Source organism: Cavia porcellus, unplaced genomic scaffold (assembly GCF_034190915.1).
Source record: "Cavia porcellus strain 051 isolate PalLab524CR breed Dunkin Hartley unplaced genomic scaffold, mCavPor4.1 scaffold_1, whole genome shotgun sequence".
Classification (NCBI taxonomy): Eukaryota; Metazoa; Chordata; class Mammalia; order Rodentia; family Caviidae; genus Cavia; species Cavia porcellus.
In genome coordinates, this window is record NW_026947484.1 from 39956996 (window position 1) to 40029084 (window position 72089).

Consider the following 72089-nt stretch of genomic DNA (forward strand, 5'->3'; position numbering starts at 1 on the left):
CCTCTAGCGTTGCCAGTTACAACGCACATAGCTCCTCTCTTGCACTGTCTTTGCTAACTGCATATGATTTTTCTCAGCAGATATTCTATGTTCCTGAGGTCTCAGCTGCACTTTTGCCTTCATTCTCAGAGCTTTTCTCACTGCACTCTCAAGAACACACTACCTGGATTCTCAGCCTTTCTTCTGAAATCTGATGGAGCCTCCCTGACACCACAAATTTTGCATTTTATACTCCTGGAAAGCCAGCACTTTGTGGATAATGCCAAAGTTTTCTGCCAGATCAAGCAGCAGCCTACCTCCTCTGGATTATGGCTGCAGAGGTCTCTGAGTCCCTACAAGGCAGAGCACTGTGAACCAAATTCCACAGAATTAATTCCCTAGGCAGTCTTTCTATAGCAGGGAAACCTGTGACTCTTCTCAAATGCAAGTTTTACATTTCTGCATCCTTGAGCCTATAGTGAACTCTACCTGATTCCCGAGATACCACTCCTTTTGGCATCATTCCTGTAGTCCTGGTGCAAAATACTTGACTTCTTTGAATGTTAGTCATTTTAGGAAACAAACTCTCCTCTTCTCCAACTTTATAGGTGCTTCCTTTTTGCGGAAACTAAAAAATCTTCAAAGGGGCTTTTTGATTCTGATTTTCATTATAAATTTGCCAGTAGTATCTGTGTCATAACCCAAACATTTTCTCTGCCATGACATTATTCTACTTCCCTTAGTCTCAGTCTTCTGTTAAAGTCTTAGGACATGAGTAGAAGGCAGACAAATTTTCTGCCAGAGCATGACACATATGATCTCAAGTTCAGTGGCCTGCGGAATCCTCATTCCTGACTGAAACCTCCTAAGCCTGATCTCAGTTCTGCATTTCTATCAACATTCTGGTCTTCTGGTCTCTGATCATAACCTCCAATGGAACTCCGGTGACAGCATTCCGGTGCATCTCTAGCTAGTATTTCTAAATCTTCCCAAACTCCTTTCATAAGCCAGTTGTAAATATTGTCAGCAATAGTTTCAGGAATGATCCTATTTCTCTTGTGCCCAAATCTGTCTTAGTCACTTTCTCATCACTGGGACACAATATTCAGCACCCACAACTTAAGGGAGGAGAGTTTTATTTTGTCCTTCAGTTTTAGAAGTTTCAGTCCATGGTTGGCAGACTCAAACACAGAAACAGCATGGCATAAGAGCTTCCCACCAAGAAGCACTGCCCATGTCATGGTGGCCAGGAAACAGAGCAAAAGGGGAAAGAAAGGAGGGAGATACAACCTTCTAGGCCATGCTCCTAGTGACTCACCTCCAAATAGGTCCCCTCTCCTAACAAGTCAGCACATTGCCTCCATAATCTTCCAAAGATATGAGGCTTTGGGGTCACTTTAAATCTAAATCATGTAGAAATATAAAATAAACTTTGTTGAGCACAAGAGAATGGAACTGCCATTGTTGAAGGCATAGATAAACTAAGACCTAGATTAAAGGTTGTATAGATTTCTCTAATAATTCTTAGTTGTAGTAACACAGACATGGAGAAAGCAGGCAGCTGATTTTCTCCAGAGGTGGAATTTTGTCTCAAAGTGAAGGAAGAGAGGAACAAACTCCTAGAGTTTGCAGCTAAATGATTATAATGACAAATGAATTTCATGTTGGCTACAGTGAAAACCAAACAAGAAGGTTGAATCAATGTCATATATCAACATATGTGGTTGAATTAAAGAACTGCTTAAATTTATAACTTATTATACAGTTTTGAAAGTAATTATTTTATCATTTAATATGTATAGATTCCTAAATGGCACTCCTGGGTCAAAGTTACATTTTAGAAGTCAATACACAGCAGATATCAAACTAAAGTTAACAATTAGAGAAAAGAAGGATACTACATACTGGGAAAAGGAATAATCTGTCAAGAAGAGATTTTTTAAAAGTGGAAATATATAAGCAACAAGCATTTGTGCACTCCATTTCATAAAACAAATGCTATTTGACATAAAGAGTCAGATAGACTTGAATATAGCATAGTTGGTAACTTCATACCCCAGTCTCACAATAATTAGGTGCATTAATCTACACTATACATCAATTGGACTTAATCTACATTCACAGAATGTTGCATTCAATAATAGCAGAATATGGTCTCATTTCAGTAGCCCATAGAACTTTCTCCAGAATAGAACATATTTTAGGTCATAAAGCGAGCCTCAATGAGTACAAAAACTTTAAATAATTCTCATGCATCCTGGCGGAATAAAGCTAGAAATCAATAGCAAAAGAAACCACAGACACTACACAAACATGAAAATTAAATAATATATTTTTGAATGATCAGTGAGTAATTGAAGATATCAAACATATAATTAGGTCAATAATAAGTAATGAGAATGAATATTTTCTCAACTAAAAAAGGCCCAGAATCTGATGGGTTTGCTGCTGAATCCAGACTTTTAAAGAACTAATGCCAATGAGCCTCAAACATTTCCATAAAATAGAAAGGGAAAGAATGCTCCCAAAATCTTTCTAAGAAGAAAGCTGTATTGGGTAGGGTATTCTAGAGAAACACAACTGATATAAAATATATGTGTAATTAGGTAACGGGATTTATTAGGTAGACTTACAAGATCAGAGGTGGGAGAGTTCACAATGGCCACCTTTGCACTGAAGAATTAGAGTATCAGTAGCTACTGATCGCAAGAACATGAAAGCTGCAGAACCACAGGGATCACAGCCATAACAACCCTCTAAGGTTAAAGACGTAGAGGCTTACTGCAAAGTTGCTAGTATGAGGCTGCATTGAAAGGCTAACGACACTGAGAATGGGTGTCAGTATAAGATACACCTACTCAAGGAGATTGGAGCCCTTCAAAAATGCATGAACTTTCTTCTTCTTGTTTTTCCATCCAGGCTACAAGGCTATTGATTGGATCTGCCTCCTGCAATTTACTGAACTGCATGCCAATGATTTTCATAGTGTATCTGCAATTATACTTTACTAATCTGCCAGGCATTTCTTAATCCAGTTGTCTTAGTTACATTTTTGGTTGCTGAGACAAGATATCCAACATACATAAGTTAAAAGAGAAAAGGTTTATTTAGTTCACAGTTTGTAGAGATTTTGGGCCATAATTGGCTGGCTCCAAGGCAAAGTGATTTCACAGAGGAGAGCAATTCATGGCAGGCAGAAGACAGCAAATGTAGCAATGGGAAGAGACAAGACTCTTTCTGTCCCTTGAACTGTATGCAGGCTGTCCACCGTATGGCAGGGGTACAGCTCACATCCTTAATCTCAGCATCAGACCTTGAATCAGTCACAAATTCTAGATTCAGCTACCTCTGAAAAGCCCACCCCACCTATTGCTGTATTAGACTTTGGGAGGACATCTAGACACAAACATAGCACCAGTCAAACTGACATATTATGATTAATAGTCACAACAACGTTAATTACTCTGATGTCAAAATTAAGTGCGTACTCAACTTAAAAGGAAAACAACACACTAATATCCTTGGGTAAAAATAAATGCAAAGCCCCTCAGTGAGATTCTTGCCAACAGAATTCAACCACATATTTTAAAATAAAATAGCACACCATGACCAAGCTGGTTTCATCCTAGAAATGCAAGTATGGAATAACATACATGAATCAATAAGGTAACATGCCACATAAAGAGAACAAAGGATGTAAATCATATGATAATCTAATATATGCAGAAACATCCTTTGACAAAACTCAACATCTCTTCATGATAAAAGCCCTAAAGAAAACAGGAATAGAAGGATCTTTCTTAACACTGATAAGCCACATAAGACAAACCTACAACCAACATCGTATTGAGTGGGGAAAAACTGAAAATATTTCTCTAAAATCAAGAATGACACAAAGGTGTCCACTTTCACAATTTCTATTCAACATAGTATTATCCAAGGCAATTAGACCAGAAAAAATAGTAGACATAATACAAATTAGGGAGGAAAAATCAAAGTATGGATATTGGCAGTTCACATGCTACTTTACATGGAAGAACTTAAAAACTATACAGAAAGCGTCTTGGCTCTGATAAACAATTTAACCAAATGGTAGAATACAAAATGAACACATAAAACTCAATAGCTTTCCTATACACCAATAATGAACCTTCCCAGAAAAAAAAATCATTAAAACAATTCCATTCACAATAGCTTCAAAAATCAAGTAATTAACCTAACCAAAGGGTGACTGTTTTTGAATACTGAAAAACAAACTGAAGACATTAGAAAATGGAAATACCTGCTGGATTCACAAATCAGCATAATTAATATTGTTTATATGGACATATTTTAATTTGCATTTCTTGAATTATTAATGATGATGAGCATTTTTTTCATATATTTACTTGTCATTTGTATTTTGTCATCTGAGAAGTGCAACATGTTCATCTTAGATGCCCATTTTTGGATTGGGTCTTCAAATTTCAAGGGCCTGGTACTTTTCAATTCTTTATATATTTTAGATAGAAGTCGTTTATCTGAGGGACAATTGGCTACAATTTTTTACCATTATGTAGGTTTCCTCTTCACTCTTTTGGTGATTTATTTTGATGTGCAAAATCTTTTTAATGAGATCCCACGATTAATTCTAAGTACTTCCCACTCAGTTTGGATTTTGTTCACGAACTCTTTGCCCACTCTTATGTCTTCAAGATTTTTACCTACCTCCTCTTCCCGTAGATTTATTGTTGCTGTTTTAATATTTAGATCTTTAATCCAATTTGACTTTAGTGCATGTTGAGATTCTATCTTACTCCAGATAGAATGGCTATCATCAAGAATCAACCAATAACAAATCCTGCAGGGCTGTGGGAATTAAAGAAACCCTTCTCCACCATTGGTGGGAATGTACTGGTACAACCAATAAGGAAATCAGTATGGAGATTCCTCAAAAGCAAGGACTAGAGGTCCCATTTGATCCAGCTATCCCCCTTTCTTGGTATTTTCCCAGAAGAATCAAAAGCATCGTACCATAGCAATATATGTGTACCATGTTTATAGCACACAAATTTGTAATATCTAAATCTTGTAAACAACTCAAGTACTCATCAACCAAGGAATGGATTAAAAAATGTGGTATATTTATAAAACGAAATACTGCTCAGCGATAAGCTTTAGGCCATTATAGGTTAAATGGATGAAACTTGAAATCATACTCATAAGTAAAATAAATCGGACTCACATGTAAATATCACATTGTCTCCCTAGTGAAAGAAACTGAAAGAGTAAATAAGAGCCAAAATATACATACAATATATATTATGGAAGTGAAAGGGAAAAAAACTGCTTAAAAGGAAAAAACTGGGATCGGGAAAAATAAAAAAGAAAGAAGAGTAATATGTATATACGTTTTATGCTTTCATTGTTTAATCAATTTTTCGTGCCTCTATCTTGTAATCTGAGCAATTAGTTTAAAGAAATCAATATGTAATATATTAACCATTGTTAATCTATTATTTTGTTTTGAAATGTTATATCATCATTTTTATTTTTTATTTTTAAAAAATAAATGGCCACATTACTAAAAGTGATCTACAGATTCAAGGTAATCCCTATTACAATATCAGAAGTCATCTTCACAGAACTAGAAAAAACGATCCTAAAATTCATATGGATACACAAGAGACTTAAAATAGCCAAAGCATTCCCAAGAAAAAAAGAGCAATGTTGGAGGCATTACAATACCCAATCTCAAATTATATTACAAAGCCAGAGTGAAAAAAATGACATGGTATTGGCATAAAAATAGACAATATCAACCAATAAAATAAAACTGAAGAAACCCCTGCAACTACAGTCATCTGATTTTTCAAAGGGGCAAAAAGCCCATGCTGGAAAAAGATAATTTCTGTAACAAAAGTTCCAGGAAAATTGACTATCCAAATGCAGAAGATAAAAACCAGAAACTGATATTCTCATTCATTCATATTCATTCATATTCTCTGTCTCTCTATCCCTCCCCTTCCCTCCTTCCCTTCCCTCCCCTCCCCTCCCCTCCCCTCTGCTTCCCTTCCATTTCCTTTCCTTCCCTTCCCTCCCTTCCCTACTCCCTTCCCCATTCAGGTTCATTACTGGTACATAGGAAAATTATTGATTTTTATGTGTTCATTTCGTGTCCTCTCAAATAAAATAAAATGAATCAGAGACCTAGATATAAGACTGGAAATCTTGCAACTTCAGATGAGAAACTTAGGGAAAACCCTTGAAGCCACAGGCACAAGCAAAGACTTTATGATTTGGAGCCCAATAGCACAAGAAATAACAACAAGAATCGATGATACTATGTCAAATTTAAAAACTTCTGCAGAGCAAAGAAAAAAATTCAACAGAGTGAAAAAACAGCCTACAAAATAGGGGAAAATCTTTCCTGGTTACTCTTCTGTTACAGAATTATTATCTAGAATATACACAAAACTTGAGAAACTTAATATTAAGAAGTTAAATAATCCAGTCATTACATGGACAAATAAACAGAGAATTCCCAAAAGGAATAAAAATGGGGCAATATTATATGAAAAAATGTTCAACATCCTTAGCCATTAGGAAAATGCAAAGCATAATTACGTTGAGATCTTATCTCACTTCAGTCAGAATGGCTATCACTAAAAACACAAAATAAGTAAATATCTACATACAAATGCTGATGAGGAAATGGAGCCCTCCGATGCTGGCAGTAGGAATATAAAGTAGAAAACCACTACAGAAACCAGTATGGAGACTCCACAACAGACTAAAAGTAGATACTGTTGGGTCTATTAGGTACTCTTGGTCTAGGAATACCACTCCACCGTATATTTCCAATTAAATTAAAGATGGCACATTAGAGTGATACATCCATGCCCATATTTTATAAATAAATAAATGAGAAATGACAGAAACTAAAAGGTAGACTTTTGGAGATGAGGGAGGAGATTAGCAGGAAGGGGAATAAATGGTAGAGGGGAATAATAAGGATGAAATTAACCAAAATATGTTATATATATATATATATATATATATATATATATGCACTAATACATAAAAATAGATCTCCTTTTCTATATCACTAATATACACCAATTTAAAAGTTACATTACTCTCTCCACCAAAAAAAAAAATCTAGCCATGTCTATCATACTCACCAGCATCAGCACTGGACATCATCACTTTTTATTGCTGCTTGTTTGAAAGCAAATATACAAGAATTTTTAGGAAACAGATATTGAAATATAAAATAAATATATATTTTTCAGAGACTGATTAATCTACAATATCTATTTTCCTCACAGCTAAATTTGAAAAATGAATATTTCACTAATGTCAGTAATTTTGAATACATGGAAATATTATATAGTATTAAAATGTATCAGTTTACAACTCCCATATACACGGTCTAACCTCTCTTCTAAATTTAAAGCCAGCCAACTTCCTCGTTTCACTTCCAAGCCCAGGCTTGGTCCCCACCTCAGATTTCAAAACATCTGCCCTCCATTTAGGGGTGGACTGAAGTCTCTACTTCAGACCCCTAACAAGCTGCTGTACTTAATAAATCTTTCTGTATCAATCAGTCTCTGGTATTAAGTCTACCTAATATTTGGTTCCAAAACCTGGGAGGTCTTTGGGAAATAATCCCTGAGGCTCCTCTTGTCTTTGCTGTCTTTCCACACAGCACCAACCAACCTCTCCCATCCAGGCAGGCTTCTCCTTGGAGCTGGGTGAGTCTCTAGGTCTCCTCTGGAGGACCGTGCCCTTTTATTTTCTATTAGTCCAAAAATCCTAGTGCTAGGACTTGGTCCTTCCAAGCTTGAGAAGCTGTTCCCTTAGCCTGGCCCCTTCAGGAGGCACAAAACATTGGTCTCTTGTTGGTAGCCACCATTAAAATACTCAGAGACATGGAAATACCTCTCTCTTTCTCTCCCCCTCCCTCCCTTCCTCTCTGTTGCTTATTTTCTTCTGTAACCTGGTTGAATAAATGATATGCAATAACCTGAATAAAGACCTTTGACTACCAAATTGAGACGTAAAACATTTGCCCAGCACAATGGCAAATGATTGAAAGTTCCTTACATGTAGGCTTTCCTTCTCAACCTTCTGTCAATTCTGTGCTACTTTCCAAATTCCCCTTCCTCGTGGACTGGACTCTAATTCTGTCCTGAAACCTGAATTTGATCCAACTGACCATGCACCCCACTTCCACAAGCCCCTGAACGCTCAACTCCTTCCTCTTCACCTCCACCTCCACCGTGGGACCATCCTCCCAACTTCCTCCCTCTTCCCCTCTCTCTTCACCCTCTTTTTCTCTGCCCACTACACACATTCTTGCCCCATCGGCTAGCTCCTAAAATGAAATCTCAGCCAGCCTCTGTCTCCCTCACAGCAAGTGACAGGGACACAGGACATTGTCCACATTCATGTTCCCTTCTCCTAAATTAAAAATGCTTACACTCGGGGCACTCTTGTGTCCAAATTCAGCCTCCAATCAGTCCCCTACAAATCCCTCTCTTCCCCTCCATACTCTTGATGCTGTTTCTGCCTCTAATTATTCTTGGGCTAACTCTATAGTGTCAAAATAACAGAAATATTACAGAAAAGTCTATTATGATCACCTAAAATGCACTATAGAACCCCCTAGGGAGAGAATTGTCTTCTATATCTCTTCTGTTTGTCTGCGTGCTAAGCTGTATGTATAATAATCCACCAGGGACATGGGAAAACTGTCAGACAAAACTCATTCTATAGCTAAAAAAGCAACTCCCTGGACCAGTTTACCTCAGTTTTCTCCATAATATGTGGCTTCTCCAGTTTTTCCCAGGATACCTAATCCCCAAGATTAGGGGAAAATTTCACCTGTCAGTAAACAACCCAATTTTTAAAAAATCTATTTAATATCACAATGGTGGTTTCCCCACCACCACCACCATTCACAACAGCAACAATAGAAACTGCACTCCAAATTCCAAGACCATATCAAGTAAATACTGAAAGAGAACAAAATATCAATACCAAAAGAAAACATGGCTAAAAGATAATTTAAAGGGGGTGTTGTGGAGGTTGGATTCTAAACAATCAAACTAAATGAGTTCAAACTAGAATCTAAACCCAAACTGGAGCAGAAAATAAGTCCAACTACACAAATGTCAGGTATAAAGTGGCTCTTGGGTTATACACAGCCTATACTAGGTCCTAGCATATAAAAAACTAAGACACCAAAAGACAACCACCTTCCCAAAGGTCCATACAAATTTAACCGAGGGCTCATTAAAAAAAATTTTAACTGATTAGTAAATTGCAACTACCCATCCCATTATTGGTACTATAACCCTCGACACTTCCCTCTTACATCAGGCCTTCCTTTCATTCTACCATGAGCCAACACTTAACAGTCCCTTCATGGAAAACGCTTTGCAATACAGCCAAACCACCACTATCATGAGACTCAAGACAACCAGTTTCATCAGGTCAATTATGACATCTTAACTGAGAACTAATAGAGTCCACTCTACCCTTCAATTTCTCCAGACCACCCACAATCTCAACCTCTTCTCTAAGCCTAATTAATCATAAGCCCTCTAAGTGCTTCCCATGAGATCTCACTAATGTCTCACTAATTACTCTATATCAAGCCAATCCGTAACAGAGATCTTCTCAACTGGTTCCATCTTGATCTGGAAAAGTAAGCCAAGTCCTTCAAATCCAAGGATCTATTCTTCACAATACCTCTTCTCACTATACCTTACAAGTTGCCTTTTCCACTCAGGAATACACACCTTGTAGACAACAATCCTACCTGTGCCTGCCCACTAACTAGGCAGGGACATATACTTTTATTTGTCTCCCAATATCAACGTGGTCCCCAAAAACCAATCTCTCACATCTCCATCACTGACCACATCCATCAAAAAAGAATAGTCACTCTAATTCCTCTTCTAACATTAAAGGTACCTAAATAAGAGGTCACCAGAATGAAAATAAAATGGATCACTTCTCTCATCTTCTTCCAAAAATTATCACAGGACCTAGAAGAGAATTTCAATGAAATCTCACAAAGCCTAGTTAAGATCCAGGATGAGTGGAACCATTCTTGTTTCATGCCACACCATGATGAACAGTAGCCTAAAACCCCATCCAAGTGGACAACATCTTTCTACTCAGAGAGAAGACAGAGAGAGCCCACAACAAAAAGATGTTAACAAATCCTTCTTCAGAGGGAAAAAATCAAAACCATAAACAATGCCCCAACACAGCAGAAAGTAGCCAAAAGAATATTACAGCCCATTTCCAATCTTCCCTTCCCTCTCTCCAACAATACCCCTAATTTTAAAATTGTTTTTATTATTGTTTTTTTCTTTATCCCCTCAATTTCTCTGTAACAAAAAGCTGATGTGTTAGCTTAAAGCCCCACTATAGGTTTAAAGTGAACTAAATGTCTCATTCTGTTTCCTGTCGCAAGCTCTTCCCTCTCCCCCAGGCTTATCACCTGCAGCCCTGACTCTGGGGCAGGCTGGTCTCTACCCTCAGTACTTGCTTTACTTGTCAGACTAATAAAACTTTCCACCTTCATAGGTCTCCTGGTCTTAAGTCGCCCTATTAGTATCCATATTCCTAAGCTATATTTTGTATCTCAATATTCCTCTAAAACTATTTAAATTTTTTCATATTTTTTAAAAACTGTATTCGTGAGTGGGAGTGAAAATGAATGTGTGATGAACCATGTCTTCCATTAAAGCTTTACATAAGTCATGGGGAAATTAATGTTAATTTGACTATCAATATGGATTTCTACTATGCCAGGATTTAGGCCTATGAAATGCACCAAAGGGAGAAAAAATTAAAAAGAGGTTGCCTTCAGCTTGTTTACATTCTACTGGGAAAGATAATTAACAAGAAGTTATTAAGAGCAACTGACGAAGCAACACCCCTGTGAATACAAATATTAAACTTTAGCCAGAATGATTCTCAAATAAGTGTGAAGGAAAGCAAGAAAAGCCTAGATGGCTCACTAATTGGGCCATCTTGTTCAGCACTGAACTGCTCTTCCCTGGCCCCAAACCTGGTCCTGCTCTGTTCTCTTTTATCCATTTCCCCAGACCAAAACCTAAATAGTTGCCATGGTGTCCCCACATTACCTTTATTTTGGTTAATGTAACCCATTTTTCTACTAGACTCGTTGTGCCATTTGGAAAGAACAGGACAAACAATTCACTCCCTTTCTTGTTTTCCTCTCTTGATATAAGAAAATGATCTGCTAAAATCCTTCCAGAGGAGGAAATTCAGAAAAAAAAATCATTGCATTTGCACCAAAAGGGCAAAATTTAGAATATCCTAATCTAAATTCTCTCTTCTTTCCAGACATTATATGTACATGTTTGTAATAGTATTCAAATTGTAATTTGACTAAGTATTCTATTTTCATGTCTAATGCTTCTACTGTATAATACTTATATTTTTCTATAATGAGACTTATTTTTTAAATCCCTTTTAGAGGTTGAGTTATGCATTCAGTAAAATTTAACATTAACTCCCTACTAATGACTACAATAATGAGGGAGAAATTAAAAGGGTGAGTAGCAGCCAGAATACTAAGACAGGAAGATAGGAAGAAAAAATAGACCCCCAAAAAAGGAAGAAATGATGTCGCTATTAGGTATTTTGGAAATCTCCAGTATTTTTCACATAGAAACTAGAAACCCTGACCATTAAAAGGAATAAGCAAGGCAATTTTTGCTCTATTTTGTGAGTGGCTGCTTACCTAGCTGTTTAGCTGATGCCATAGCTGAGTGGCTGTAATTGCCAGCTAAGTACATTTGGTTCTAGTATTAAACAATGCCTGATGAGATTGTCTATTCATTTGTTTACCTTGGCATTTTATGTTGTTAACAAAATTAATAATTGGGGAAACCTAAAGGCAGAGAATAGAAAAAACCACCTTTAGCTAAATAGCATGTAATCCATGCAAATGCACTCTAAATTACAAGTGTCAGGTAGGTGTGGTTCAGGCTGTAGTTCACTTAACAAACATTCACTCTTCAGTGGTTGAATTCCCATTCTGTGTCAGGTGCTACAAAGTTCACGACTCCACCTTGGTGCTCATCTATCTCTATTTTCATCATCGATTTCTCCAATCCTCATCCACTTCTGAGTTGCATACCAGTACTGCTTCCATGCACTAACTGCTGAGAAATTCCTGAAATCTCTCCACTTGAATAGAGAAGTACTATGGACTACATACTTGGGAAAATTACCAACTTTAGACCAAATAGATTGATTGGTTTTAAATCCTAGATTCGATTCTAATAATATTGTCTTCAACTTGTACAATGAGAACAAAAGTCAGAATTGTGCCCTTTTCATAGGATTCTTGTTAAGGACCAAGTGTGACAATACGTAGAATGTCTGTACATTGTATGAAGATCAATTCATTTATTAATTATTAGTTTTTAAGTGGAGGAAAAAATTAGTGCATTTCAACTTTAGTGCCTGGTTCTTTCTCAATATCTACTCAAAATCTTGCTTCAGTATCTCTATTTTTTGTTCCCTTTTTCCTAATCTACTTTACTAAAAGGATATTTTCCAAAGAAAGAGAATACCTGATCCAGAACTGAATTTAGCTTCACCTACCCAACACACCTGCAGGTTAACTTTGAATAATTACCATAAAGGATACATAATAAGCAAAGATAGACTCTCTTAGAGAGATGCAGCCTCCCATGTGACACCACATGACATTTGTCATTTTCCCATATATCTGAAGTTGGGCATTCACCTGATCTCCTGCACAGAGTTTATCAAAAACTTCAAAGGTTCTGTAAAGAAGCAATTCTCTAGATATGTACAGGTAGAAACAATTTAATTTGAGTGAAAAGTACAAATGATGGGATAAGGTACATAGCTCTTCACATATAACATTTCAGTAAATTTAAAAATATGCACAATTAATCATATTTTGAAAGGGGGCATATAAAAGCACATTACAGTGAGTGCCCACAGGGCAAGAAGAAATTGGAAAAATGAATCAGAGATGAAAAGAAAAGAGTAGACTTCCACAGATAAATTATGCTGAATGTCAATAAATATAGTTATTTTAAGTACCAGTAAAAAGACAAATTATCTTAAGAAAGATAATTCAAACAAATGTATTAAATTACTCACGTGAGGCTAGGTTCTGTTGCAGTAACAAAGTCTGCAGACGATAATGTTACTTTTATTATTACTACAAAATTGGCATTTTAGAAGATGAGTAAGATGTGAAAGCTTCTGGACTTCTTAAAAACAACCACAGAATTAGACATATTTACGCAGTCATTGGAACCGCTGGATTCTTCAGACTTTCCAACTTGAAAAAGGACAAAGAACAAACACAGAGCTGGTGAGAATGTGTGCCTCCCTTCTGTGAACAGCTGGCTCCCAAAAAGAAGAGGGAAACAAAGGGGTTCAATCTTCACATACTCAGTTTGCCTTTCAAACTTCACCAAATTCAGTTATCCTCTTTTTTTTTTTTTCTGGACTAAAGGAATAGAGAGAAGACAAGATTCTTAACCCTCTTTACATGGAAAGATGCATGAGGAGAGAAGTTTCCCACCCTATTCCCAACACTCACTAAAACACAGTGAAAGTCTGAATAAATCTTTAGTCATATCCTTTCATCCATTTAAAATAGCTACCGACCCCTCCTGCATTCTGATCTTTAAAATAGCTAACTTTATTTGAAAAAACATCATTTTTTTCCAATTTTAAATCACCTTTTTATATCCTCTGAATCTTATTTTGTTTTCTTGGTACCAGAAATTGAACTCAGAACCTTGTACTTGCCAGGCAAGCACTGTACCACTGAGCTATAATATCCCACCTTGTAGTCTACAAATCTTAAGATCATTCTATGCCTCTTTTTCCTCTTTAATAAAATCAAAAGGCTGTTCAGGCTGCTCTTACTAGTCCTCTAAGATCTTACCAAGTCACTTTATTTCCTCTGTGTAACAAAATGAAAAGTAATTCAGGCTACTAACAGGTATGTAATTGGTTTAAAGCTATTTTAAGATTTACAAGACATAAAACCTTTCATAGGAAATGCTGAACAGCAGGGTAACTTCATATACACTTTTAAAACGATCTTGTTTTGTCGATGTCCGCTCCCGGCCGGCAGGAAGGACACACGACAAAGTCTGGTAGTGGACAACCTTTTTTTTTTATTTTTCTTTTCCGTACAGCCTGCCCTGGGTTTTCCCAGCTGAAGCCTCCTTTGGTCCGCTCCCCGCGGCTCCTTTTGTGCTTCAGCCTGCCCCAAAGCCTCTATCGGTCCGCTCTCCGCGGCTCCTTTTGGGCTTTTACTTCTGGGCTTTTACCTGGCTTCTTCTTCCGCCCAGGGGTGGCACCGGTATATATACGGGTACAGTGTCCAATCATGTTAAAGTAAGCAAGGCAAGCTGATTGGCTAACATCATCAGTTGCCAGGCAGACTATATTGTTGAGCGGGTTGTTTACGCGGTAAGCAGGAAACTAACGTGCTCGATGGGAGGGGTAATCTACCTCAGGCCTCACTCTTTACTACAGGCCTCACGTCCGCCAAGTGAGGCGACCGGGCTCGGGGCTGCGGCTCCCAACATCTCCCCCTTTTTTATTTTTTATGAATGTGTGCATCGTAGCCCTTTCTGGACTGGGTGCAGAGGCTTATGCCCTATGTGTAGGCCCACCGTAGGTCCTTGGCTTAGACCCTGGTTGGCCATGCCATGGTCTGCCAAGGCCCTGAGGCCCTCGTCCTTTTTCTAGGGCCAGGCACAAACTGGACGGAACCTGGATGTACACAAGCTTGCACTCATTTCCTCTCCATAAAGAAATCCCCTCGGAGAGAAATTTAGACCTGGGCAGCATCTAACAGTCCAGCGGCTTACGTGCAGGATGGGGTAGGGCCTGGCTTAGGTCGAGTCATGCTGGGGAGGCACGCTCTTACCCGTCATTGACTCATCTACCCTGCTATATCATAATTTTTTAGAGGAGGAGTGTGGGAAGCTCACCGTCCCTAGACTCGGTCGTAGGCTAGGCGAGCGAGCCATGCATATGCCTGAGGATCTTTTTGTCCATTTCGGGCTACCGCTATTTCTATTCATCTTGTTGGTTGGTCTGTGATGGATCTCCGGTAGGGCAGGTCTGATCTTCAGTCGAGGGCTTTGTTGCCCGTGTCAGTCTCTCCGGTATCCACAGTGGTTCTCGTCCCGGTTCCTGTGGGAAAACACAAACCGCGCCTCGGTTCCAGCTGACCACTGGATCCGGGCCCATCCATTGTCCTGTCAGGACATCTTTCCACTTCACCCACCCTTTATGGTTGGGGGAAGGGTTGCAGTGCTCCACAGCTGGGGAGCGATTATCATTATTTAAATTTAAAAAATTGTGTGTGAATAGTGCCATGGATAATCGTGCCTTTGGGGCCAGGCCTTGGCCTACTCCCCCTTTTTGTTTTTTATTTTTTATTTTTTATTTTTATCTTTTTCGTTTTTTTTTTTTTTTTATTGGTACTGAAGATCGAACTCACGACCGCCTGCTTGCAAGGCAGGTGCTTATGCCGCTGAGCTAAACCTCCAGCCCCCATTTCCTCGACCGGCGTTTTTCTCAGCCTGCTCGGCAGAGAACTCTGTGTACCAGGCTCGCCAATCTAGGTAACTGCCCGAGGGCAGACACGCCTTTGCCAGCTGAATCCAGTCCGCGGGGGTGAGGGGCCCAGAAGACAGATTCTCCAGCATGGCAATGGTGTAAGGCGCAGTCGGCCCAAAGGTTGTAACTGTATTTTTAAGTTCTCTAATCTGCTTTATCTCAAAAGGCTCCCATACATTGCGTCCCTGGCCCATAGCTACTTGTACAGGAAATATCCCGTAGGGGCCACTATCTATCCCAGGTGGATGTACCTCATGAGACAAGCGTCCCCCCTGCCAAAGCCGCCTGTAAAAATACCGACCCGCCGGCAGCGGAGCATAAGACGGCGGCCGTGATTGGGCGGAAAATGGGGGCCCGTGCATCACTTTCTGTTTTGGCAAAAGGGGAGGGAGCTCCCAGGCGGCCGCCTCGTGGCGAGGGACCGCCTCCCTCTCGCGCCGGGGCGCACTCAGGAGCTCTCTACTCCTCCGCAGACCAGGTTGAGCAGAGCGCAATTCGCGGCGTGACGCTGGAAAAGAACCCTGCGACTCCTTATTGAGCGACTTAGGCTCCTGACAGCTGGTCTCTTTGGCCTCTCTGTCATTTAACTTTTTCTCGTCCTCGGAGTCAGACGACTCTGAGGCTAGAGCCCCGTCCTCCTCCTTAGCATCCTTGTTCCCCTTGACGGACCCCTCTCGGGAGCTCCCTGACTGGGCCTGCTCAGATACCCTGCGTACTTTTGTAAGCTCTTGAGAGCTTTCTCCACAACCACCCTCGCTCTTAGTGCCGCTACCTAGCATGTTTTCCATTTTTTAATATGTTACTCACTGCGTGAGGCCCAAGGAATCCGCCACTTACGCGTGAGCCTGAGGGGAGTCTAAAAGCCCTGTAGGTGCGCGCCACCCAGAGCCCAGGCTTATCCCCAACTCACCTGTCTCGCAGCTCTGTACTGGAGCGTTGTCCACTTCCACGTCTCGGGGGTGATCAGTCCCCGTACGGGCCACCAAATGTCGATGTCCGCTCCCGGCCGGCAGGAAGGACACACGACAAAGTCTGGTAGTGGACAACCTTTTTTTTTTATTTTTCTTTTCCGTACAGCCTGCCCTGGGTTTTCCCAGCTGAAGCCTCCTTTGGTCCGCTCCCCGCGGCTCCTTTTGTGCTTCAGCCTGCCCCAAAGCCTCTATCGGTCCGCTCTCCGCGGCTCCTTTTGGGCTTTTACTTCTGGGCTTTTACCTGGCTTCTTCTTCCGCCCAGGGGTGGCACCGGTATATATACGGGTACAGTGTCCAATCATGTTAAAGTAAGCAAGGCAAGCTGATTGGCTAACATCATCAGTTGCCAGGCAGACTATATTGTTGAGCGGGTTGTTTACGCGGTAAGCAGGAAACTAACGTGCTCGATGGGAGGGGTAATCTACCTCAGGCCTCACTCTTTACTACAGGCCTCACGTCCGCCAAGTGAGGCGACCGGGCTCGGGGCTGCGGCTCCCAACATTGTTTCTATTCAGTTATCTTTTCAAAGAGGAAATTGAGTCTATTCAGATAAGGCTAACAATATAAAAGAAGAACCAAAGAAAAAAATACTTTCTTTAGATGTGTTTTGGACCAGAAACAAAAGATTAGAATTGAAAAATATACTTTAGATAGTATATACCATACTATCCCTTATCACTATAGAGTTCAGATTGCTTAAGTTTACAAATATTTCTTTTAATATCTGCACATACGCTATCATATATCTCAAACTATTTTTGACCATTAACTTTTACTCTGTTTTAGGAAGAAACTATAATAAATCAGGCAGTGTTGTCAAAAATTTCTGATGTTAAAGAAGCCCATGAATCTATTTCAGAGTTGATGTGTTATGAATGTACAAGTTATGTTTAAAAGAGAGAATTCTGTTCCTTTACATTTATTTAGTGGGTATTACCATGGCAACTGAGCACATTCACAAAGCCTAATATATGACATGAAAAAATTCAAAGAAAAATCTTATAGTTTCCATGTTTTGCAGACTGAAAGAAAAACTTCTGGGTGAGACCCGAAAGGAAAAAAAGAGATCCAGGAAACAATATGGATGAAAAGCAATTCCTTTGTATATATAAAGAGCCCAGCCTAGTAAGCCTATGCTATAAGTAAAGCTGCTCCAGGAAAATGCCTTCTAGGAAAAAGTAATTCAATCTCATCACAGAAAACACCACAGAAGTAATGCCTAATCCTCTTGTTCTGCAGGTGAGGTCGCTGAAGCCTGGTCAGGGGATCTGAACTCTTTGGGGTCACACAACCAGTTTGCCACAGAGCCCTGTCTCTACTCAAGGTCAGTCACCTCCTAGTCTTTCCCATTTCATGCTCACATTTCAAATATCCCACTTCTACCACGTGACTTACTTGGCATCCATAAAATCCTGCCTGCATAGGTTCAGAATACTTAGACTCTGGTCGTAACATACCAAGCTTTTTAAAAAGCAGCTTTACAATATCAGTCAAAAAGTGAAAAATGATAGTATAAGTATATATATATATAAGTATTCAAGCTAAATATAGCTTGAATATGGTTGTTTTAAAGTTTATTTGTGAAATAAATAAAGTTTATTTATGAAAAATGTCATGAACCTTGAAGGGTCTGAGATTTTATCCTGCATCCTGACAGATTAGACCACCAGTTGATGGTTGTTGTTGAAGATACAAGACTTCTGTGTCAGAAACAGAGGGCAGTTTACTCTTCAGAGCAACAGTGGGAGCTAGAGTATCCACATGGGCACTGTGTCCCCAAATCTCAATTCCCAAGGGTAATGTGAAGTAGGTCACTGACATCTGTATATATGTTGTGTGCTTACAGATGAACAATCCTAAATATAGAGAATCCAAATATCTTATAATGGACAATGAGTCTGCCTAATCTTTGTCCAATAGGGAGACTTTTATTTTTATTATACTGGACAGAAATAAAACAGTTTCTTTGCTCCAAAGGTCAGTACTTATGTTATCTCTGTCTTCCAAGGCCATTTGCTTTACAAATATTCCTGAAAAAACAGTCCAGAGCAAAGCCAGAAAGTTACTTTGCTTGCAGAAGTATAAAGAGATCTTTAGAGAATTGTCCTGAAACAATAACTAGGCTCACTTCTATGTGATCTTAGCCTCTGAGAAATGTTCCCCATAACACCACACTGGCCATGATGATTAATCTGAACAAGAGATACCAAGTGCTGCCCCTACAATGGTTTTTATTGATCAAATTTTATTGGAACACAGCTATTTGTGTATGTATTTTCTATGGCAGTTTTTACACATCAGGGACAGTGTCCAGCATACCTCAACTATCAGCCCATTGCTGAGGATTTTGTGATGAAGAGTACATCACTGTACAACTGTAAATGGTATGAAAAACCAAGTACATGACAAAAATTGGTTACAATGACCACAATAATATGACTGGAGTTATCTTGAATACTCAAGATGAAAATATTTATGATTGGGACTTTAGAAACATTTTCTAATCTCTGATCCCTCCCTCCGAAATGAGTCTTCCTTAAAAAACTAGACGGCATTCTCAAGTTTATATATTTATCCTTTTATTGGAGCCAATAGATTAGTAAAGTACAATGAATTTTCAAATTATGCCAGCCCTGTCTTGATCTGTACAGAGAAAGAAGAATAATGTAATTTTATATCTGTAGCAAGTCTGGCTAGTGAGTTGAGGCTGATGTTAGTATTCTGAGGTGAGGTGGTGTCATCAATGACTTAAATGACCCTTTATGATCACTCCTAAAGTACAGATTGTTATAATTTTAGGATATTAATATAATGTCACAGACATGTATTCCTGAAAATACCTGAATGTAGGTGGTATTTACAATTTTGATAGACTCCCTGAAATACCTACATTGGTCAGAAGATAAAGGTTGATAATCACCTTCACTATGGCTTCTAAGCATGGTAACTCAAGGCAACCACTTCAGTTAGAATCATTGACTTTAGCTCTGGCTTTCAGAGGGACACCAGTAAGTTCAACTTGTCTTATTATATATCCCACTAACAGGTGGGCAGCATCTATTTCTTAGAATTACTGAGTAATAGCTATGGGAAAACATGAAGGAAAGACACGCAAAGTGGTTGATAGTTGTAGAAGTTCCAGGTGTTGAGACCAACCCCTTACTTCTGATAAACTTCTTGATAAAATGAAGAACAATGGTAATCAAATTGTGGGCAGTCAGCTGGTACATAATGGCAGAACCATTAATTAGGCACACTAAGACTATTTCAAGAGCTTGAGAGCCACCCCAAGAAATTATTCTATGTGAGAAAGACTCTTAGATTGGTTGCTAACCAATTGGAAGATAACTAATGTGTGTTCCTTAGTATTTCCCAAAGACTTTCCTTCCCAGGAACAAGGTTATTTTCCTCTCATTGCCACAGAAAACTGTATGACCCAACCTCATAGCTATGACTTTACCTTTTTTCTAGTCACCCACTACTCACACCCAGATCTTCTGTGAGAATAATAAGATGCAAGAGAAACAGGACAGTTTTATAAAACTTACAAAGACCTATTGTGTCCACATCATGTAGTCATACAGAATGCAATGGAAAACTTCATAAGTATTACACTGAACAAAACGATGATTTTTCTTACGGTCCAAGATCACATTAATTAAACAGAGACTCCACGTGGCTGAATCAAAATTTAGTTCAAATCCCTTAACTCCTCTTTTGGCTGGCCACCAAAAATGCATAACAACATGGCTATGCTGGGACTACCATTTATTGAAAGAAAGAAGCATCTTGTCCAGGAATAGTCATGGCAGAACCCTTAACTTTCAAAAGAGGTATGTATAACCTCCTATTCTGATTATGACTCGGGAAGCAGCTGAGAGAAGACGGTCAATTTTCTGGAAAAAGCCATGTTATTGACCACCTCCCTAATGCAAATGGGGAGAAAGAAGTGAGAGAGGTAGAGATAGAATTTTTAGCCAACTTTTAAGAAGACAATTCCAGTACTCAATGATTCCCATTGATGGCAGGCAGCTTTTGTTATGAAAGACATAGCACTTTCAGGATGTGTATGGTACAAAATGCCAAACACACAGGAGAAATTACTTCCAAGAGCTGCAATAGTATGGCCATAATCAGCCAGCTGGACATAACCCAAAAAAAGTGATTACCACAGGAAAGCAACACTGACTCCCCAAGACATAGTCAACCTGCCTGCCAGAAGACAAGAAGACCTCCAACCCCATGCAATGTGGCTTTCCTATTTCACGACAAACAAGTTAATTTGTGGCAGTCATTACAAGCCTCCTCACCAGAAACACAGTTCTTTAATTTGTGGATGGTGGATATGATGCTATGTCTAGGACAGTGATGGATCCAGGATGCAATAATAGCAATCTGGACAGAATAAGCTTTGTCAGGAGCTTAATTCCACTTGTTCTTATCAGAAAAGGAGACCTTATTGTAAACATAGGTGACACAGACAGTTTAATCAATAGCTACAATTTGTTTCCATGATTTCATTGGCCCAAAAAGATATATCTTTAATTTGCATAATATTCCACGTGACAGACAAGCACCTATTATACCAGTCATGACCTATGGTTGGTAAAGATATAACAAGACATGCCCAGGAGAATATTGAACAGAGCATGAGAGCAGCACCCTGTGCAGAGAGATCATATCTGTTTCCAGATCTATATGCCAAGTGTAGAGGATGAACAGCTACAACAGCCAAGTAGATATCCTTGAGTTCCACGTTACCTAAACTATGTGCAAGCACATAAGAACCCTCTGGGCACAAAAAGTCCCCAGCCTTCATAGGGATGACTGCCACTCATACCTAGCGAACGTGTTCTTCAAACCACATCAGCTGCAGTCTCGGATACATCGTTTCATTTTACAATGAAATGCCTCATTAGTTGTTCTAAGTTAAACCACCACAAAGCAGGAACATCAGGATAGTCAAAAATTCTCCATGGGTGAGACATTCTGCTCTGCACAGTCATAGCAAGCTAATAGATGTTCTGTAAAGGAATGACCTGGGATCAGTGCGAGAGAGGTGATACATCTAAAACCCATGGCTGCTCCCAGGTGAATACTGCCTCCCCCTGCTAGAGGATCCGGTTGGAAAAGTTGAGCATTGAGAGTTGTAGTTCAAAGGAGTTGCTAGAATTGTGTAATCTCAAAAGTATCACCACTTCTTAACGAATTCCCTTTGATAGTTATGGAATGACAGCCATAGCATGTTCACATCGACTCTACAATACATACACATGTAGAAGCAACACTCACAGTAGATGGCATTAGCCAAAAGATCCCACTCACAAGTCTGTTAGTTTCTTTTCCATTCTCTTCCTCATTATCTTTTTGTCTAATATTATCAGCTGATTAGCTGGTTCTGGGCATTATCTCTTCTTTGATACCAAATAGGAGCCTAAATATGACACATACCCAATAAAGTCATAACAGTTTAAATCCTTTCCCCCTACAGCAAAAGAGGAGATGTGTCCTTTGACACTTCCATGAGAGATGGAGATCTTGGCTCCCCGCTATTCATCTTTCTTCATAAGGCCTGCTGAGGACTCTTGGAGAGAGCAGGCTATGGGGTATAGAAAAGGAACAAAAGAAAAGCATTACTCTGCATCAGTCAGACTAATTTACTTTCAATTTTGAGTGGCCAAACTAAATGAGCTTCAAATGGTTTCCATCTGCCCAACACTCCCTATGAGGTGGCAAGGTCATCTTGACTGGTGTCATTGATTCCAGCACAGGACATGCCTTTTGATTTAGCAGGCACAGCTACATGGCATTCCAGTTGGACCCAGTGAGGTTTGCCTAACTCAAGCCTGACATACAGCAGCAACTATTTTTTAAGGATGACACCTTAATTGGCAGCATCTGCATCTCTCTTATCAGGATAGCATCTCTTAAATTCTTTCTCAATGTCAGCATGAGGGACAGGAGAGTTTTCCAGCACTGCAAGGCTAACCATAAGATTTGTGTAAGAATATGATTCAGTTTTTCATTCTCTGAAGAGTCACCTTCACCAATATTTTAAACCCAATTTGGATCAGTAAAATCTCTCATACTTGCTAATACCTCATTTATTTTTTAACTTTCCACAGAGTTTGTGTCAAGGAAATCTCCCAAAGAAGCCTAAGAGTCTTCCAATGAATTCCTTGTAACCGCCACACACCAGCATGGGGCAATGCTCTGAGGATTTTTACTTTCCCTTCTAGATGGGCTTAATAGGCACAGGAAGCACAAAATCATACAGTAGTCCTCCTGTTGGCATTCTTACTAAACAAGCATTATATACTCTGCTACCTTGTCTTAACCTACCAAATGTCTGGTACAAGCTCATGTTCTCTAAAATTGAAGAATGAATTATAGGAACAACAGAGGTTAAGAGCAGAATATATTTACTAGGGGAAAGAAAGTTTCTGTCCAAGAGAGAGAGACAGTAGGGGTCTCAAGTGGGTTGCCAAGGACTCTGCCTTTTCTAGGGATTTTATAGAACAAAACCACAAGATGAGGTGGCTCCAAGGTAGGAAAAAATGGGAAATCACAAGGTGGGCAAAAGGTGGGACAAAACTACAGTGAACCCATAAGCTTATAAGTACAATGCTCAGGTAAAATTGATCAAATCAGGATCAAATAGAGAAGCAAGTCATGTAGCAAGTGGGCATGAATACAGAATAGGGGCTCTTTCAGTAGGGGGCTGGGTTACTGGCTCTTCCAGGCTTCCTCAAGGTGACCAATACCTATTTAAAATATCAATCCCTGATGTTTACCCTTAGGAAGTATGTGGGTGCATTTGTTTTATCTTTTGAGATCTGGCCCACAGCAGAGGTGTCTGTCTCTCCCACAGTTGCAAGGTATCTGGTCTTCTGCAGTCTTCTTAGAGGGCCTAGCCCTGTATGACTGCCTGTAACATTTTTATCTAACTTAGCTGCGTATAACAATCTCTCAAAAAAAAAAAATACCAACTGTTGAAGCCAGGCATGGTGGCACATATCTAATTCCAGTACTTGGAAGATGAGGCAGGAGGATCATTGGGAGTTCAAGACCAGCCTGAGCTACAAATTGAGCTCAAGGCCAATCTGAACTGCATAGTGGGAACCTGTCTCAAAAAGACAAAAAAAAAAAAAAGAAGAAGAAGAAGAAAGAAAGAAATGAATGAAAGAAAAGAAAGAAAAAGCAAGAAAAGAAAGCCAACTGTTTTCTGTCCATAGGGGCTGTAAATTTCCTTCTGGAGGAGTTTATAACTGGCACTAGTGGTATAGGGACCAGAATATTCTGGTCCCCCCATGGTGAAGCTTGATAATAGTTGTTGCGATGAGGTAGCATTGATAACAACCAGAGGGATAAGATAGTCTTCTTAGCAGACAAAAAAGTTGAAGCAACCAAAGCATCATTCAGGCTCTTGCCTTGAACTTGCTTCTTCTTCTTCCTCAGCCTGCAGTGATCATTCACATTTCTCCCTGTTAACTAATAGAAAAGTAGAAGTTATGCATTGTCCAGTTGACAATGTAGTTTGTTCAACATATCTGTCATCATTTACTCATAGTGTTTCCTGGAATCTTACTTATTAGCCATGCTTCTGATCACTAAAATTGTCAAAAATGTTGAGGGTCCAAGATGTTGCTGTACATATAAGTTAGGCTGTCATCATTTCATGGAGGCTGACAGAAACAAGACTTCTGACATAGGCACAAAGATCATTTTATTACAGCAACAGAAGCATTGTGCCACATCCCTTATACATCAGTCCCCAACAGTGATATTAAAAAAGAACATGTCATGGGTTGCGTAATAAAAGAAAAATCCATCCCATGCTTAGGAAATTCAAATATATCGTGAAGGATAGTAAGCATATCTGCCATTGGCCCTTACATGAGACATTTTCATGCTGGATGGTAAACAAAGAACATAGCATCCTTTGATTCAGAGAGAGAGAGAGAGAGAGACTTTCCATTTTCCGCAGATGTTTACTATATAAGTATTGAAAAAGCCTGAAGCAAAGGCAGTCAGAACCTTTGCTCATATGTACAGAAATGTTAAAGATCCATATTGTCTGTATCCTATTTAAACAATTAGTAAAGTGATTTTTAAAAAGCAAATCATGTGTATTTCCACATTTTTGTGCTCAAATATAAAATGTGTTTCTTGTAGTAAAGTTTTGTAGAGACAATCTACCTTGTATAAATGTTATATTATTTTTCATTGTACTTTAAATCTGTATAACTATTTGTTCTTTGAAAATTTGGGGGATTAATATTAGTAATAAATATGGCACACAAATGAAATCACTGCTGCTTTGAATATTGTTATATATAAAATAATTATAAATATAGAGCCTATAAATACCATGTATAATTGAAGAACATTAAAATGCTTTAGAGTAGAGAAAAAAGAAGCAAATCTCTCTTTGAGTTTTTGTTGATTTTCTCATACACCTAGTTTAGCACATCTATTGGGGTTAATTGATAATCAATAAACTGCACATATTTAAGGTGAAGATTTTGTAGGCTTTGACATGTGTATATACCCATTAAACCAGGAGCATGATCAAGTTAATAAATACAGCCATCACTTTTTAAAGTTTTCTCGTGTCATTTTTTTGTTAATTCCTACTTTTATTAAATATCAAATGACTTTTGCTCAATGCAATTGAAGTTAGTTGAATTACCAATTTCTCCTTTGAGGAAAAATTTTAGTTTTACCAGACAAAGCATGATAAGTGATTCTCAGTGGGTGTATTTCTTTAGGGCACAGTCTGGACTAAATGGTTGTACTGAAAGAAATTAAGATATTTTTCGGCCATTATTGTTAATGTCATGTGGATAAGACACTTAAAGTAATTACTGTTTCACTTCCAATGGAGATTTCATTTTGAGAATTTAACCATCACACACAATCTTCTTGCAATATTTAGGTAACTGCTGAAATGTAATGCCTTGATTTTGTTTCAAGAAGTTTTCTGCCTTTTTTTTTTTTTTTTTTTTTTTTTTTTTTTTTTTTTTAGAGTTGGCTTCTGAAAAAGAGAAGCGGTTCCATTCTATTCTCTTAGAGGAATGAAGCTAATTTAAATGTTCTTTGTGACTTTTAAAGAAATACATCCTTTTTCTATTTCAGGGTTTTTTCAAAGTTAAAATTTTCTTTTCATACTCTTTGTAATATGAAAATAAATAATACTGAACATTAAGTTATATGTCACATACATAGTATGAAACCTGTGGTGCATTAACTAATGATGAGCTTATAACACCCAGCTGAACTGAATCAGCATGGTTCTGGATGTGAACGGCCCAGTTCCGGATTGTGGTCAATAGCATAAAAGCAGAACTAGAAGGGAAGATAGGTGTGCTGTTGATTCTCCTGGGGAAGCTTGTCACTCTGGTTTTCATGATATGGACACAGCTGTCATCCTTGGAGGAGCTCAGGAGCTGGCTGTCACTGAGGACGGCTGCTGTTCTTTTCAGGAGAACTCTGGCCCTTACCTTGAGCACTGCTTCCTGGATCCAGTGCAGTTCCCTCAGCCATCTGACACAAATCCTTTAACCCACTGGTGCAGGCTTTCTAGCTTCTCCCACTGACCTTTGAGATCTTCCCAGTGCAGATCCTTAGGACAGACTTGCAAGAGACACTGTCATGGCTCTAGGTTCCAGCTGGATTCTTCAGGTCTCTAGTGTGTGGACAGATCTCCTGCACTCTTCTGCATTTGACTTTTTGGATAAATATTTTAAAATAATCCTGCAAATTATATGTCCTGTATTAAATATACTCCCTTGTAACCCAGCCTACAACAAAACCATAGCTAAACAAATAAAATCATATATATATATATATATATATATATATATATATATATAAAATCACATTTCAAAATCAAGTATCACTTTGCTTAAATAGCAAAGAATTAGTATAACTTGCACTATTCACCAGGGAATGTAGCAAAACTTACAATAAGGATGCCCATGAATTATTTGAGCTGGTATTTGCTTGGAATTCCTTCCTATTCAAAAGGAAAACTCCAGTGGCAATATATAACTAGCTTATGCCTGGTGGCCCAACAGAAATCAATAGAACTATAATTATACAATAATAAAGCACACACAATTACTGTTACAATATTTCATGTCTACTATACAAAAAATGCTCTCTTTTATATTTGTATTTAATACAGGTTAATTTTTGTTGATTTTTTCTTTGGATTTTAAAAACCAGGTAATTTTAAAACATTACATTCTCTCTTTTTAGTTCTTTCAAAAACCTAGATATCTATGTTAGGAACTTGAAACTCAATTCATCTGGAAATATACCAGATTGATTAATTACAAAAGAAATATGAACACAGTTTCACACAGTAGACTTAAAGAGGTTTAGAAATACAAAAAATAAATGATAAATGTTCATTGTTTTACTATCTTAAGTACCGACAGTTTGATAGGAGGAACTGAAAGATTTTCTGAAATTAATTTTTCAATGCATGAGATAAATATCACTCTCATGAAAGTGTTTGAGCTGGCATAAAGCTATTTTATTGACCATAGAAAATTTAATGATATTTCCCATGCTTCCAAAGTGGGAACTTGTTAAAGAGGTTGGCATCAAAGAAGGTAAAGAAGAGTGGCCAAAATCTTCCCATTGCGCTAGGGTTTTAGACCCATTTTCTTTTTCTTTCTTTCTTTACTATATCCAACTCTGTTTAGAAATATACACATTGGGGCTGGAGATTTAGCCAAGCAGCATAAGCGCCTGCCTTGCAAGCAGGCAGTCGTGAGTTCGATCCCCGGTACCGATAAAAAGGAAAAAGACAAAAAAAAAGAAAGAAAGAAATATACACATCAAGGGGTTCAGGGGTATAGCTCAGCAGCATGGTGCCTGCCTGCCAAGTGCAAGGTCTTGAATTTGAGTCCCAGTTCCAAAAATAAATAAATAAATAAATATACACATTAATTAAACACTGTGGTGAATCTTGAAGTTCTTGGCATGATTTCTTCTATTACTTACCCATTACCATCAATATACTTCCTGCATCTGCCACAGATTACACTCTTCTGCCATCTCTATTACCATCCTTCTTCCACCTATAGAAGGGTTATTCTTAGAAGATACTTTTATAACCATGAAAATCAGGGTTACTCTTCCAACGAATTCTTTTATGTACAAATTTTATTTTTTCCTGCCCAATTTACATTTCAAAGTTGGATGCTTAAAACATACCCTAGCAGAGAACACCCAACCAGCAAATTATTCTTTAAAGAAATTTATCAGCAGATGCATTTCCCTTCCTAAGTCCTGAGTATGAATTCTGAAGTCAAAGAGATAAAAGGGACCACAGCAGGAGAGTGATGGTGATAGTTGCACATTATGAGTGCTTTTAAGATCATTGTACTTTATACTTAAAAATAACTAAAATGGTAAATTCTAGGTTGTGTGCATTTTACTACAATAAAAAAATTCTTGACATAAAAAGAGATAGTGACAAAGTATTATATTTAAACCAGTCAACCAGAATTTGGTTCAAATACTTGGCTCTATTATTTTCTAATTTATATGGCAAATTACTTAACTTCTCTGAAAATAACACCTTTCAGCTATAAAGTGGAGATAATAATTTAGCCTACCCCACGTGATTCTTGTGAGAACTAAATTAGAAAATGCAAGCTACGAGCCTTGCTCATAGTAAATACCAAATAACTGCTAGCCATTAAATAAAATGGAATCATTTTTGTTTTTTTCTTAATCAAGGCCAGATTTTCCTTACATGCAAAAAGTATTCAATTGCAAGAGCAGTCTTCTGAAGTGCAAATCATTACCGCATTCAGCAGTCCTCCTTAATCACTTTCTGCCTTCTGGGTCGTTGCTTTCCTAACCCTGTGTCTCAGCTCCCGCTACCCCACATGTACTACGCTTCGGTCAAGCCAGACTGGGGCTGGAGGTCAACACAGAATTTCTCCCCGCACTCTGACAGAGTCACCCCAGCCCACTGGCCCCCACTGCTCCACACTGCCGCACTCCCTCCATTGCACTGGTTTCCCCATTAGACTCCTACCTGACTTTCAAGCCTCGGCTCGATTATCCTACCTTAGAAGGTCTTCTGAGCCTCCAGACACCAGTGTTTCTGTAGCACTTCGTTCATGGCACTACTGCAGGGTCTGTCCACCTGCTTTACTTTTGCATGTTTGTTCACACACTTCACACTCACATCGTGGGCAAAAAGCCACTGACTTCTTTTCTTCCCTAGTATCTGCTATATGTCTGCCACTCAACAGAAAATAAGTGGAAAATAAGTGAAAGGAGGTATTGAATTCTATTAGAAAGCTTAATAAACCCATCACTGACAGCCACATCCATACACAGACATTTATGCTCAACAAATGTTTCACTTTCACACTGATGTGATTAGGGTGAAAAACTCCATTCAAATGCAGCTGTATTACACATGAGGACATGTTTTACTCCATTAACAATTTTATATAGATTTATCTAACTGACCTTCAAATCTTGACAGTGTTCTGAGGGTTCACACAGAGGTTTTTTAAATAGTGGCAGTGTATCCATAGAAAGAATCCAAACCATCCTGTATTACTACGGAAGGAAAAACCTTGAAGTGAACTATTGCAGTAGGTAATTCTAGGCAGATAGTATCTGCAAGAGGCAAAAACAGAAATGCCAAGGGGAGAAGCCTGAAAAACACTGTGTAGTTCATGGTTTGCCATGTACCAGACCTGCCCTCACCACAGCACAAAGCCTCCTTTAAAGGCAAACTAACTTTAATCAATTTTGTTAAGAAAGTAAATGAACTGAGAACAAAAATCATTTGAAAGTTATAAATATAAATTACATTTTAGATTTTCCATGCTGTCACTTCCCATATGTAGCTTGAATAGAGCTAGTATGAAATCTATCACATGCAAATTAAATGCTAAAGAACTCACCAAGTCCCTAGAGCATCCCAGCTAAGTAACCTGTCAGGTGCTCTTTCACTGACTTTTCCAAGGAAATGCATACTAAAATAAAAAAGTTGCTCCCATTTGTAAAAAGAAATTTCCTACAGAAAGAAAGAATCACATGAAAAGTAACTGTTTTACATTAAACTGCTGTTATTTACCGTCATTGTTCATGGTGAGAGCTGGGTCAGCATAAAGGGACCAAAACTAGCAAGATGCAGGGGCCTCACTGGCGAGATGTACTGGTGTCACCATCCCCAGGACTCAGGGTGACAGGCAGTGAACTAAGCTCCAACACCAGGACAAAAGGAGAGGCACTGAGAGGAGATGACCTAGACCTGCAGTTTGAAATCACGCCCTCCCATAACTACCCTTGAGGGAAATTGCCTTACAATCAAATACAAACACATTTCTTGAAACATGAGTTTCTTTCCCACCATTGTTTTGATGTAAAAGTGAGCAACATACCCCTCAATTCAAAATGTTCTTCTCAAGAATCCTTATGAAAAATGTAACAGAAACTTTGATTCTGCAGTAGATTGTGTAGTTGTTCACAAGAAAACACTGTTCTTCCTGTAGAGAAATTAAACAACACTCACCATCTTAAATGTGGGGCAGTCTGTAACTTGCTTTGGGCAATAAAATGTCACAAGTGACTAGTGGTACTTAAAGCAGAAGCATTAAGAGCAATGCATTACCATTTTATCTGTCTGGATTCCATAGCAAATGACAATTTTCAGTTGAAAAGCTTCTCTATGAGTCTAGGTCCTGGTGTGAAGATGAAATGGGACAAAGCTTCAGTAACCAACCGGCCATGGACATGCAGCACAAATAAGAGCTAAGATTTCTTTTTTTCCTCTGCTTTGCTGAGATTTGGAGGTTTGCTTGTTACTATGCATCACCTAGCTCGTACTGACCAATACACACAGCACCTCTTAAACTGTGTGTGGCAGGCCAATGATAAGACTTCTTGGTGTTTAATTTTTTAGCGCTCTCCTACCTTATGGCTGCAACACCATCAGGAAATAGGATCATTAAGGAAAGAATGATCAGTACTTTATTTCCAAAATTGGATTCCCAAAAGTAAAGGTGACTCCATTTAAGTTAAAAGTAATCAATTTAAAAACAAGCTGTGTTCACCAAAACAAAAGATAGATAATAGGAACTAAGAAAATTGATTTTCTCACATGGAGGGGAGCAAGAGATAGAGGGAGGAGGGAATGTGAAGGGAAAAAAAGGAAGTAAGATGTGTTATGTACCTGTGTCAACTTCCCACAAAGGGTTTGAACACTGTGTACTGCAAACATGCATTAATAACAAAATAACAAAACAACTAATTCACAAAAATAAAAAGGTTGTGTCCCAAAAGATAATTTTATATTACAATGCTTCTTACAAAGGAACAATGTTAGAAATGGAAGTTGGAACCCTATACCACCCCTTCAATCATATACTACTACTACTTCAACACCTGAAGAGTTACTATTATTCTAGTAATTTATAATTGGAAAATATAGGAGTTATGATTGGTGTGTTAGTTCACATTCTCCAAGAAACAAAACCAAGAGGATATAGATATATTTATCATACATTTATATATCCACTGTACATGTGCACATACATATGAGTATAAAGTAATATAGTGCAAGGAATTGGGTCACAAGATTAGAGAGGCTGAGAAGTCCAAGACCCACAGTCAGCAAGCCAGAAACCCAGGAGAGCTGATGTAATTTTCAGTCTAAATATGAGTTTCAAGTTTGCAAGCAGAAGCCAGATGTTCCAGTTCAAAGACAGTCAAGCAGAGAGAATAGTCTTTCTTATTCAGCCTATATTCTATATAGAATTTTAACAGATACTATGAAGCCCATCTACATTTAAAGACTATCTACTTTACTCAGTCCACCAATTTAAATGTTAATCTCATTTTTTAAAAAACATGCTGAGAGATAACCCAGAGATCCCTACTTAACCAAATATGTAAGCATTCCATGACCAAGTCAAATTGATACGTAAAATTAACCATCAAAATGTGTAAGACTATTTCTTGAGAAAATGATTTAAAAACTGTAATTTAGAAGCCAGAACACCAAACACACTATACACACCTGTCATATATCAGAGTCAGCAACAAGAAAGGCATTTTTGTTTGATGTTTATTTGCATGCTTGCTGGTTTTATGTTTTCCTCCTCTGCCTGTGTATTAGCCCTTGAAAAAGAGCAAAGACACCCTCTGCACAAATCTTTACCTGCTTATGGAAGTATCAGCTCATGAGGTTTTGAGGATTCTAAGTGTCAACACACCATGGCAATTCAATTGAAAATACACAAGGGAGTACAAAGTTGCCTTGGTAACATTGCACTGACTTATCTGTTGCTGTATAACAATTACCAGAAAACAATAACTGAAAAAGGATAAACATGTATTATCTTACAAAGCTTTTGTGGGTCAATCATCCATTTTAGCCTCGTGACTCTAGATCAGGGTTTTTCCTGAGGTTTCCATCAAGATTTCAGCTCAGATTTCTGTCATTTGAAGGACTGGTTGAGGCTGGGTCCACTTTCAAGGTGGCTCACTTACACATCTGGTAGATCATTAGTTATACTTTCCCTTTATTTCTTTGCATATTGGCCTCTTCATAATGATGCATAAGTGACCTTATTCAAACTGTCTTGAGTAGCTGGCTTTCCCCCAAAGCAAATAATACAAGAGGGATCAAGTCACATTTTTCACACCTTGCCTCTTAGCACATACATTGTCATTTCCATCACTTATTATTCATTATACAGATTAGCTCTGGTATCTGTCTGCTTTTCCTTGCTGTGACCAAACTTCCTGACATAAGTGGCTTAAAAGAAAAAACATTTCTTTTGGCTCATAGGTTCAGAGATTCTGTTCATGGTCAGCAGCTCCAAGGCAGAAACATCATGGCAAATGGCCAAAGGCACATTAGAAGAAAACTGCTTAGCAGCCACAGAGCAGAAAGAAAGAAAAAGAATCCCAGAAAAGATGAACCCTTCAAAAGGCACACCCTCTTGATACACCTCCTCCAACTGGACTTCACTTTGTAACAGCTTATTCAGCTATGAAATTATAAATGGGTTAACCAATTGATGAGGCTAGTACCCTCACAAGTCAACAACTTCTCCAAGTTTCTCTTTATTCAAATCAAGTTGGCAATTAAGATTAACTGGCACAGTCCTTGTTCAATATGGGAAGGTACTATACAATCCAGGAACATCAAAATGCAGAAATCTTGGGCATGTAGGTGTTAGAGGGTAGCTACAATATTTATATTTTCCCAAAACTTTTCTTTAATATTCTGGTCTTTGGGGTTTTTTTTTCATTTATTAAATTCAGAGTTTTAATTTTAACACATATAAAATTCTAACTAATATAATTTCTATTGAGACAGCTATAAAAATAATTATTTTTAAATTTATATTAGCACTTATATAGCAGGTAGTAGAATAATTATCAGACCTAACAATGTATTTCACTTACTCATGATTCTTGTGGTATGATTCAATTAGTACTAAAAACATATATCAAAAATTTAGTATAATCATGCAAATCTCCCCTTAATTTTCAATATACTCATTCTTACTCATATCTGGCAACAGTCAAACAACTCAGAGTAATGAGAAAAGCAGTCTGAGGCAAATTCTATTACTTTAATGCAAATAAAACAGATACCATATTGAAAATGTTATCTTAAAGTTTTCAAAACTATAAGGGCTAAGGTTTATTTACATATTTTCACATTGTCTTTTACATTAATTGTAAAATTGTAAAAGTCTTGACAAACCTGATTGAGAAATCATGCAATATCTTTCACACTGTTCTCTCAATCAACAAGTATTACCAGTCATGGAAGGTAAGATATAGTCTCTGCAGGTTAGACTAAGAGAAGTCTAATAGAAGGAGACAGAAACATACACAAGTATACCTGGAACGCCCCTAAGTGTAAACAAATGTTAAAATGTCACACTAACATAAATACGTGAATCTTGCTTATTCCAAGTTCTACTTGCTCACACAGAAAATATAGCCCCTTAAAAATGACTTCCTCAAGAGTCACTATGGTAACTACTATTAATGTCAAGCTATCTGGGGGTGAAACACAATGATGGTTAAATTTTTCGATTCTGACCGGTGTTGTTATATTGATAAGTCCTTTTTTTTTATCTCAGTCTCCCCCCTCCCCTTTTTTCTTTCCTTTTTTTTTAAATTAATTTATTTCTTAGTATCTTTTAACTAAGGGAAAATTAAATTAAAAATACTGCGATAGATTATAGTATTTTTTTGTTTCCCTATTAACCTGATTTGAACCCCTGTAGTATTCTCCATATCTTGTTCTGACCGATTTTATTATATTCTGTTTCGCTTAATAGTATTAAGTTTGAGGGTATAAGGCAACCATTTGGAAGGCAACCAGATATTCTATGATGCCCGTTATTATTTGACTATTATCTTCTTTGGAATCCTGTAAGCTCTCCAATGTGGTTTTATTGGTCTTATGTACAGTTTTGCTCAATTCTTTTATACTAGCTGATATAGGCTACTCTTTTTAGGATAACAAGAAGCACAATGGTAACCATTGTTGATCACCTAGTAATCCCCCTCTTTATTTATTTATTTTTTTTTTTCATTTTATGCTATGTCCATCCTCCTGATCTAAATGACTCTGTTTTGCTTTGTCACATTGGGTTTTTCTTTGGTCCGTCTTGTTTTGTTTTTTGTTTTTTGGCCTTTTTTTGAATCTTTTTTCTTTTCCTCTTCAAAGAAAAAGTTAAAAAAAAACTGTGAAAGTAATGGAAACTAAAATGCGCGATTGTTAGTGTAAAAAAGAGAGGAAGGAAAGTGATCTCAAGGATATAACTGCAAGTTTATTTAAATGTGTAGGAAAGAGAACCATATTGCTGAGTTTTTCTTGGATCATTGAACAGAACTGACTGAAATCTCACTGTATTAATCTCCACTTTGTAGGCTTTAATTTTGTAATCTGGACAGCGTTTGTAAATTGACAATATGTGATATATTAACTGGTGAACTTTTACTGTATGTTTTTTCTCTTGAAATTCTGTGTTGCTTCTAGCCTTTTACTGTCTTGCTTCGTTTAGTTTTGTTTTTCTCTTTAAATAAAAAAAAAAGAAAAGAATGACTTCCTCCATTCCCCTAACATCAATATCCACAAAACCTGCCTTCGAAACTATTTGCTACACATCCTCAAGAACACATGTGGGTTCTTCCTGCCACAGGACCTGCTGCCCATCACCTCTGCTCTCAGTGGGTTCTGTGTGCTACTGCACCCCTAGTCCAGTCAGCTTGCTCTCTCTGGTTTCACCCACCACCCACACTCACTCAGAGTCCTCATTCCTCACAGGCCTCCTTTTTCCCCACATTCTTGCCAACATTTCTTATCAGTTGTTTTCTTGATGGTAGCCATTCTTTCCAGGGTGATATGAAATCTTGATACTGTTTTAATTTGCATTTCTTGAATGACCAGTGATGGTGAACATTTCTTCATGTATTTATTTGCAATTTGTAGATCTTCATCTGAGAAATGTGTGTTCATCTCATGCCTAGTTTTGAGGGGGTCTTTGAATTTCGGGGGCTTGATGATTTTCAGTTCTTTATATTTTCTGAATATAAGCTCTTTGTCTGAGGGATTGTTGACTAAAGTTCTTTCTCATTTTGTGGGTTTTCTTTTCACTTTGTTGGTGATTTCTTTTGAGGTGCAAAAGTTTTTAATAATATGAGATCCCAGTTGTTGATTTTTTTTTTGAAGTATTTCCATGTGGTTTGTATTTAATGCATGAATTCTCTCCCTACTCCTATGTCTCCAAGATTTTTACCTACCTTGTCTTCTAGTAGATTTAATGTTTCTGTTTTAATATTTAGATCTCTGATGCATTTTGACTTTAGTGTATGGTGATAGGCATGGTTCTATTTTTAGTCTTTGGCATGTGGAAAGCCAGGGGTTTATCAATTTTGTTTATTCTCTCAAACACATAGCTCTCTGATTAATTTTTATACTATTATTTTAGTTTCAATTGCATAAATTTCTGCTCTAATCTTTACAATTTACTCTTTTATATGAGCTTTGATTTTGATTTGCTCTTCCTTGTCTAAAAGCTTGAGATGTAGCTTTAGGTTATTTATTTGTGTTCATTCCATTTTCTTGATGTGACTATTTATTGCTATATATTTCTGTTTTAGGACTACTTTCATTGCATCCCATAAGTTATGGTATGTTGTATCTGCATTTTCATTGTATTGTAGATATTGTTTTACTTCTTAATTTGATCTGTAAACCACTGGTTATTCAGAAGGTTTTATTTAATTTTCATGCATTTATTCAGGTGTTGCAGGGTTTTTTTGCCATTGATTTCCAATTTTAGTGCACTATGATCAGATATTATGTATGGGTTAATTTTGCTTCCTTTGCATTTAGTTAAGAATGCTTTATGGGTTAATATATGGTCTATTTTGAAGAATGTCCCATGTGTAGCTGAGAAGAATGGATATTCTGATGTGGTTTGGTGGAACACTCTGTAAACATCCACTAAGTCCATTCACTCACAGCTATGATTCAGTTCTCCTATTTCTTTGCTGACTTTTTTGTCTCGTTGATCTATCTCTTTGTGACAGTGGGTATTAAGGTCTCCTGTTACAATTGTGTTCTTGTGTATTTGGTTTTTCATGTTCATTAGTATTTGTCTCATATAGTTGGGTGCTCCTTTTTATAATTGTTACTTCTTCCTCTTGTAGTTTTCCACTGACAAGTACGTAGTGGTTTTATCTATTTTAATACTTTTAGGTTTGAAGTTCACTTTGTCTGCAAACAGAATAGCTACCCCTGATTTTTTCTGGATTCCTGTTGCATAGAATACTGTTTTCCACCCTTTAAATTTTTATCTATGAGTTCGTTTTTGAGTCAGATGTGTTTCTTGTATACAGCATATTGTGGAATCCTGTTTCTTGATCCATTCTGTCAACTTACTTCTTTTGACAGTTGAATTGAATTTACATTTATGGATATCACTGATATGTGCTGGCTCAACTTTGCCATGTTGTGTTACTTTTGTTGATTTCCTGTTTTTCTCCCTTGTTTAATTTCTTGTCCAGCCTGGTGGTTTCCTTCTGTTGTTGTCCTGGAGTTTGTGGTCATTTTTATCTCTATCTAGCATGTCTTTCAGTACTCTTTCTAGGGTTGGTTTGGTGGACATGAATTCCTTCAGTTGTTCTTTGTCATGGAAGTGTCTTGTTTCTCCACGAAATTTGAAAGGCAGTCTTTCTGAATACATCAGTCTGGGTTGAAAGTTGTTTTCTTCTTCCAGAAAATTCAGCTGGCAGCTGGGGTGAGTCAGACCCCTATCCAGAGCCCAGGAGACTGTGTTAAGACCATTGCTCCCAGAGCTCAAGGGCCTGCCCAGAGCCCACCCACACTAGGCTACACTTGCCTGGCAGGTTTCAAGCCTGCCCAGTACACGTCCAACAATCTTCTCCAGAACCGGGAACCCAGAAACTTAGCTGGCGGCTGGGGTGAGTCTGTTCCCCATTCAGAACTGGGGAGATCGTGTTAAGATCATTGCTCCCAGAGCACAAGGACCTACCCAGAGCCCAGCCACACTAGGCTGCACTCACCTGGCAGGTTTCAGGCCAGCCCAGGATACGTCCAGTGACCTTCTCTGGAACCAGGAACTGGGAAACTCAGCTGGCAGCTGGGGTGAGTTCACATGCCATCCCGAGCCTGGGAAACTGTGTTAGGATCATTGCTCCCAGAACTCAAGGAGCCGCCCAGAGCCCAGCCGCTCTAGACTCACCTTGGAAGGTTTTACAGCCTGAGTAGATTACTCCCGTGACCTTTTTCAATTACGGGAGTGGAGAGCAGGTAAAGTGAGTTTCAGGGCATTGGTCTTTGCCCGGGGAGAACTTTAGCCCATCATCCACAGTGGGTAGGTGGCTGCCCAGCTACCAGGAACACTTAAGGTAGCACAGGAGGGCCTGAGGGCCTGACTGGACCATGCTCAGCAGCTTCCATTCAGTCCCAGGAGCCTAGGGCATAGGAGATGATTTCCAACACATCCAGGGGAAGCTTTAGAAAAACACATGAAACACAGAAATACAGGAAAATGACAAAACAAAAGACCAAAATGCAATCTCAAACCTCCAGCCCATCCCAAGAAATCCTAGGATCCATGTACATAGAAGAAAATATATGCCATACAACTGAAATACCTGTAATAATAGCAACTGAAATAAAGAAGCAGCTCCTGGAAGCTTTAAAGGAATTCAAACTAGAAATAATCTCCCAGGTAAAAGAAGAAATGATAAAAGAAAAGAAAGAGATGCTGAACACATCTAAAGAACACACAGTTAAAAAATTAGAGGAACAAAACAAAAAGATAGAATCCCTGGATGAATAATTTAAGAAACAAACAGGATACGTGAAGCAGATTCAAAGAGATATACAGGAAATCAAAAATTCCATTGAAAGTTGTCAAAACTGACTCAACGAAAGTGAAGATAGAATTTCAGACCTCAAAGACAAGATTGCAGCTAGTGAACAAGAAAGGAAAGATCTTTTAAAAATAACAAGGAATTCCTGGTACCAGTAAAAATGAAAAAGACAAAAAAAAAACAAAAGGAATCAGGAAATAGCAATTCAATAACTGCAAGATGATGCAAAGAAAAACAACATAAGATTAATAGGGATAAATGAAAAAGAAGGAACAGCACAAATGATATCAAAAGGCTATACACAGAACTCATAGCTGAAAATTTCCCAAACATGAGAATGGAAACTGACATTAGGATTAGTGAAACATATAGAACTCCAAATAGCCATAACCAAAATAAAGCTACAACCAGGCATTTAATAATCACCATCCGAGAAATCAAACATAAGAATAGAATACTAAAAGCTGTCAGAGAAAAGACAGATTGGCTATAAAGGAAAGTCTATCAGAATCATAGCAGACTTCTCAACACAAACAATGAAGTCAAGAAGAGCATGGAGTAAAGTATTTCAGATCCTAAAGGAAAATGATTTCCAACCTAGGCTGATTATCCTGCAAAACTGTCCTTCAAAATGGATGGAGAAATAAGATACTTCCATGACAAAGAACAGCTGAAGAACTTCATGATCACCAAGCCAACCCTGCAAAGAAGAATACTGAAAGACAGTTTAGATACACAAAGGAAAAAACCACTAAGCAAAGCAGACAATTAAACAGAACAGAAAGATAAAGATGCAACAGCAGAAAGATAACATGTCAACAATAAGCCAACATATAAGTTATAACCATTAATGTAAATGGACTCAATGCACCAATTAAAAGAAACAGACTGGCAGAATGGATCAAGAAACAAAATCCAACCATATGCTGTTTACAAGAAACTCATCTAACCCAAAAGGATACTCACAGACTAAAGGTCAAAGGATGGAAAACAATATATCATGCAACAGGAACCCCCAAAAAAAGCAGGAGTAGCTATTTTGTTTGCAGACAATGTGAACTTCAAACCAATAATGATCAGAAGAGATAAAGAAGGTCATTACATACTGGTTTGGGAAAAACTTCAAGAGGAAAAAATAACTATCTTAAATATATATGCACTGAATTCCAGAGCACCCAGTTATATAAAACAAGTATTAACAGAAATGAAAAACCAAATTAGCAGTAACACAATTATAACAGGAAACCTTAACACACCATTGACACCAAGGGACCCATCAACCAAACAAATCAGCAAAGAAATAACAGAACTGAATCACACCTATAAACAAATGGACTTGATAGACATATACAGAGTGTTGTACCCAACAACATCAGAATACACATTCTTCTCAGCAGTACATGGGTCATTCTCTAAAATAGACCATATATTAGCTCACAGAGCATATTTAAGTAAGTGCAAAAAAGTTGAAATTATCCCTTGCATGCTATTAGATCATAGTGCCATAAAATTAGAAATGAATGATAAAAGATACTGCAAAAATCCTACAAACACATGGAAACTGAATTACACACTCGTGAGTAATCACTGGGTCACAGGGGAAAATTAAAGAGGAAACTAAACAATACCTGCAAGCAAATGAAAATACAAATACAACTTATCGGAATCTGTGGGATGCAATGAAAGCTGTCCTCAGAGAAAAATTTATTGCACTTAATTCCCATATCAGGAAAACAGAACGAATACAAATAAGCAACCTGATGTAACATCTCAAACATCTAGAAAAAGAAGAGCAAGTCAAGCGCAAAGCCAAAAGAAGAGAGGAAATTATAAAAATCAGAGCAGAAATTAATGCAATAGAGACTAAAAAAACAATCCAAAGAATCAAAGAATCAAAAAGTTGGTTCTTTGAAAGATAAAATAAAATTGAAAGAATAAATAAAATTGATAAGCCCCTTTTAAATAAACCTTATTTTAAAAAGGGGAAGAAAAAGCTTAAATTCATGCAATAAGGAATGAAAACTCACATGTATAAATATCAAATACTTTCCCTAGTTTAAGAAATGGTAAGAATACATAAAAGTATGTGGTAATCATGATTCCCCATTATATTGCTTTGAAGCCTTATAATGTTTTCATTCATTAGTTGGGGTTTTATTCTGGGTCGTTTGATTTTATTGTCTGTGATGGTATGAACAGGTATTCTGAAGAAAACAAAACATAATAATAGCTAGTGCTGATTTAGTATCATATTGTTTTGACGTCTCACCAAGCTTTTGTTCTTCTGTCTCAATCGGTTTTATCATGTTATATCTTATTGGATTTTATTATATGTAATAGTATAAACAAATTTTTTATGGACAAGGAGATAATATATTAACCATTGTTGGTTTTCTGTTAGTTGGTTCTGAATACCCTGTAATGCTTTCATTCTTTTGAATGGTTTTACACTGTCATGGTATGTTTGATATATAGTGTATGAAGGTATACTCAAATATTTCGAGGAAAGAGACACTATGATAGCTACTGTTATGTCAGGTTGTCTTGTGGGGAAACACTATGTTGCTTAAATTGTTCTGTTGTGAGTTGTTTTGTTATGTCCTATTTTATTTAATATTTTTTAAAATAAAAAAAATATAATTTGTGTTGTGGGGAAAAATATATTACAGATTTTTCTTCAAGTCATGGAATTATTTGCATGATTTGGTTGCTTTTCTCCTTAAACATAATGACTTATCTATGGTGTGGATATAAAGAGAGGCCAGAAATGTTGACTTCTGCCATATAGAAAATCAGAGATCATGGGCAGGTTTTGTCCAATATCTTCCCTACATCTTTGTCCTTCAGTTGAACTTTTTTTTACAACTATGTTCCTCTCTGTTTCTGCCTACGCTTGTAGCCATGAATGGCAGACTTAATAGGAGAGGCACCAGGTTCTCTGCAAGGAGAATCCTCTCCTGTGGGGTAAAGCCAGATAGAAAAGATACAAGACAAAGCAAACTGTTGTCAAGTAACTGTGACTGAAGTGCATAGCAAGACTGGTTTGCACTCAGGTCTGTCCTCTGCCTCTGAGGTTTGGTGTTCATTGAGAGAGTTTGGCTGTCACAGAATAAAGGCACTAATACGAGATGCAGGTAAGACAGGGAAATTAATCAAAAAAGGATTTCATATGAATGATACACCTCAAACCAAAGCCATACAAAAAAATGGAAACATACTACATTGCTAACAAACAAATGAATGAATGATGAAGGAATGTAACAATATGAATGAATGAGCACACAAACTAACAAATCTATGGATGAATGAGAAAGGGGTTGCAGGCTTTGGGAAGCTGACAGGAAATAACATTCTTGGTTGTAGAAATGTAAAATCAAGGTTTGCTATGGAAACAAGGCCCAAGTGAAGGAAGCGGGGAATAGGCTAGCAGCACAGAGGTACAAGTCCACCTGCATGGCCAAGTGCAGTGCAAGGAATGGGATGTATTAGTCTCAGACTCCTCATTCCCTTCAAGGAACACTCAAGGAACTTCACCCTGCTTTGCAATCACCATGCTCAAAGAGCTCCTGAGTCCTCTTCCTTTGCTTGTTGAAAGAAGACATAATTTAATTAACCATACACACTCTAATTGCTTGAAAACAACTAACACTGCTCTACCTGGAGGTAACTTAAGACCACTGGGATCTGAGGTCTACACAAGATACATGATGACGGGTGGGTATTAGTAGTTGACATTGATCATACAATACACACACGATAGATAACTATGCTACAGACAATTTCAAAGACACTTGGAAGCACTCCGTAGAAGGAGAGCATGTAGAAGCAGCTGGGACACATAGTGTCTCCTGGGACATCACCAGCCTAGAGCTCACTTAACCTTGGAGGTACCTCTCTAAGTATCCTGTATTCACTCCAACCAATCACATCTTCTGGTTGGGAGTCTGACTCCCTTATTGGCTGCCTCAGGCCTTCAACTGCCTGCTTTGTGACATCATCCAACTAGCAGAGCTACCATTGGTTGGGCAAAGTTGTGGTTTCCAGGGAGTTGTCCCAAGGAAGTACTGGAATGAACAGCGAACAGTGCTCTTCCTACTGGACAATTGTACACTTTGGATTCAGCCTCCCAGATATCCTTCAATACCCTTTCCTTATCCTTTGCCTCACTACTTGCTTTACCCTTTCTCTGACTATGTCAGGTAAGCACACCGCAATTCCCAGGTCTCTGACATTACACATTACTTCCTACCCCAAATAAGTTGCTTAGTGGGGATCAATTACCTTGGAAGACTGGAGGATGTTCTTGAACAGGAAATCTAAATATGTACTTTGACTCAAGATTTGAATATGTATAGAAATGTGACTTAGGACACATGATTTACCTGTGCCAAAAAAAATGTTTGTTAATCTGTTCTTGGATCTAACTTAGTTCCTATGCTCTGTTACCTTTCTTTATTAATGTGGAATATTATAGGCCACAGGAAAAGAAAATTAACCAAAGCCATGTTAAGTGTGACAGTTTCAACAGAAAGTGACAACACCACAGTCAGAAAACACAACTCTGGGTCAAGGTAGTTCACCACTGACAGTGTCCCTACACTAGGGCTTCCACCTCTGCAGTGATGATGGCTGTTCACATGTTACAGAGGTATCAATCCGAAGTGGGTGAAAACACAGCGAGACTCCAAGGCACTAGGACTGTGCTAGATCCAGACAGATACTTTAGGAGAAGACATTTATTAGGGATTCCAAGAAGCAGAAGTCAACAGAAACTGTGTAGGCCAGGGTGATTGGGGTGGAAGACAGTATACAGAATGAGAAGGAAGCACAAAAATAAAAAAGTGAGGAAGGGCATGGGGATGTTCGCCGCAAAGGAATATCCTCTGTGGATGAGGATGAGAGGGAAACTTCACGGAGAACAAGGAATTCAGCAGACCACAGAATGAACACACAGAGCAGTCTCCTCATACAAGGGCAAAGAGAGGCTGCGTGCACAGCAAACTTCCTTGGAAGGTGTGAGTGGGAAAGTGAGTCTGGAATAGGATTTTCCTTGGAGAATGAGCCTTATCAGAAGTGCCACCTTCTTTGGACTATTGTTCCCAATTGCTCCTTCCACCACAGAGGCCACTTCAAAATACTTGAGAGTGAATATTTTCAAAGTGTGGCACATAATTCTTCCTATATATGCGATAAGTAATGTCACCATCCAGAGGGCCAGAAAAATAGTGTTGAGCATTCCATTTCATGTTGAGTTTTTGCTAAATAAGTTTTATAAAATGATGTTTACTACTACTTGTGTCTCAGAAAGACAGCTTGCTCTGTGTGCTGAGTAAATTTTGGATCAGAAGTGATCATCACCTTTATAACAGTTTACTCTCTAAAGCAGATTGCACCCTTGGTATCAACATCATTCACTAATGTTCATGCTCAAGAACCGTTTTCACACAGGAGAAGTAAAACAATTAGTTGGTTGCAATTAAAAAGAAAACGACAAGCTCCACTTCTTTCATTGGAGATTCATCTAAATCAATTTTGGGTGCTGCTGTGATATCCCCTACTTTTCAATGAATTGTTTCAGTTCCTGTTCTTCCAGGTACAGAGGAGGCTGAGGCATAATCATTGTAAGTAAAAACCCATGTGGGCAAACGACAAAACGTAAGAGAAAAGGAAAGGAAGACCTGGGGATTCAGATGAGTGACAGTGTCCCAGGCTTCAGTTACAGACTCTTAAAGGGGAAACAAAACAAAAGAAATGAAAAACAAATAAAGAAAATTCTAAGGATGGTACTAAGCAATGTATTATGAACATAAAGTAAAAAAGAGCCCACAGTAATCTGTCCAAAGTAAATGAAATTATAATATATATATATATATATATATATATATATATATATATAATTTGACTTGTAGTCTAACAGTGACAAGTGACAGTTTTTTCCCTCCTTCTCTCTGTCTTGCACTTCTGCTTCTTTTATTCCTCCACCTCCTCCTCCTCTGTCTCAGTCTCCTTCTCCTCTTTTGTCTTTCTTTTCTTGGTATCAGCAGTTAAATTCAGGAACATGTGCTTGCCACATAGGTGCTGTGCCACCTAGCTTCATACATGGCCCAGTGACAGTTTTCTTTCTAGGAGTGGAACACATCCTGATTGCTAAAAAAGACTGTTTATAGTAAGATGGGGAGAAAAATGGGAACTTTCATGATTCTCTTTCATTGTGCCCTTCCCCAGTGACAATACCCACTGTGAAATCTGGCTCTTGGGATGAGTATTTATTCCTAGGTGGTTGATTACTGAAACAACAGGGCATGAGCAGAATCATGGAATTCACTCATACTTGCTTTTTTACTCCATGCTGTGCTGGCTTCTTCTTTCTTTACTTTTGTTTTTGTTCTTATTTTCTTTTGCTTTTGCCTTCTTTCACTGTTTGTTTCTGAGATAAGGTCTTTATTTGTTAACCAGACAGGGTTTCAAATAAAATTGTAAACTGGTGATTTCTTCCTGAGAGCTGGCAACAGAGGCCAAGTACCACCACAGATAATGTACCACTCTCAACCACCTTGTGACTGGATTTAAAATGCATAAACTATGACTTCTGAGATGGATACATAATCCTTATTTGAGGCCTGTTGCACACTTTTCACAGAAAAAGTTTCCATGCTCACATTTGCTCAGGACCACTGCACTCAAAAAGTATTCCGAGGAGGGACTAACTTTGGTTCATCAGGTTTCCTACAACAAGGAAATCACATTTATTTTGCTGATGTAGCAGTATAACAGCACTTTCTCTATAGATCCACTATTCTTTCTCACTTGCCAACAAACTAGCAAATGAACTATGCTGTGACTCTGGTACCACACTTTTTATTATGTTCCATACACTTCTTTCTCTCTGTGATGCTATGGTTCTTCATTTAACTCTTTCTAAATCTGCAGAGCCTCCCTTATATTCCTCCATGCAAATCCTGGGTTCTATATCGCTTTCAAGCATGAGTGAACAGTCACTGTGTTTTGTTTAGAACCAATTTGAAGATGAGTAACTAGTATGTCGGGCAGATTAAAATACATTTTTCTTCTCTACGCAATTTCTTGAGAAAATGATCCTCAGGTACTCATGCAGATATAATGTCAGAAGCTAGGTGTGAAGAAGGGAAGGATAGAGTTCTGCAATTTACCAAGCACCTAGGGAAATACATGAGCCACGGGAGAAAGGGAGGGTCCTGCATCTGCACAATCAGGCACCAAAGAAAACAAGCTTAAGAGCCATTCTGTCTCCAAGCATGTGAGTAACAAAATCCCTACAAAGAGTTTCTTTCCAACTCCTTTGTGGCCTTTGTTCCCCTGACAGGGAGTCAGGGTCTGTAACCTGATCCTGTAAATGTCCTCACTCAACACCATTAAGATTACAAATGCTCTTAAAGATCTCTGAAGTGGGAAAGATTTCAAACCCAACTCTCAGGGTTATAAGTCAGGGTGTGTGCAGACTCCAGGGCAATCAAGGACAGATCAGGGTAAGGAAAAGGAAGTGGCTTAGGACCATTGAGCACCTGTGAGTGGGATATGTGGGGTCTTCCGAGACCCAGATGGCAGATACATAACTTATGAGAAGCTTGAGACCACTGCAGCCAGCTGGGGCACAGGAATGTCTCTCATTGTTGGCCTAAGACTGAAGACTGTACCACAGGCATTCCAGGTACAAGGACCTTAGGACAGGTAATAGTGATGCTCAACCACACTGAGAATTTGTCAGTCTCACCCATGTTTTCGTGGCCTTCTTGCTTCCTGCAGAACATTTCCAAATTCCACCATCTACTGGGACCTCCAGTGCTCAGCAGCTCTCACCTTGCATCGTGAGCAATGCTGCTTCTTTACCAAGTGCCTACAGCTCCAGCGGAGTAACACCTCCAGGCCTCAGTTCAGCAAGGCTCCTGCCCTCCACCTCTGCCACCTACTTCCAGCCAGTCATGGCCAGTACCTACATTTACCAACACTGTAGCACAAGTAGGTTTGCAGGGGTCTCTGGCCAGAGCCAGCTGTCCACTTCAGCTTTGCCATACCCAAGCCTTTGGCAGTGGGATCAGAGGGCAAGCTCTGCATACAGATATCCACCCCTCCATAACACTGCCATGACTGTCACTGAGCAGAGCAGGGTAGTGGCCTCAACACCCATGCCTGCCTGTGCCGCTGCCATGATCCCAGTATATCCATCTGCCAGCCTGGTTCCTGCAACACTACCAGCACACATGGCAAGTCAAGGACACGGCCACTACTACAGTCAGGGTGCCACGGGGCCTCTGCTGTCTGCAGAGGATGGAGCACCGTACCCATATGAGTGGGTGCCACACACAGGCAGTGGGGCCTTTGGGCCTCAGCAGCACATTGTGATGGTGCTGAAGGAGATCCAGCACACAAAGATAACATCGACCTCTGCTTCTCCAACCATGTACAATTCAGACTCTACGCAAGCAAGCACTGAAATGTGTTTTCCAGGTAGGTACTGACAGCAAGAAGGAAAATCAATGTGGTTAGCACACTAAAGAGGGTTGAATCAGCACCTTAATCCTTCTAAGTAAAGGGACAGACAGAATTTCTGTGCTGAGTCTTCACTATCTTTACAAAGCTCACTCCACTGCTAAGCTCTGCATGTAGGGAATGCAGGACACTGTAATGTCCATCCCTGCTGCATTGAGGAGAACTCCAGTTGCCCACAATTTTATGTTGGTAAGGACAGTCATTTTCCAATATTTGCACCAGGAAATATGGTATTTCATAGACCCTGTCCAACTCATGTGCCCTGGTGCCTGTCTTGCTTAAATTGAGAACATGAAATCTTTGTCTCTCTTGCTCCATGGTAGAAGTGCTCTTTGCAAGAAAGAGAGGAGAAGGGACTGGGTGAATCTGATAGCTACAATTGATCATCTTTATCACTGACTGTGAATATGTGAGGCTTTTTGCACATCTGTGTAAGTGTGTTTGTGTGTACGCATTTTTGCTGAGAGTGAGTGTGCATACTCTACTTGTCATGGAGCCCAGGGACTTGTTCCTCATAAGAAATAACCTACCACTGTACTCCAATCATTTTGTGCTTTGAAAACCACTTTCCCGTTCCTTTAAAACAGAACAACACTAGAAATTATGTTAGGAAAAACAAACATGGGGTGAATAGCAGGAAGAAGGATAACACATACCTCTTAGCTACAAACTAGTCCTGTCCATCATGATCAGAAAGAGCTCAAAGAAAGGTGGTGCTCCTCCTTGGGCTGCAGAAGGCTGCGCTGGTATAGACCTTTTTCATTGTTTCATTTGCAGTGAAGGAAACTTGCGCAGAGCAAGACAGATCCCTGGGATCAGAAGATCAGGTCCAGGAAGTGGATGCTTCACAACTTCGAGAATTCATCCAGTCTTGCACAAGCAGCTCTACTCAGTTGCTTGAGGTAAGCCCAACAAGTGAGTTTGGTGATAATTCACAGAGAGTGACTCAAAGAACTCCATTCATCACATGAATTTGGATCGTACCTGGGACCTACCAGGGAGAAACATGGATAGTGTTAGAGGCAAGGATTCAAAGCCTATGAAAACCCACCTCATTTACACTGGTAATGAATACCTGCCTCTCTTCTCTTTACAGGTCCCTGAACCTCCAGGCCTGCTGGCTTCAACTGAGTTTCCAATCCCTGAACAGTTGGGGCATTTAGATGGCCTCGGGAGAAAACACCACCTGAGTCCTCAGCAAGCAGGGACCCTTGACAAGGGGATGGAGTGGAGTCCAGGGTGGGCAGATGTTGGGGCCCTAGTGGAGGACATTCAACTTCCTCAAGTGCTCCATCCCTTAGAAGATCTTGAGGACTCCAAACAGCCCACAGCCATGGAAGCCCATGATGATGGGGCCATGGATGTGAGTGGGGCACAAGAGAGTTCAGGGATGGAAAACTGTCCCTCTCCTCAAGGGAGGGAGAGTAAACATAAGGCCTCAGAGCCCATGGCTGTTGCCCCAGATGCTAAGATCCAGGTGAAGGAGGACAGCCAGTTAGGTGTCCCAGAAAGCCTTTGCAGTGTAGTGGCCAGTGAAAGGGCTTCTGAGAGCAATACACAGAAGGCACATAGAAAGTCCCCCAGAGGAGCATCAGGCAGGCCCAACCAAGATAAGGGTTGTGGGCAAGCTCGGGCCAAAAAGACCAACAGAAAGAAGGCAGCAGAGAGAAGGCAGCCAATACCCCAAATCAAGGCTGAAGACAAACCCAGTGCAAACAGGAAGCGCAAGAGACAGCCACCCGTGCTTGGCCAAGACTCCTTCAAAATGCCTCGTACCTGCCTCGGGATGCACATGCTAGAATCCGTGCAGGTTTTCCACCCATTAGGGAAGAAGCTAGATAAGAGAGCTGGGCCTATTTCCTCCCAGGCCCTGGGAACATACAATGTCACCAAAGATGCCAAGACTTCGCACGCCACCAAACCATGGCCAAGGGCCTCACATGTGGGAAAGGGGACTGAAAGAGCTAGGGACAACTCCCAGAACCTGCAGAAGCCTGGTCGAACAGAGGACTCAAATGCATCCCTGTGTGAGCGCCCGCCACCTGGGCAGGTGAAGTTAATACCTTTGCAGTTTCCCAGTCCTGTAAAGCCTCAGGAAAAGCCTGTCTCTAGAAGGCCACAGGCTTTTGCTTCAAGGAGACCCACTGTAGCTCACCATGCTGGACCTGCAGCTACTAGCACAGCTAACTCATCCCAAAGAGCTTGTGCAAACCCTTCTCTGATGTGCACTATCAAACCACCTCAGACAATGCCAAGTGGTACCTGCCCACCACAACTGACCACCTCCACCCAGCCTGGACTTCCTCAGTCTGCAAGGTGTAAGCCTCCATGCCAGATGACACCACTGATTGCCTCTCTCAGAAGGGAACCTGTTGCCTGTGCTGTGACCAAGCGCAGGTCCCCACCTCAGCAGCCAAACCCATTTCTCCTGGAAGACTTCAGTCGCCAACCGATTCCCTGGAGGGAACCCAACGTGCCTGAACCTGTCATGTCCAGCCCCATCACAGCGGAACAGAGGCCAGAGCGTGAGGCCATGAAGAGGCAGGCTCAGCGAGAGCGGGAGCTTGCGGCCCAGTACACATCCTTAGGGAAACTGCAATTCTTTAAGCAGAGAGAGACAGACAGGGAAATTGCCCAGTACTATGGGTATGCAAGATGAGAGGCAGCAGCAGAGTCCAGCCACCTTGGCCTCCAAATAGTTTCCCCCATGGTATGTAGATATAGATAAGTAAAAATTTGATGAATCTAATGTCATGCTGAGAGGGAACAGAATCACAAACACATAAGTCCTCAGCAGAGGAATTCAGTAGAGCCCATAGATAGGAAATAAAAGTCACCTTTTGAGTTCTGAGATGCTGCTGTTCATTCTGGTTTCCCTTGGCACAGTTAGAGATTAAAGGGTCCATCAAACTGAGGAACTTAACGCTGAATTGGGGAATATGGGCACACAGGTGAAGAAATGAGCAAAGAGAAGTAAGATTTGAGACAAAATGGCCAGAGAAGTGAGATCATAAATACATGAAAAGATCACGTTCTGGTAAAATTATAGGGGACAGTAAATCTTCAGTTGTAGTGAGAAGGACATGTTTGGGGTAAGGTCCAAGATGCCACAAGATGGGTATGAAAGTATCATATCCCCCCTTATGGAAATTAGCCTCCTGCCATGTGACTGAGCAGCCAGGCCCTCTGATGTAGCCTTCATCTCCAACATTCTTGGGTCATCTAAACCTACACAGGGAAAGTTGAAGGCCAAACTCTGGTGAAGGTACAAGGGGGCATTGCGTGGGTTCACAAAGGTCTTATGGACAGCAGCTAAATGAGCACCAGCAGCACAAGGCCCACCTAGAACCTGATCCAGAATAGAAATCAAGGCATCCAAATTCTCCTTGGTCCAAAGTTGCAGAGGTGCATACTTAGCTAACTGCAAACACACCAGTTCAGTTTCACTGTGTCCCTTTTTAAGCCAGTCTACCAGTGGTGTCTTATTTCTCTACCTTCAGAGCCAGTAAGGTATCACTTTGGGCCTAGAGCCCCCTGATATCCTCACAGAGTGTGCGAGTGCCAACACTCATGTGTTCAACCTCAATTCCAAGGCCCTGCTTCCACATGTTTATAAGATGAAACTTTGAAGTTGGAAATCTAGAATCCAGTTCAGGCCTACTTTTCTGAGATCTGACATGTCCCACCTTCTGAAATGGCAGCCATCAGAATTGGATAGTAAAGATATTCAGACTCAGTTTCAGGGCAGAAGAGCACAGTAACATCCTCAGGCAGCTCAGGATGCAAGCATCAGCCTTGCAGGTGTGTTTCTTTAGAATGCTGGAAGACTGGGACAAAATCATAATTTGGGGGTGGAGCTGATGGGTGGGAATTGGGGGACAGGAATGGAAAGGAATGGGTCATCTGCTTGAGGGCAAAGGACCCACACTATGGAATTCTACTAATTTAGATTTTGAAAATACAGTCTTCAGCAGGAATTCTCCATATGAAATTCACTTAAAATGCAGTCCACTGGCATTCACTCTACCATGCAGTTTGTAGCATTTTCATCATCTCAAGGGGAAACACTTGTAACCCATTCCCACTCTCAACCACAAACCTCTCTACATGTTCCTACCTGCACACTGTCCACACCTAGAATCACACAACTACGCACAGGGCTGGTCTGGAGTCTTTCCTCAATAGCCTATTTTCTGGGATTGTCTCCATTTTGGGCACCACCTGCCTAAATTTTCACCCAATTAATAGATTAGGCTATAGACAATATTAAGTATTTTTCATGGTTGAATGATAGTGACTCGGGAGTTGGGTCCTGAGCTCAACTAACTGAGACTTCCAAAATCACAGCCTCTCATTGTAGAAGAATCACAGATACCAAAGTATATTTAAATAAAATGGACTGTTCATACTTTACCAACTTCCCAGCTATGATCTTCACAGCTCTCTAGGGCACATACACTTTGGACACTTAATCCATTCTGCTAGAGTAACTGTAGACTCATACCACCATGTGCACCTGCACAACTGATGTAAAAGTTTAACCACTTATTGAAAGCTAAAATTCACTTGAGCATTTTTGTTAATATTACAGATATAGTGAGGGACCCTTCATATTTCCTGTTTCTTTGAAATCCTTTTCATCAATTTTGGGAGTGAGTATGCCCCAGAGCAATCCATGTAGGCATCCCTGAAAGGGGACCACCCACAAAAGGATTCATCATCTAGATTCTATAACCCAAAGCCCAGCTCTACACACATTGTACTCATTAGGAATCAAGACTGGTTCACAACCATAGAACAAGTTATAGCATAAAATGGCTTCTAAGCCACCATGCTTCAGTTTGTTATTTGCACAGGTTACTTCCAGGTTATTTCAGTTCCCGGGATTTGTTTCCCAGAAACAGCTGGCCACTATGATGCAACAATGATTGTAAAAATCCATCCCGGTGTGACAAGCAACTTTGCCTCTGTACTTCACTTGCATAAAACAGTCACCACTGAGTGTTTGGGAAAGGTATTCTTTGGGAGTAATCCTAGTCAGTTCCATTAGTGTAAAAGAATCTGTTCATTGCTTCCAAACCTCCTGAGGCACTGCTTTCCCTGGTTGCTGTGTTGCTGCAACATTCAGGTTTACTGACAATGAATGGCTCCACAGGCTCTATAGGCCACCATTTGGGCCCAGCATGAGGCAGGTATCTCCAGTTTGTTCAATGGGAAATCTCTCCCTGGAGATATTTTTGGAGTCCCTTTGGAGGCTTGGATGTGAGGCCATTGCTTGATGCTATCATCCACAGGTCCAGGAAGAGGAAATGATGCAGTGGTGTCTTATCGATCAAATGACATAAGTTCCCCTGGAGCACCTTACTCACTCTGTCATTCCTGTTCACCTTAAGAAGGAGAGGTTGAGCACTACTCTTTTGTCAGGGCCACCTCCATGGGACAGGGATTGGAAAGCTTAACCTTTGAATGCCTGTTGAGTGAGTGTGTTGAATATTTGTGCTTCACAGTGAACTGCAGAGACCATTCAGTTTGCTGATTGGGCCCTAACTGCTGGTTTGGTGGATGTGTTAAAAAGGGCACAATGGAGACTCTAGTCATGAGCTCCTTCTTAGTGCAGATGGTCCCAACTTGCTAAGAGTCATATAGTCAGGCAGGCATCATTTCTGGTCTCCCTCACTGAGGGGTTCCTACACTTTGTTGTAGCTTCATTCAAAGGTACATCATACATATGTAAAGAGTCAAAAATAGGATCCAGCTAGTCAAATCCATAGTCTTTGATTGTAGACTCCAAAATTTTAGCAAGGACTTTAATGGTGACTATATATAGAGTTAAAAGGAAGCCAAACAGCTGCTCGGGCCATCTGAAAAGAGATCTGAGAATTCCACACTGACATATGCCAATGAAGCTCACACTGGGCCACCTCGACAACCAACTGAACCAGTTCTAGCCAATAGTATTGTGTAGCCCCAGGCAGCCAGTGTGTGGGTGCTGCCACAAGCCTAACTCTCTGAATCTTTTACTTTACAATTACACTTACATGCCTGTCTTGCTCAGATGTCATCACCTAATGAGTGTTTGGGACAGGGATTCTTTGGGAGTAATCCTAGTCAGATCCATTAGTGTAAAAGAATCTGTTCATTGCTTCCAAACCTCCTGAGGCACTGCTTTCCCTGGTTGCTGTGTTGCTGCGACATTCAACATGACCACCCGAGATGATGGTCAGCAATTCCTTCTGACTCTATTTAAGACAGAAACATTCTGACCAAGGAAAAAAGTGAACTCTCAATCCTGACAAGTGGGTTGCCTTTCCCAAAGTTGCCCTGCCCAGAAGCACAAAATCCAGCAATAGGAAACAAAACAACCCATCAAGTACTTCTCAAAGGCATCAAAGAGAGGAGAGAAAGCATATCAATATGTCAGAAGTTACTACAGTTACCCAGAAGGCCCTTATGGGACTTTCATGAGAGACTCTCTGAAGCTTATGAGTCCATAATTCTTGACCCTCAGGACCCTGAAAAAACACAGATTGTAGATGCAACCATTATTAAGCAATAAGCATCTGATGTCCACAAGAAAATTCAGTCTCAGACAGACCCACACCCTCTAGCCAATATGCAAGATGCGTGAATCCAGAGTAGGCTCTGTTCTTCAACTGGGTGAGCAGGATCCCACAGTCCATTATGGTCAACCTATGACTTTCCTGGCAGACAGCCAATCTATTGCCCCTTTGTCAGAAAAACATTATCACCACAGGGGCATCTGGACTTCTGGCCTCTCACATTTTCTGCTAGGAGCAAACATGCAATCCCAGGGGACATCTCACCAACTATGAATTCATGTGTATGCCAAAATGCTCCATACTGCTCTGGGAAGGGATATTCCCACCAAGGTCATACCAATCATCACCAAGACAGCTGTTACTCTGTTACCTGACAGGAAGCTTGCCTGAGTCAGAGACAAAAATCACAATCCTGAAATTTGAAAACCTTTCCTTTCAGAGGTATGAACCAAACACATAGGATTGAGCCTGGCAATAAACCATGCAGCCATATTAAGTCCTGCCACCATGACTCTCATTCCTGTCAGATAACACCCTACATCACGAGGAACATAGGAGGAATCCAACAACATGTCAGGGGCTTAAACAAGGTCAGGATCCCAGTAGACTGTCAACCAACTTGGAGTGTTCCTCTCCCCCAGTGAAGAAGCCCAGTGAAGATTCCAAGCCAGTGTATACTCTTAATGCAACACCATGGACTCTGCAATTCCAAACCTGTACTCTTCTGAGCCGGCTCTTCCAGGTGACACCTGATACACTTTCATGGATTTAAAAAAGACTCTCTGTTCTCTTCATGGGTTGGCACCTGTCAGACAGCCTCTCTCCACTTTTAAGTGGAAAGACCCCAGTTCTCAACTTCGAAGTTGACTGAGCTGCACTCAACTTTCCAGAGGGGCGAAAACCATCTTACCCTCTTTGGAGAAGCCCCCATAGATGAGTTTTCTAGTTTTCAGCACAATATCATTCTTGAAAAAACATAAAAGCTTTGCTAAAATATTTCAAATCAGGAACACTGTGCCCTTGGAGCTGAAAGAAATGAAATCATCTGCTCCATTCTGGTCTCAAATCAACAAAATCTTTGAAACTGCTGAATCTGCATCTCAGGGTTCAGAAAGAGCAAGGCCCATGTATGATGCCATGTGTGCAAAAGACTCTGATAGCATTTGAATGGAACTCAGAACAAGAAATGACTTCAATGATATTAAAAAGTCCTTCGTCACTGCCTCGACTTTGGGAATTTCAGATGTAACTGGAATTCAACTTGTTTGTTGATAAATGATGACAAGTAGCTTCAAAGATGCTGACTCAAACTGTCAGCCCCTGGGAACACCAGTGGCATACCTGTGCAAACTCTTAGAGCCACTTGCTAAGGGCTGCCTCTCCCCACTGCCTCTGCACTCCAGATGTCAAGGTCTTTCTCATAACTTCAACTGACAAGCTCACCTTAGGCTGAGACCTAACTGAGCACATACCACACGCTGTACTAGACTTCATGAATAACTGTGCACATGGCTGGGCTGCCAACCGTTGGATCACCTAGTACCAACGAATTTTATGAAAATTCCTCACCTGACACGTGTGGTGATAAAATCACTCAATGATTCCATGTACCTGCCAACAAAGAGGACCCGTTGATCATGGCTGCCTAACAGTAAATGATGATCTATTCTCTGCTCAACAGTCTTAATGAAGAATCTCCCAACACAAGTTGAGTGCCCTTTCCTTGCAGATTGAAGTAGCTCTGCTAGGAACAGAGTTAAACAGGCTAGATATGCTGCGGTCAATGGGGATGAAATCATTTTGACCAAATATCTCCCACAGGAATTATTTATACAATGAGCTGAATCATGGTACCTCATACAGGCCCTCACCTGGTCTGAAAACCCAAAGGTCTTCTGCTTTGTGCTGCTAGCTAGAAACCCGCCAAAGAATAAAACTGAAACAACTGCAAAAGGTGCTGCTAAAAACACACCCTGGGACGCAAACACCAAATAAATAAACCTAAGACTTCTAACGGACATTGCTCTTGAGGAAAGTAAATCACTAAAGAAACCAGGCCTCAGGGACACTGCAGGATGGACACATTGGCCTATGCCTGGGTTCAGAAACACTACAATTTACCCTGTGAATGAAAAGGAGTCACAATGTCTGATTTATGGCTAGCATCTGCTCAGCTGTTTGCTATAATGTAAAACTTGCACTCCAATTTATCTGTTGCAAGGTCCTAAACACCCTCACAGGATCCAACTGACTAAAATATCATCCATTAAAAACACTGAAGAAAAGCATTTTAAGGGCCACAGGGATCTACTGGTGATTCCATGCTTGTACACTAGCTGCACCAAGGCATTCCCTATCCACAATGAGAGAGGACCAGAAGGTTTTAGGTTCCAACCATGAGAAATCAGCTCTAGTTATGGTATTCTGTTGACTACTGGCAACAATCGGCTTGTATTTGTGGCAGAGATAACTTAGTAAGTGGCACAACTATTAAAGATTCAATGAAAATCCATAAAGAATGTAGGCCTGAAAACTCAGAAAAATGGGAAGGAATATAAACATAACCGTACAGGAACAAATTGTAACAATCTTCACAAAAAAATAGCTCAAAGAACAGCCATGCCTGTTAACATCTCTGCATATACTTACAACCAACATACTTACTTAGACCTTTACTTAGACCTTTAAATTTCAGACACCAGGTCTTAGATTCAGCACTCCAGAGTTAAAAGAGCCTATCCAGGTACTTTCTGCAGAATTTACCTGGCCCAAAGAGCTCCTTTGAAGCTCACTTTAAACAACCAATGCAGTGCAAGACCTGATATGGTCACTCCATATGCTGACCAGTCCACACAATAATGAAGCTTGAGGACACTGATCACAAGGATTACTCCATGTGTAAAAACATTACTCTCTTTGATTTCTGTTTCTTTTCAGGCTGCATACCCGAGTTCCTACTCCTATTTCAGCTCTGCATCTACTTGACTTTGTATAGTCCAACTTGGATTCCACTCCCTTGTCTCCTGCTAGCTGTGGTTCTCTCTTAGTTCTATGGACAGTTTTCTGAGGAGACTGAAATTCAACCACCAATGTCCTTTTGCATAGTAGATACTGAGACAAAATAAGATTGTCTGAGCACCCAAGGAGAACTGAACACACTGTGTGGCTAAATTGATTCCCTTGCAAAAATAAGGTTGCAAAATAGCATTTAAAAAGGGATACATCCTTGATCTACTGAGGGGAAACTTTTATCTTCCTAGGAAAATAATAAGAGAAATAAACTATCAATGTATAGAGATACTCCACAAAACAATACAGGAAAAATATCTCATAACTGTTGGTGCAGAAATTTACAGTCTTCGAGACCTGGGGATGAACTATCCTAGCACCACTGATACCCTTAATTCTACTGACTCTAGTTAGGCCTTATGCAATTAAATGGCTTATGGGTTTCATATCATATGATCAGATAATAAATTTTCCAGCATATTCTGGCCAGGAATGATAAAGGGGAAATACAGCAGAATATGAATCCTTCTCCAGGTAATATACTTCACTTTCTGTCAGTCGCTCAGGTAACCTGCAATTTATTTCTCTTCCTGTGACACTATTACTTCTGTTTCCCAGAAAAAGTCACTATGATCCCTGTTTGGTCAGTATGATGCACAGTATAAGAGGCAGTGCCCAACTTACAAGCCATGCTTTCTCTGTAATTCCCTTTGCAATTCCACTAAATTCTCCCTGCATGAATCTTTGAGACTTGATTCCTTTAGCAGTGGCCCTGGAAAAGTTCCCTGGTGTAAACAGAGTTGTTTAGTGCCTCCAAACCTCCTTTGGTGTCCTCCTTTGGTGATTTCAGTTTGTTGCTATAAAGGTCGTGATAAGACTTCTGATCACTGGTTCAAAGCAAATGAAGTGCTCATCATGCTGAGCTGACTAGAGACAGCCCTGCCTTAAGCTAGGGCAGACAGATCACCTGCCACAAGGGGTTTTCTCCCTCCATTCTTGAGCTGCCTCTTCAATCCAGAAGGCCAACTTAGTTTATAGTGCTTCAAATGAACGATCAAGAAAAAACATGCAATGGGTCCTCCAAGTAAGGCATTCTTAGAAATGTGATTTGTGGCTTTCTGCTGTGCTCAGCCTGGCTCTAGGGATCATGGGCTTGCCTGCGCCCTCAATTCTGGAAACTGGGTGGCTGGAGGTGAGTGTCCCCACACCATCCCGAGCCCCGGGAGTTAAAGATCATTGCTCCCATAGGCCAAGGAACTTCATAGCTTCCTGCCACACTCAACTGGCTCCCCAGGTCTTGGGCCTGCCTGCCCCACCCCCAGTCACCCTCTCTCAATCCAGGGAACTGGGTGGCCAGAGTCCCAGGAGCTGAGAATATAGAAGAGGATTTCCAGCAGGCCCAGGGGAAGACTTGGAATAATATTTGAAAAACGGAAATACAGGAAAATGACAAAAGGAAAGAACAAAATACAATCTCAAACCTCCATGCACATAGGAGCTATGTACATAGAAGAAAATATGTGCCACACACCTGAAATACCTGAAATAATAGCAACTGAAATAAAGAAGCAACTCCTGGAAGCTTTAAAGGAATTCAAACTAGAAATAATCTCCCAGGTAAAAGAAGAACTGACAAAAGAAATGAAAAAGATGCTGAACATATCTAAAGAACACACAGTTAAAAAATTAGAGGAACAAAACAAAAAGATACAATCCCTGGATGAACAATTTAAGAAACAAACAGAATACATGAAGCAGATGCAAAGAGATATACAAAAATTCCATTGAAAGTTGTCATAAGCATCCCAACGACAGTGAAGATAGAATTTCAGACCTCGAAGACAAGATTGCAGCTAGTGAAGAGGAAACAAAAGATGTTTTAAAAGTAACAAGGAATCAGGAAATAAACAGCTGCAAGATGATGCAAAGAAGAAAAACATAAGATTGATAGGGATAAATGAAAAAGAAGAGGACAACATAAAGGACGTCAAGAGGGTATTTAGAGAAGTAATAGCTGAAAATTTCCCAAACATGAGAATGAAAACTGACATCCGGCTTAGTAAAGCATATAGAGCTCCAAATACCCATAATCAAAATAAAACTACACCCAGACATATAATAATCACCAAAAATCCAACATAAGAATAGAATATTAAAAGCTGTCAAGAGAGAAAAGACAGATCACCTATAAAGGAAAACCTATCAGAATCACAACAGACTTCTCAGCACAAACAATAAAGTCCAGAAGATTATGGAGTGGAGTATTTCAGATACTAAAGAAAAATGATTTCAAAACCTAGACTGAAGTACACTGCAAAACTGTCCTTCAAAATGGATAGAGAAATAAGATACTTCCATGACAAAGAACAGCTGAAGAACTTCATGATCACCAAGCCAACCCTGCAAAGAATACTGAAAGACAGTTTAGATACACTTAGGAAAAAACCACTAAGGGCAGACAATTAAACAGAATGGAAAGATAAAGATGCAACAGCAAAAAGATAACATTTCAACAATAAGCCAACATATAACAGTTATAATCATTAATGTAAGTGGTCTTAATACACCAATTAAAAGAAACAGACTGGCAGAATGGATCAAGAAATGACATGCAACCAACCATATGCTGTCTACAGGAAACCCATATAACCCAAAAGGATACTCACAGATTCAAAGTCAAAGCATGGAAAACAATACTTCATGCAACAGGAGCCCCCCCTAAAAAAAGCGGGGGTAGCTATTCTGTTTACAGACAATGTGAACTTCAAACCAATAATGATCAGAAGAGATAAAGAAGGTCATTACATACTGGTTTGGGGAAAACTTCAAGAGGAAGAGATAATAATCTCAAATATATATGCACCAAATTCCAGAGCAGCCAGTTATACAAAGCAAGTATTAATAGAAATGAAAAACCAAATTAGCAATAACACAATTATAATAGGAGGCCTTAACACTCCATTGACACTAAGGGACAGATCAACCATACAGAAAATCAGCAAAGAAATAACTGAATCACACCTGTGAACAAATGGACTTGCTACACATATACAGAGTGTTCCATCCAACAACATCAGAATACATATTCTTCTCAGCAGTACATGGGTCATTCTCTAAAATAGACCATATACTATCCCACACAACATATTTAAATTAATGCAAAAGAGTCAAAATTATCTCATGCACATTATCAAATCATAATGCCATGAAACTAGAAATTAATGATAAAAGAAAATGCAAAAATGCCACAAACACATGTAAATTGAATAACACACTTGAGTAATCAGTAGGTCATAGGGGAAATTAAAGAAGGAATTAAACAATACCTACAAGCAAACGAAAATACAAATATAACTTACTGGAACCTGTGGGATGCAATGAAAGCTGTCCTCAGAGGAAAATTTATTGCACTGATTTCCCACATCAGGAAAACAGAACGAATACAAATAAATAACCTGGTGCTACACCTCAACATCCATTCCAACATTTGGAAAAAGAAGAGCAAGTCAAGCCCTAAGCCAAAAGAAGAGAGGAAACTATAAGAGTCAGAGCAGAAATTAATGCAATAGAGACTAAGAAAACAAGCCAAAGAATCAATGAATCAAAGAGTTGGTTCTTTGAAAGAATAAATAAAATTGATAAGCCCCTAGCCAACCTTATTTTAAGGGAAGAAAAAACTCAAATTCATGCAATAAGGAATGAAAAAGGTGAAATCAATACAGACTCTGTAGAAATACAGAAGATCATCAACACCTATTTCAAAAACCTCTACTCTCATAGGTTTGATAACACAGAAGAAATAGACAGGTTCTTAGAAACATATGAAGTACCAAAGCTAGGTCAAAAAGATGTAAGACTGCTGAATAACCCAATTTTAATGAAATTGAAAATGTATTTAAATCCTTACCTACAAAGAAAAGCCCAGGCCCAGACAGATTCACTGTGAAATTCTACAAGAAATACAAAGAAGACTTAATGCCAACACTCCTCAATCTCTTCAATGAAATTGAAAGGGAAGCAATCCTTCCTGAGTCATTCCTGGAAGCAAAAATTACTCTAGCACCAAAACTTGAGAAAGACCCAACTAAGAAAGAAAATTATAGACCAATCTCCCTAATGAACACAGACACAAAAATCCTCAATAAAATATTGGCAAATAGGATGCAGCAAATCATCAAGAAGATTATACACCATGACCAAGTGGGATTCATCCCAGGCATGCAGGGATGGTTCAACATACATAAATCAATAAATGTAATCCACCATATCAATAAAGCCAAAAGTAAGAATCACATGTTCATTTCTATAGATGCAGAAAAAGCTTTTGATAAGGTCCAACATTCATTCATGATAAGAACCTTACAGAAAATTGGAAAAGATGGTCTTTACCTCAATATGATAAAGGTCATCTATGACAAACCAACAGCCAGTACCACACAAAATGGCCAAACACCGATGGCTTTTACTTTAAAATCAGTCACAAGACAAGGATGTCCCTTATCACCGCTCCTATTTAATATAAAACTGAAAATACTAGACAGCAATTAGACAAGAAAGATAAATAAAAGGGGTAAAGACAGGAAAAGAGGAGGTTAAATTATCATTATTTGTGGATGACATGATAATCTACATAGAAGACCCCGAAAACTCTGTTGAAAGACTCCTAGATATGATAAATAAATTCAGCAACATAGCTGAAAACAAAATCAGTACTCAAAAATCAATAGCATTCCTATACACAAACAACAAAATGGCAGAAAGAGAAATAACAGAAGACACACTCTTCACACTAGAAACCCAAAAAAATGAAATATTTAGGAATCAATCTCACCAAAGAAGTGAAAGACCTATATAGGGAAAATTATAATACACTGAAAAAAGATGAAGAGAATCTCAGAAAATCTCTTCCTATCCTTGCTCATGGATAGGAAGAATAAATATTGTGAAAATGACCATTCTCCCAAAACTGTTATACAGATTCAAAGCAATCCCATCAAAATGCCATCAACATACATCATAAATCTAGAGAAATCACTCCTAAAATTCATCTGGAACCACAAGAAACCTAGAATAGCAAAGACAGTTCTAAGCAGCAAAGGCAAGGCAGGAGGCATTGCAATCCCTGACTTGAAGTTATACTACACAGCAACTGTAGTAAAATCAACATGGTATTGGAATCAAAACAGAGCCGAAGATCAATGGAATAGATCAGAACATTCAACCACAACTACAAACACACTCAACCACCTTATCTTTGATAAAGGGGCCAAGCAGGTTCACCAAAAGAAGGACAGTCTTTTTAATAAATGGTGTTGGAAAAACTGGCTCTCCATATGCCAAAGACTAAAACTAGACCCATTACTATCACCATGTACTAAATTAAAATCTAAATGGATCAAAGATTTGAATATTAAAACAGAAACACTAAATCTATTGGAAGACAAATTGGGTAAAAACCTCGAAGACATAGGGGTAGGTAGAGAATTCATTAAAAGGACTCAAACCACCTGGGAAATACTTCCCAGAATCAATAACTGGGATCATATCTTACTAAAAAGTTTCTGCATGTCAAAAGAAATCCCCAGCATGGTGAAAAGAAAACCCACAAACTGGGAAAAAATCTTAGTGAACTGTCCCTCAGACAAAGGGCTTCTATCTAAAACACACAAAGAATTTTAAAAAATCAGGCCCCCAAAATTCAAAGATCCAATCCAAAAATGGGCACCTGAGATGAATACACACTTCTCAGATGAAGAAATAAATGGTAAATAGATACATGAAAAAATGTTCATCATCATTACTCATTAGAGAAATGCAAATTAAAACCACACTGAGATTCCATCTCACTCCTGAAAGAATGGCCAGGATCAAGAAAACCACCAACAACAAATGCTGGAGAGGCTATGGGGGAAAAGGAACTCTCCTGCACTGTTGGTGGGAGTGTAGACTGGTGCAACCATTGTGGAAGTCAGTCTGGAGATTTCTTAAAAAGCTGAGATTGGAAGTCCCATTTGTTCCAGCTATTCCACTTCTAGGCATATTCCCAGAAGAACTGAAAACATCATACCACAAAGACATATGTACACCCATGTTTATAGCAGCACAATTTGTAATAGCCAGATCTTGGAAACAACCTAAGTGTTCATCAGCTGAGGAATGGATAAAAAAAGTTGTAGTATTTTTATACAATGGAGTACTACTCAGCTATAAAGAATGATAACATTGAGATATTCATAAATAAATGGATGCAGCTTGAGACCATACTCATAAGTGAAATAAATCAATCCCACATGTATAAATACCAAATAGTTTACCTAGTGTAAGAAATGATAACAATACATAAAAGTATGTGGTAATCATGATTCCCCATTATATTGCTTTGAAGCCTTATAATGTTTTCATTCATTAATTGTAATGGTTTTATTCTGGGCTGTTTGATTTTATTGTCTGTGATGGTATGAATAGCTATTTTGGAGAAAACAAGACATCATAATAGCTAGTGCTGATTTAATATCATTTTGTTTTGAAGTCCCATAAAGCTTTTGTTCTTCTGTCTCCATCAGTTTTAACATGTTGTATCTTATTGGATTTTATTATATGTGATATTATAAACAAAAACTTTTATAGACAAGGAGATAATATAGAAACCATTGTTCATTTTCTGTTAGTTGGTTCTAAATACCCTGTAATACTTGTCATTCCTTGAATGGTTTTACATTGTTTTGATATGTTTGATGCTACAGTATACGAAGTTATACCCAAATATTTCAAGGAAAGAGACACTATGGTAACTACTTTTATTTCAGGATATCTTGTGGTGAAACACTATGTTGCTTAAATGGTTATGTTCTGACCTGTGCTGTTTTGTTGTTATGTCCTCTTTTATCTCAATCTCCTTTATTTATTTTTTTATCTTTTTAATTAAGGAGAAAAAAATAAAAAATAGCGGGATAACCCACTTTGATTTCCTATTAACTCGATTTGAAAGCCTGTATTGCTCTCACTGTCTTGTTTTGACTGATTTTACTCTATTCTGTTTTGCTTGGCAGTACCAAGTTTGAGAGTATAGGCAACAACTTTGAAGACAGTAAGATTCACTATGATGCCCATTCTGGTTTGACTATTATCTTCTTTTGAAGTCCTGTAATGTCTCCAATGTTTTGGTTTTATTGGTTTTGCTCTTTACTGTTTTGTTCAAATTTATTACAACTGATGATATAGGCAATTCTGTTTAAGACAACAAGAAGCATTATGGTAACCATTGTTGATCACCTTGTATTCTGTTTTTACATCATGCACTATGTCCATCCTTTTGATTTGACTGACTCTGTTTTGTTATGTCACATTTGGTTTTATTCTCTTCAAAAAAAAAGTAATAAAACCCAAAGAGTTTTATTGGGAGTAACAAAACCCAAAATATGTAATTGTCATTGTAAAAAAGAGAGGAAAAGAAAATGCTCTAAAGGATATAAGTGCATGTATATTTAAGCATATAAAATAACCATATTTCTGTGTTTTTGTTGGATCATTGAACAGAACTGTTTACAGTCTCACTGTTTGAATTTCCACTTTTTCTACTTTAATTTTGTAACTTGAACAACTATTTCTAAGATGACAATATGTAATCAATTAATTAGTGATTTCCTACTATTTTTTTTTTGAAATTTTGTATTGCTTGTACCCTTTTTCTGTTTTTTTTCTTTTTCTTTTTCTCCTTAAATAAAATTTTTTAAAAAGAAAGTTGTTTTCTTTTAGGACTTGATATACTTCACTCGAAGCTCATATTAGCTTGAAGGTTTGTGCTGAAAAGTCTGCGATGATTCTAATAGGCTTTCCTTGATAGGTGAGTTGTGTCTATTCTCTAATAGCTTTTAGTATTCTGTTTTAATGCTGTATGTCTGGGACCTTAATTATTTTATGTCTGGGTGTAGATTTATATTGGTTGTGACTGTTTGATGCTCTGTATGCCTCACTTATTTTTATATCAGATTTTTTCCCTATGTGTGGGATATTTTTTGCTATTAGTTTGTGAATAGTTTAGTTATGTCATTTGCACTGACTCCTGCATCTTCACTGATGCCTATTAGTTTTATATTGTTTCTCTTGGCATCATCTTGAAGCTGCTAAATTCTCATTTCATGCTGCTTTGTTGTTTTTATAAGTTCTACCCTTTCATGGTCACTATCTGCCATATTGTCTTCAAGGTCTGAAATTCTATCCTCAGCTTCATTTAAACAGTTTTGCCAGCTTTCATTAGAATTTTTTGTTCCTTGGATATCTCTTTGAATTTGTTTCATGGATTCTGCTTGTTTTCTGCATTCAAAGTTTCAATCAGTTTCCCATGCTCCTGCATTTTTTAATCTATTTCTCCTCTAGCAATGCTGAGCAACTCCTTTACTAAGGTTGTTATTTCTGTCTTTACGTAAGACATTATTTCTAATTTGATTTTCTCTATAGCCTCATGGATTTGTTTCTTTACTTCATTTGCTACCTTTCCAGAGATTCCTGGCATATGACTTTTAAAGTTCTCTATTTCAATGTCATCTGTACTTGCTCCTGATGGACTAGATGTTTGAGATTGCATCTTGCCTTTTCATTTTGTCATTTTCACTTTTTGGGCAAATATTTAGTCTTTCAATCCCAACAGTCTCAACTGTCTGTAGTGTGAATTTTAGGATCCTACTGTGTGGTTGATATTTGTCCAATTGCTGGGATCCACAATGAAGAGGAAAGCCAGTCACCCGAATTTCTCCCATAGGGCCTGTTGGGTGAGTCCTATATTCTTTCTGGGCTAACTACCCTGGTATTGATGTAGGTCAGTTCCTGCTGTTGCTATGTCTTCAGGTTGTTGGAGGTCACCTATTTGTGTCAGCTAAGGCCCTTCTGTGTTACTGGAGTGTCTCATAATCTCTTTTAATTTTCTCCAAGTTGGTGGAGGCCTTATTGGCGCACTCCTCAACCTGTCTGGTGTTCTCTGTATAGAGGAGGGGATTACCAACTTTCTTGCCAGGCTCACCAAGATCTTATAGTTGAGGGAAGTTTCACTTCCACTCGTTTTTACTCACTGCAGACCTCTGTTTTAGGGGCGAACTCACCACACTGACTGGAGCCTGCTGAGGTCTTCTGTTTGGGTGAGGGGTTCCTGAGTCTCCCATTGAGCCAGAATGGTAATCCACTATCGCTCAAGGTTCTGGGAGCAGTTGATCCAAAGATCAACTGCAGTACTAGGTCCACGAGGCAGGTGGTTCCCCATGGGATGGGCCCATGGCAGCAGTCCAAGAAGGCTCAATTGTGCCGTGGGTGTCCCAGGTGTTCCCAGCCAGAGAGCAGGCCCCGCAGCAGCAGTCCAAGGTGACCCAAGCCTGGAGGGGGGAGAGGGTCCAGGTGTTCCCACAGAGGGGTGGGCCCAGTGGCAGCAATCCAAGGCGGCTAGGTCATGCCGGGGTGTCCCAAATGGTCCCCGGGCGAGGGTGTATCCTGATATTTGTATCTTCAGTCCATGACAGTATGAAAATAAGATCATCAGTAGCCACTTTGCAGTTAAATCCAATGGAAACTTACACTTCATTATCAAGTAGTTTTGCACCTAGTGTTCCATCACCCCCCTCCACTCAGTAATCCTTTATTCTAGAACTTGTCTTCCAATGGCCTGCTGTTACATGAAGAATATTGGCTGTACAGTCCACAAACAGTGAGGGACTTTATTTAGTTCCTAGCTGAAAGGCATGAACTATTTTTTCCCCTTGTGATCAATTATCACAAGCCATAGCTCTAAGCAGCAAAGGCAACCATTTCAGATTTTTGGCCTCTTTTCATGGTTAAGGTGCTCTACACTGGATCCTAACTTCATTCTATATCCTAACTGTATCTGCCTATCTTACATGACAATATGTAAGACCTTATTCTCCCCAGAAGCCAAGATACTGCCACTACTTCCTTGCATCTTAGTCTAGAGACCAAAAGCTCTATGACATTAGACTCACATTGGTACAATAGCCCCTCTTTATCTGCAGGATACACCTTCCAAGGCTCTGACAAATGCCTAAAACTATGGACAGTACCAAATGCTATATATACTTTTCCCCCATGCATATATACACAAATTTAATGTTTTTTCCATCTTAACTATGATTTATTATGCACCATAGGCATAACTTCTGCAGTTTGAGGTACAACAGCAAAACTAGCATGTTTCTTTCTCCCATTTCAATTTCACAGATAGAAAATTCATTCTTACAGTAGATCTTAGCCATCCTAGCATGTATTTTTTCTTTCCTTACTAAGTCAAGTAGTTTTATTTAAAAGAAACACTTTACTGTCTCTCTTTGTCATACTCAAATGGCCAGTATTATTACCTGATGGTTTGAGACATTATTAATTATGATGAGAATTACTTGAACAAGATACTGGCTTACTAAGTGACTAATGTAAAGATAATGCATGTGACATTGGTATACCAGACAAAGAGCAGCATGGTGGACATTTCATTATGCTTTTCAAAACAGTCCACAATTTAAAAAAAAAACACTATGCTTTTATTTCTGGAATTTATCATTTAATAATTCTGAATTGTGGTTGACAAATATCTGAAACAGTAGAATCAACACATGTATAAGGCAGAACTGCTATAACTGCTCTATTGACATCTGTGCCTAGATCCCCAATCTCCCAAATGAATGCATGATGAAGGCCCAGATGAATTAGACGAGTGGTATGATCTTTAGGTCTCTAGGAGGACCAAAACTCTGCAGAGTTCTTAACTTTGGTGGCTGAGACAGATACCTTGTTTATTCAAACAAGGAAAGGGTTAGAGTGGAAGATGCAGGAAACCTGAGCAGGATCTTGGGCAGGGTTCAAAGACCCCACCAAGCAACAGATGATGTTAATTAGTGAGAACTATCCTAGGAGAAAGTCTCCAAGTGTCCTCAGCTGTGGTCTATCTTGCCCCTGAGGCATCTCATTCTCAGCTCAGCCATACATAGTATTCAGCTTCAGTGGATCCAACCCTGCTCTATATGTGGTCCATAAAAATATGCATCTCTCTTTTAACCTAAGTCTTGTCTGTTTGTTATCATCCTTTTATATATTGTTTCCATTGTTGTGTAATTTTATCAGAAAGTGTCCTGAAAACATTTCAGTTCTTGACATCACAGGATTGCTGTACAAATAAAACCTTATAAAGAATTGCAAACAATATGACTTATACAAATGTTAATAGCAATGATAATCATAAATATTTGAACAAGAAGTAAGGCTCTTCAGTGAAAGACATTAAATAGTTTTCCATGTCCACACTTGGATCTGAGGAGCAGGGATGACACTGTACATGTACAGGTGATTAGCACTGTGAGAAACTCTAAGAGAAAATTTGTGAACAACAGAGGTCACAGCTAACCCAGTGTCAGTTTCTCCACACCTCATCTGTAAAATAAGAACATTATGTGTACTAATATGTAAGATAGAAAGAGTGATAATGGATTAAGTACAGTATTATTTGTGAAGAGCTTTGAAAATGCCTGACTCTGGGCAAGTAACTCTAGATAACGCAGATAATAGAAATCAGCCTGCCAAAATTTAAACACTTAGCTCCTATAAGAAATTACAGTAGGTGAGGGCGAGCCTGAGGTGAGCATGGATTTCTTAGTTACTTTTCTTATTGCTAAGACAAAATATCAGACACAAAAAGATAAAGGTTCACAGTTTTGCAGATTACATTTTATAGGTTTCAGTCCACATCTGGCTGCCTCCAAGGCAGGATGGCACAGCAGAGAGCATCTCAGAGGAGAAATAGTTCATGGTGAACAGAAAACAGCAAAGTAGTGGAGAAGTAGCAAATGCCTTTGTATTTATATCCAGGCTACCCACCCGTAAAGCAGGTAACACTCATCCCCTTAACCCTAGGATCATATCATGAATCAATTTCTGCATCACATCCTTAATCCCAGTGCCACGTACTCTAGATCCAGCCACTTCTGAAAAGCTCCACCTATGACCACATGAGGCTTTAGGGGAACATCTAGATATAAGCCATAACAATGGGCAAAGGACAGAACACAGTATTTTCCTTTCAGAGCCCTTTCAATTGGCCCCTTTTTTTTAAAACATCTATGGATGCTTGGAAGGCAGACAGTTGCTTGCTTGGCAAGCATTTGAATAAGAGGAGAAGACAGAGCTGATGGTAATGCTAAATAATAGGGAGCAAGAGTTTCCTTTGTTTTAATAACTTGCTCATTTACTCCAGTATGGAAAATTGAATTGATACTTCTCATTTGCCAAACTTCCTTAAAACATCCTAGGTGCTGTTTTCAAACAGTAAAGAGAGTTCAATATTAGAAAACAAACCATTTTTTCTTGGACTAAAAGAACAAAAGGCTAGAGAATGGGAGAGAATGTAAACTGAAATCACCGTACTGTTTGAGCAGTCATTCCAATTAAAAAGCACCCTGGGACTGATACTCCTCAGACACTGCAGCAGGTAGATACAAAGAGCTCTGCTGGGAGTACCTGTAGAGTTATTTTGGCAAGGCCTCCTCCAGAAACCAAGTAATCAATAGGTGTCCCTCACCTCTTGCAGAATACAGCAGGAATTGAAGACACTGAAAAGCTGCATCATCTCCTCACCAAGACCATATTAGCTCAAGCCTCAGTTCTACTGTGCCAACTCCTAGGAACGCCGCCCTCCCGCCAGGCACATCAGCTAAGGGCAATGTGGTGGGAAAGTTTCAAATTGTGTTAGCCACAGTCTGGGGGAGCACCTCAGGAGCCTGCCAGCCCAGTCATTTTCTCCACTTTTCAAAGATCCTTTCTATGGCTCAGTGGGTCATCAGGCACATTTCATGCCCAGATATAAACAAAAGGAGCAGACGCATGAGGGAGGGGCAGGCTTCACAAAAAGCCCAGCTTTACATCAAAGCTGAGTCCTCAGGTAAAAGGCCAAATCAAAGGCTTTCAATTAAAGCTAATATGTGAAACTGTGATTTGGAAGAGGTGAAAAATTGAAAACAAAAATGAAAAACATTAATACATTAAATACAGACAGGACAGGTGAGGAAGAATGAGGAGCTCTCCTCTCATGAATAGTGACTGGGAACATAAGACAAGGCTCAGGAGCTGCCCCACGTTAAGAGGACGTTAAAATTGTAACCTTGTAGAGTATGGCAGGAATAACACTCCTCCCTTTTCTACACTGCCGCTTTTCCTTCCCCATTCCACAGTTATTTCTGAAAGAGAGGACTCCCAGACTGCCAGAGGAAATCATATTCTACCTCCACAGTTTTCAAAGGGTAGTAACTTTGATATTCACTTACCAGGATTTAAAGCACTTCCACACCATCTAACATGAAAACTATTAAGACCCTATAAGGCCTTAGTGGGAAGAGGAGGTAGACTATATTTCCAATATTTCTTGGACAGGTGGATCTCAATAAACATTATCAAGTATTATCAGTGTTATTTGTTGCTTAATCTCATCCACATACCTCATGAAGCCCATTAGCTAGGACAACATTTTGAAATACCAGTCTGCACTTGCTTTGTCTCCCTGTGCATTTCCCTTTTTTTCTTCCTTTAATTCAAGTAGGCAGCCAGACAGTGCTCTTTGCTCAAGACAAATGCAAAACAAGGAAGAGGGTGGCTTAAATCTTCCTCTTAGCTTCCAAAGCTTCAGCTTTGAAATTCCCAACTGAAGATTAAAAGAAGGGGATTCTCAAACAGTGACAGTGTGTTAGACTGAAACTTGAGGGGAAAAAAGATTTCTCCAGTATTGGGGGTAAGATGAGATACTCTTTTGGAGTGGAGGGAAGAGAGAGGGGAAAGGGAAGGGAGAAAATAAAAACAGGGGCAGGGGGAAGTGGGGGGGGGGCTCTGTTTTATTCTATGGGCACACAGGACACAGAAGAGCTTTCTTTGTTTCTCACCAGGACTAGCAGGGTAGGCAACAAAGTACCTGAGATAAATTAGGTAGAGGGCAGAAGAAACTACAGGAACCCTTGCCAAAGATTCTGGAGGCTCACGTGAGCCTCTGAGCAAACTCTGTAGATATGGATGATAAATACCTGACTGGTGAGCTGTGTGGTAAAAGGCTAAGGATCTCAGAGGCTCTTCCCCTACGCCTGCTGATACTCAGCTGGAACTAGGGCAAACACTGGAGGATTTTCCCTCTAGACTAAGGTAAAGACCTACAGGCTTCTCTCTGGACAAGACACTTTGTCTATACCTGCCAATCCTTCCCAAACTTTGAGGATGAGTCAGGAGGCAACACGTGAGAGAAGGTGACTGGAATTCGTCTTTCTAATAGCTAATCGTATCCCTTCTTTAAGACAATGAGCACTAACTAGTACACTCTCCATTTGGGTAAACGAATAATTTAGAAAATATAGGACGAATGATAAGTATCTCTAAATATTATCCAAACCATGTCCTCTAGCTTTAGATTTGTCTTTATGATGCAGTAGAATGGCAATAAATAAAGAAAATTCTGCCCTCTCTGCTTACCATCCTACCCTAAGGAAACCAGAGGACACTGTAGGAAGTGGTTCTGATGAGTTTTTGGGATTTCATTGGGAACTAGAGGAGGAAATTCCTGAGCAGGATTCCTCCACTAGATTAATTCATTGCCCAAAACACATCCATTTTCAGTCTTTAAAAAAATCATTAAAAATTTCAGAAAAAATATCTCTCTGGATTAACAAGAAAATTAATGTCTTTTCGAGGGTCCATACCAAGTTCTGAGTAACTAAATGCATAATTACTGCTAAGCTAATATACTAGTAAATAGAAAAGGGCCTCTGATCAGAAAATTAAATGTGGTAGCTCAGATGTTTAGTTAGCATTAATGTTGATCATTACATAAGAGAAGTATTTGTAAATGATAGCACTCACATCACCAAATAATTTTCCTTTTTATTAATACATATTTGTGCTACATAATGATTACAGTGCTTTTAGGGAGTACTTACATGTACGTAGCACATCTTTGTTGTTTTGTATTCCATTGCCCTCCCTTGCCTAATCCCTCCATCTATCTCTTGATTTCCTTCCCATTTACAAAATATCTATCCTCCTATTTTCTAATAACTCTCTTTCATTTTGCTTTTCATTTATATTTTGGGTTTCTCATATAAGAGAAACCATATGATATTTAAATTCATGTGTCTTATTTATTCACTTAACATTATGGTCTCAAATTGCATCCATTTTTCTACAAATGATTCAAGTTTATTCTTTAAGGGACACTGTATATAAATACATTTTTTTATCCATTGATATGTTGATGGATCTAGAGGCTGCTTCCAAGAGTTAGCTATAATGACTTCTGCTGCTGTAAACATGGTTATGCATATTTCTCTATAATATGTTTTTAACTCTTTAAAGAAGACACCTACAAAAAAAAATACTAGATCAAATGGAAATTCTAGTTTTAGTACTTTGAAGAATCTTCATATAGATTTCCATAATGATGGTGCTGCTCCTAGAATTAATAAAAAAATTTGACAGTGAAACAATAAAAAATTAACCCAAAAAATTGGTATCATTCTTCTGTATGAATACTGAATTCACAGAGAAATTAGGAAACCAATAGTATATAATAGTATCAAGAAAAATTAAATACTCAGGAATTAATTTCAACAATTAAATACTCAGGAATTAATTTCTTTTTTTTTTTTTTTCTTTTTCTTTTTTATCGGTACCGGGGATCGAACTCACGACCCGCTGCTTGCAAGGCAGGCACTTATGCCGCTGAGCTAAATCCCCAGCCCCTCAGGAATTAATTTCAACAATGAAAAAACTACACTCTGAAAAAGAAGACTGAAGAAGATATTAACAGGGGCATAAGTGGGTCATATGAAATTTTTAATTTCAGTTCTTTAAGAAAACTCAATACTGATTTCCATAAGGGTTGGACTAGTTTGGGTTCCTTTTTTACCACAATGACACCAGCATTTTTTGTTGTTCAATT

General features: G+C 39.1%; 1 protein-coding gene across 1 annotated transcript; it reads left to right on the forward strand.

Moving 5' to 3' along the window:
• Window positions 1-42105: 42105 nt before the first annotated feature.
• On the forward strand, window positions 42106-49368 carry LOC101788437 (uncharacterized protein C2orf78). The gene is made up of 4 exons (XM_005004590.2): window positions 42106-42235; window positions 45819-46520; window positions 47340-47464; window positions 47659-49368. Exons 1-4 carry the CDS (start codon window positions 42106-42108, stop codon window positions 49219-49221), a joined length of 2520 nt encoding a protein of 839 aa, XP_005004647.1. The 3' UTR covers window positions 49222-49368.
• Window positions 49369-72089: the final 22721 nt, after the last annotated feature.

Excerpts from the sequence above, each read along its gene's own strand:
- LOC101788437 (XM_005004590.2), top strand. The coding sequence starts at position 42,106 with ATGAACAGCGAACAGTGCTCTTCCTACTGGACAATTGTACACTTTGGA. Across the intron at positions 42,236-45,818 it reads CCTTTCTCTGACTATGTCAG|AACATTTCCAAATTCCACCA; the intron begins GTAAGCACACCG and ends TGCTTCCTGCAG. Across the intron at positions 46,521-47,339 it reads CACTGAAATGTGTTTTCCAG|TGAAGGAAACTTGCGCAGAG; the intron begins GTAGGTACTGAC and ends TTTCATTTGCAG.